This window comes from Lissotriton helveticus, chromosome 8 (genome assembly GCF_964261635.1).
Source record: "Lissotriton helveticus chromosome 8, aLisHel1.1, whole genome shotgun sequence".
In the NCBI taxonomy this organism is placed as follows: Eukaryota; Metazoa; Chordata; class Amphibia; order Caudata; family Salamandridae; genus Lissotriton; species Lissotriton helveticus.
The window spans coordinates 654,664,005-654,736,093 of NC_136069.1; positions in this window are offsets into that span (position 1 = coordinate 654,664,005).

A 72,089-nucleotide genomic window follows, 5' to 3' on the forward strand; every position below is an offset into this window, starting at 1 on the left:
GGAGCGGTGACAACACAAGACAGCGATGACTCAGTCCTTTTCTGCAAATAATATGAAATTGCTTTAATGAGGAAACTTTTTCCAGTTCCCGCTTCTCCACTCACGTACAGTCGGAAAGGCTTCAACGACGTACATGAGCACTCTTTCTTCTCATGACTTAATCCATGATCAATTTGGTGTGTAACTTCATCATATATTTTCCTCTGCTCAACGTTGAGTTGTCTTTCCAAGTCTTCTAAGTTAACCGCATCCTCCTGAGCATGTGCCATGGCTCTTTCCACTTCAATCATGGCAGTGGCAGCTTCATTTTCGATAACTGGTCCTCCTAGTGGATCCTGACTCAATGAAACAGAACTCTGACTGTCTGGAGAACTGTCTCTAGCAATCTCGGCTGCAATCGTTGCTTCCTGCTCGATTTCCGCATTCAACATTTCTAGATATTTGGGAAAAACAGGACATTCTATGGTCTCCTTGGCGGCATTGAAAGAGTCTTGGTAACAGAGGAAATCTCCAAGCAGTTCCTCTTCTGCACGCCAAGGCTTGAAAAGTTGCAAAAGTGCTAAATAGAAAAACTCTTTTCTTTCAGGAGATTCGCCACTCAATTTTCGATGGTTTACCAAGTGGCATTTTCTTTGCTGGACCAGACATCCCTCACTTCCAATTACAGCATACACTCCTTTATCAATATCTTCTTTGATGTTCCTCTTGAATATGTAATTTTGTAGAACCTCATACAGACAAACATTCTCGAGGTGACTGCTTCTATTTGGATAATATGTATCCAACATGTTGGTCTTCAAAATATCTGTACTGTTTGGCTCCTTTTTCGCCAAATACTCAATTTCCCGCACAGGTTTCAGAACTCGATTACGCGTTGCAGCAAGACCAAGACTCGCCCAAATGATACTCCTAGATTTGGCATAGAGACTTGCTGAAGACAATCGGTCAGAATATTCGTAAGCTCTGATTTCTCGATGCAACAACATCTTCAGACTGAAACTGTACAACTTGTTACTGAGGCTCTTTTCATGGGAAATGTCCTCCCACATATCCTTCAATTCTGTATTTTCTTTTTTTGTGATGTAAGATGTCACATACCGAGCCACAGCCATACAGTTATCAGCCACAAACTGTATATCCATGTTAGCATTCCACATGGACAAAATCACTGGGTTGTAGTCGGTGATGTACTTGGACTCTTCGTTCCTTTTCAAATTGTATGTATTTTTGGGTGATTTCCTCGTCACATTATGTCGCAGCGAAGACATCAAACTGTTCACTCTTCCTTTAGAAATCACCGGTCGTGGAAAGGCGAAACGACATTTTGTGTAGAACTTGTCCTTGTTTCTGAATTTACGACGACAGTACTTTCCACAACGATGGCTTTGGAAGCGTAAAACTTGTTCTCTTAGGCTTTTGGCTTCCTTTGTGTTTGGAACAGCACATGTAGAATACTGTTCTATGAAACTCATCACTAAGTCATCCGGATCTGTTCCAAATTTGGGTGCATCTTTGATCCATAGCAGCATATGTATATGAGGAGCACCTCTTGCTTGGTACTCCTTTCTCCAGAAGAAATCCAACACCTCTCCAAGAGGTGGACGCTTCTTGTTCATGATGAAAGACATCATAGCTTCAAATCTATGATTGAAGTATCTGCATACATTCACTGGATCCAAAGAGCACAGTTCTCCAGGTGTCTTGAATTCGATATTTTCAATGTTTCCATTTGCCTCTCGTAGAAATTCAAGTAAGTCTTCCCAGCCATACTCAGCACAGCTGAGAGTGAGGAACCATGTGGGAGTTCCTAAGTTCCTCAGCATACATTTTAAATCACCATGACGACGGTACCAGTACTCATTAGTACCACGCTGACACGCCTTGAGATTAATCAGGTGAGAATCCAAAATACTGTCTTGCACATCGACTTTATCCATAAAGTCCCTTGCCGAGATATTTTGCATCTGTACACCACTTTTCAAAATGTGGTTCACTGCATATGACAGTCCAGACAGATCACTTTCAAACAGTAGATGAAACAAATAGGGAATGCATTGACGAAACCTAGGATCTTCTGCATACAATCGTAAAGTCCGGTATTCAGAAGCAGGAATTTGATGAGGTCGCTCATCATATCTTCCTCCTTGACCTGTTGGAAATAGCTGTGGGAAACACCGAGCTTCCAAACTTTCCTCCCAAACACTAATGGGACTCCCTTTGGCTTGTTTCATTTGAAACAACTCAATAGCATTCCCCATGACTTCCTTGGAATGCAAAGGATGAACACTATAATGTTCATATATTTCTTCATTTTTAGAGGCTTCTACTTTCTCAATTTGTCCAGCACACAAATCGCTGTCCTCTTCTTCACTTACTTCCTCTTCTGCAACATATACTTTCTTGTAGTACTTATTGTTTTTCTTCAAATACAATGTTGCCTTTTTGACTTTCCTAACATCCACTAAATCTTGCCAGATTTTCTTACTCTTTGTCGGAACCCCATTAACTAGGATAACCAGAGGTTCCTCTTCCACTTTCTCTGCTCCAATTGTATTAATGTTTTTCTTGAAATCTAGAGGCAAATAAACAACTCTTCCCTTTAATCCTCTCTGTAAATCTGATGGAGGCAATTTCCCTGTCTTTGGCTCCATTCGTACAATAGCCTGAAAGGGATGGACACTTTGAATCAAAATAGATTCATAAGTATTTAAATCCTTCAATTCAGAAGGAATCTCAACCAATTCCAGATTATTATGAACCGCTCTAGCAGGCATCTGGTTTTGATTTAATTTGTTACAACAATAAGTACACACACGTTGATCCGATCCCAAATCAAAACAATTTTCTACCATCAAGTATGTTGCGAAATCCTTCCATTCACTATTATTTTCCCTTTCACTTTTTGCATATAAATCCACTAACTTAGTCTGATTCTTATAATAAGTGCGTTGACAACACACACAAGTGAAATTAGGCCGCTCACTTGATTTCACCTGAAACGTGGCAATTTCCTTCTGAAAACTATCTGTACTGGAAACCTGTACACTCTCTTCCACATTACCTTCTTCTTCTGGGTCAATTTCAACATTCTTCTCTTTACTTGCAAAGTAACAAAACTCAATTTCTTCACAAATATTCTTCACATCTACTTCAGAACCATGCAAAAGAGCAGTGCATAATTGTTTAAGCATAATTGCTGGACTCTTAGCATAATACAACATTCTAACTAATTTCCTCACTTTATTATGATGCACTGCTAGCATCCTGAAATGATGAAAAACACTCTGGCATACTCTCCTGGAAAGACAAGCCAGTGAATGACCATGCAAACCTGTCACTTCTCTCACTCTGCAAGGATCTAATTCTTGCAACAACTTCATTTTCTGTTTTAAAGTTTTCTTATTAAATGTCCGTACAAAATCACAAAGCAAATTGATGGAATCCTGTCGCACACTGCAAATACTACTACACTTCCAGGTGTACACTGGTCCCTTAGGACGTCTTCCTAAAACCTCATTACCTAACACCTCTTCTGCCTCTGTTGACACAAGTTTTTCTTTTCCAACCGGACAACCATCTTTCACCTCATATGCTCGACCACTGGTGTCAACTGCATGCACCAAATCATTATCCTGGAAATAACTCTCCTCATTAAAAAATGCCTCACAACTTGAACTATGCATCCATTCTACTGAAAAACTTCACAAAAATTACTACGATTAACTGTTCTCTTCCATCTACTATTTGTTTTGAAATCATAAATTACCTTGTTTAGTTTCCTAATTCTATTGATTATCAAAATAAATAACTTTCGCTTAATTTCGAATGCATGATCAATAATTTTCTCAATGTTTCTCTTTCACTTATAAAAAGCCACTTTCTGTTGATGTTTCTTAACATGTTTTAACAAATTGCCAATTATCCTGTTGCGAAACATTCGTCTACGAATGTCCCTAAACTGATTTGTCCTTCTACTACCATGTACAGAGTTATCTCCTGCTCTAGCAGTAACATTTTTGATTGGCCTTTCCTTTCCGTTTAAATTGGCTCTATTTTTCTGGACTAAAACATGTTCTGTACTGATATTTTTTTTCCTGCAAATGTTTCTTAGGAATGATTTCGTTGTCTTACCCGGAGGTTTCTTGGTGACTTGACGAGTTTTTATTGTAGAGGACTGCTGCAAGCATGTAGTAAGCTGCTGTCTTTGACGTTTTGTAGCCTTTCGGCTTCTTTGCTTCGATGGCATACTGTAGTTTTGAAATGATCTGCAGTTGAATCTGTGGTAAAATATAATAAAAAATGTTATTTACCACTATTACCAAACAGTAAATCAATAACAGTCGTCAAAAAATGAACACACTACTTGTCAATTCTACATACAATAATTTTTAGTGCATTGGCAAATTTAGAACTCACAAATAGTAGCAAAGAAATAGAATGCTTCTACATTTGACCTTTGCTCTTTTATATGTGAATCTGAACTAATTTTATTAGCATATTTCACTATTTTATTAAAGACACTTCACACAAGCTGTTTTTGAAGTTGTGTTTAATTTTAAATGAAACGGTTAACATGGTTACTTTTCATTTCCAGTAACTTTTAAAAATAACTGTTTATAGTTCCATAGGCTCGAGCAGGTCAGCTTCCCACCCTATGTCATACAATTCTGACAAATCGGCATCCTCATCATGTTCTTCATCATCCTCAGGATTTAAATCATCCAAGGGATCTACTTCCACTGATGTTTCAATGACAATTTCAATGATAATATCGAGATCAACAGTTTGCTCATTATCACTCATGCTTGATGTTGTCGTTATCTTTAAAAAAAGAGAACAACAATGAGATGTTGCAGAGTAAGAGACAAATCTCAGAGACTATAATAGTAAAATTGTTTAACAAGAGTAACATTTTGCAGATATAATTTAGCCATGTCCAGCGATGCTGAGGAGGTGAGGCCTATGTCCAAGTTTTCAGTGAACAGGACTCATCTCTTCTTAACCTTGGATAAGCCTCACCAACTCTGTGTCCCCTGCTCATACTTAAATGTAAAGGGGCAGATTTATGTTAACTGGTGCATCCGCAGGAATGCAACAGTTAACGTGTGCTGCTGCTCTGCCACCCATGATGTGCCGTATTTACAATGTGGAGCACCATTGAACAAAAATAGCACAGATGCGTCACGCATCTGTGCCGCAAAAGCGGCACATTGCAGGAATCACGTCATAAGCGCGACATGTCTACTACAATGCACAGGGGCAAGCCACACATTGCATGGTGCGTCACTCCTTATGGCTGTTTCAAACAGGCGTAAGGATTTGATTCAGCAATGCCATAAAGCTGACTCAGTGAAATGTTCTAAATTTCACCGTGTTAGTTTTACAGGGCTTTCATGCAAATGAATGCCCACCCTGCAACAAAACGCCCACATGAAACCTGACGCAGGTTTCATGTGGCACAGGACTTTACACCGTGACACATCTGCCTAGATGCATCAAGTTGTAAATATGTCTCAACATAGCGCATCTTTTGCGCCGCCGCTGCGTCACAAAAATGACGCAACAGCTGCGCAAAAGAGGCACACAGCCATCATAAATCTGCCCCTAACATTTTAAATGATTGGTTCAGGATGCCGATAAGGTGTGGCGTATCCAGGGGTTTGTTTGACGTGAGGCCTACTCAGGGTTACAGATGAAATTTATGTTTGTTGAAGAGTACAGATGAGATAATACATGTGCATGCCTACCAATGAAGTGAGTCATGTCTACAGCATTCTTTAACAAAGGCCAGACCTCCTCTGTCTCCCCGGACAGGCCTAAACCTGATCTCCACAATGTGATTCATAATGTTAGGAAACAAAGGATAATGTAATTGAAAAACGTGCAATTTTTTTTGCTCATTTCACAATCACATCACTTGTGTTTCCTTTGCTTAGGTATCTCATTGTGCAGATGTAGTCTAGCATATCAAAGAGTACGCAGAAGGTGAGCACTGTATGCAACAATTTTGACACTTACAGAAGATTCAGCTTCTCCATGCCCCCTACACAGTCCTAAATGTATACAGTTTAAAGTGACGGTATCTTGTTGCAGATGAAGTGAGGCCTATCTTGCAACATGGTGCATCTTTTGCACCACTGCTGCGTCACAAAAGTGACGCAACAGCGGCGCAAAAGAGGTGCACGGCCATCATAAATCTGCCCCTAACATTTTAAATGATTGATTCAGGATGACGATAAGGTGTGGCCTATCCAGAGGTTTGTTTGAGGTGAGGCCTACTCAGGGTTGCAGATGAAATTTAGGCTTGTTGAAGAGTACAGAGGAGATAATACATGTGCAGGCCTACCAATGAAGTGAGTCATGTCCACTGCACTCTTGAACAAAGGCCAGACCTCCTCTGTCTCCCTGGACAGACCTAAACCTCATCTGCACAATGTGATTCGTAATGTTAGAAAACACAGGTGATGTAATTGAAAAACGTGCAAATATTTATGCTCAATTCACAATCACATCACCTGTGTTTCTGCAGCTTAGGTATCTCATTGTGCAGATGTAGTCTAGCATATCCAAGAGCACGCAGAAGATGAGGACTGTATGCAACAGACCAATGTGCATTACTCACAATAAAGCATTTTTTTTTTTAACGATTTTCTGCTCATAATTTGAAAACACAACACAGGTCCTATGTAGAAGCACACCCTGCCAGTACTTAAATTTGCCAAGCACACATGGGTGCGTATTTACAAGGACCTTGCACCACGGGGAAATGACTTAAATTAAAATGGGGAAAATAACATCAAAGTGACTCAAAGGCCTTGTAAATATGCCCCAAGCAGCCTATGAAACTCTAGCAGTACATATCAAGAAACCTAATTGACTTCAAGAAGTGTACACGGCCATCATGAATCTGCCCCAAACATTTTAAATGATTGGTTCAGGATGCCGATAACGTGAGGCCTATCCAGGTGTTTGTTTGACGTGAGGCCTACTCAGGGTTACAGATGAAATTTAGGCTTGTTGAAGAGTACAGAGGAGATAATACATGTGCATGCCTACCAATGAAGTGACTCATGTCCACTGCACTCTTTAACAAAGGCCAGACCTCCTCTGTCTCCCTGGACAGGCCTAAACCTGATCTGCACAATGTGATTCGTAATGTTAGGAAACACAGGTGATGTAATTGAAAAACGTGCAATTTTATTTGCTCATTTCACAATCACATCACTTGTGTTTCCTTTGCTTAGGTATTTCATTGTGCAGATGTAGTCTAGCTTATGAAAGAGTACGCAGAAGGTGAGCACTGTATGCAAGAATTTTTACACTTACAGAAGATTCAGCTTCTCCATGCCCCCTACACAGTCCTAAATGTATACAGTTTAAAGTGACGGTATCTTGTTGCAGATGAAGTGAGGTCTATCTTGCAACATGGTGCATCTTTTGCACCACTGCTGCGTCACAAAAGTGACGCAACAGCGGCGCAAAAGAGGCGCACGGCCATCTTAAATTTGCCCCTAACATTTTAAATGATTGATTCAAGATGACGATAAGGTGTGGCCTATCCAGAGGTTTGTTTGAGGTGAGGCCTACTCAGGGTAGCAGATGAAATTTAGGCTTGTTGAAGAGTACAGAGGAGATAATACATGTGCAGGCCTACAAATGAAGTGAGTCATATCCACTGCACTCTTGAACAAAGGCCAGACCTCCTCTGTCTCCCTGCACAGACCTAAACCTCATCTGCACAATGTGATTCGTAATGTTAGAAAACACAGGTGATGTAATTGAAAAACGTGCAAATATTTATGCTCAATTCACAATCACATCACCTGTGTTTCCTCAGCTTAGGTATCTCATTGTGCAGATGTAGTCTAGCATATCCAAGAGTACGCAGAAGATGAGGACTGTATGCAACAGAGCAATGTACATTACTCACAATAAAGCATTTCTTTTTTTTTTAAAACGATTTTCTGGTCATAATTTGAAAACACAACACAGCTCCTATGTAGAAGCACACCCAGTCAGTACTTAAATTTGCCAAGCACACATGGGGGCGTATTTACAAGGACCTTGCACCACGGGGAAATGACTTAAATTAAAATGGGGAAAATAACGTCAAAGTGACTCAAAGGCCTTGTAAATATGCCCCAAGCAGCCTATGAAACTCTAGCAGTACATTTCAAGAAACCTAATTGACTTCAAGAAACGTTTTTAAACACATGAAGTAAACTATTTATTCACCCACATTCATGGGGAAGTGACTTAAAATGCCCTAACACACATGAAAGCGTATTTTTAAGGCCCTTGCACCATTTTTGCGTCACTTTTAACATGGCTATGTAGCTCAAAGAAACAAAGTCTAAATTTGCCAAGCACACATGGCGGCGTATTTACAAAGACTTTGCAGCACGGGGAAATGTCTTAAATTAAAATGGGGAAAATAACATCAAAGGGACTCAAAGGCCTTGTAAATATGCCTCAAGCAGCCTATGAAACTCTAGCAGTGCATATCAAGAAACCTAATTGATTTCAAAAAACGTTTTTAAACACATCAAGTAAATCACTTATTTACCCACATTCATGGGGAAGTGACTTAAAATGCCCTAACACACATGAAAGCGTATTTTTAAAGCCCTTCCACCACTTTTGCGTCACTTTTAACATGGCTATGAAACTCAAAGAAACTAAATCTATTTGTAAAACACTTGACACAAAGCAACATTTTAAATGCACAACTTTCTTCATAAATTTATCCCTAAAGCATAATATTCTCTATCTAAATTAAATGAATCTTTTCTCACCTTAGCAAATACTTTTTGAGTTTCAAAACAGTCTCAGACACACACCAATTTTTCTTTAGCAGAGCAAAGGGTATGCACTCCAGAGGCTGCAACCATCAATGGCACAGAAATGCTGTAATTCATAACACATATCTCTCATGTCACCCAATCAAAACTCTTCCCTCACTTTTTTCAAATCAACACCCTTCCCCCCTCTGCCCTTTCTGCCTTTTTTCCATAGCAACCACCTCCTGAAAGACCTGTCATGTTTACAAGTTCACACAACAATGTTTCAATGGAACTCTTAACTCTCAGTACACCTGCGTATCCAGTGCAATCTTTCATAAAATGATTTTTTCTTGACCATTCAAATTACATCTTTCAAAGAACTCATCCATGCACCCTAACTTTTTGTTTTCAGCAATCAAAATCCACCAATCACTGCTACTGAATCATTAGCACAGAAACTCCACACTTGTTTTCATTACATACTCCTACTATTTCAACTGCCATTTCATTCCCACACTTCATCTGACTGCAGCAGAACCTCCTCTCACCATGTTTTCTGTCTGGATTGTTGGACATAGTTACATCCACTGGGCTCAAAGGTATGCTGATAACAGAAATTTACACAACCTCAATTTACAAAATGTGGAAATCAACTGGATTGGTCACAGAGGATTAAGATGTCACCAATTGATACCATTGGTGAAAACCTTTTTGCATTTGCCAAACCCTGACCTGTTAATTGTGCACTGTGGAGGAAATGACTTGGGTACTTTGACTGGGGTAGGTCTGGAAATGCTTTTAAAGGACACCTTTGAGCAATTGATGGCACTTTTTCCTCAAACTGCCTTGGTATATTCAAATATATGCCAAAGACAGAAATGGAAGTGGTCCAAACAATTTTGTCCACAAATTGAGAAATCGAGGAAGCATGTAAATAAGTCTGTTTCAGCTTACATGAGAGACCATGGAATGGGCTCCATCTACAACAATAACTTGCGTTACTACATGCAAAATATCTACAGAGGAGATGGAGTTCACTTCTCAGATGAGGGGAACAGAGTTTTCATCCTGAATTTAAGACTATGTATTGGTACCTACTTATAAGTACCTAAATCTACCACATACCCAAAAGCTCTTCTCAGAGCTACCCTAACTATGATCACTCTAAACAAATTTTAAATGTAACTTTTTTTTACAAATTTTCACGATTTACGCTTTCCAGAGCGCTACCCGGTACGCGCACCGGATGCTAACCGCACAAATTAAATTTTTTTCCGCACATATGGGCCTCCTCAGCCACCCTCAGAAAACCTAGGGGGTCAGGATACGTCTACCGTGCCCCCTTCTACCCATTCTGAACATTATTTGCCCTCCATCTTGTATCTCAATTCTACCGAAACACAAAATGGAGGACTCCCGTAACGCTGCCGGTTCGCGTACCGGGGCGCGCACCGGGAAGCGCTCGCTTAAAAAAGGTGGGAAAGTAATTCACAGAAAAACCACTGGAGACACTTTCAGCAAATATAGATTAGCTCATACTACATACCAATCCCTACAATTTTCACAAATTTGATTGGAATTCCATTTAGCCATTTAGCCTGTAGACCTCTCTAAATACCCTGAGGTAAATTACTTCACAAAACACATCTGAAGTGTTGGAATTGACAACCAATTAAAATGTTACTTTCATTTCAGCCATTTTGACTACTACTTCCTGAAGTACATTGCAAGAGCATTTTCACTGACAACTTAAACTTGTTTTTAAAAGGTAAGATGTTATTTTGAAAACTGAAGTATATTGTGCACTTTAAGTTAATATGGAAAACTTTTTCTGATAGTTATATACTATCCCTCTGTAATAGTTATAGATTTAGATAGACTTCTCTGTTATAGTTATGGATGGAATTAGGCTTGTCTTGTATAATTATGAATTTACTAAGGTTTCATCACATACACATTTTTTTATTTCTACTACCAGTCTGATACCATACACTGCCCAAAGATAAATTCACTGTTAAATTAATCCCAACAGTGCCCTATCTCTACTGATTTATATATATTTTTTTTTATGCAAATTTCTGGCAAAATGGAAGGAGAACAAAAAGTGTCATTTGAAATTGTCCTTGAAGAGACCAATCAAGAAAACATTGAACCAAATGACATTGAATTCATGGATGAATCACAGGACCATGAACTACTACAATGTGTACAATCTGTAGATTTCCTCCTTCAAAATGAGGACATTTCAGACAATCAAATGTTGCAAGTTATGTTCACTGAAAATGACGACATTTCGGACAATCAAATGTTAGACGTTCTATTAAATTTTGAAAAACAATCACAAAAATAAAAAAATAAATAAAAAAACAACAAAACGAACAATCAATAAACATACAATATTTGAAAAGTCTATCATTCTTTTTTCCTCATAGTACGCTCCCCGGACCGCTTCCCGGTGCGCGTACCGGGCGCTCCCCATGCAAAAAAAACGAAAAATATATTTATTTTTGTTTGCCCCGCGGGGCCCTTTTAAAGCCTCCACATCAAACCTAGGGGGTCAGGGAGGATCTACTATGCCCCCTTATGGTCATTTCCCCCTTTGTTTTGGCCTCCTCTTGTCTCTCGATCCTACCGAGAGACAAGATGGTGGCCGCTCCGGACTGTTTAGAATGTTGACAGACACCGGAGAGCCAATCAGCTTCGCTTCGCGAAGTTCCGTTACGCGTCAAGTACGCGAACCAGGGCGCTAACCGGGGCGCGCTTACAGATATATATATTTTTTTGAACATTAATTTCTCAAAATACACTGGAGCACATATATTGAGACCTAGCAAAGGCACATCGGGCAAACAATATCTACAATTTTGCCAAGTTTCATGTAAATCCATTCAGCCGTTCGAGCTAAAAGTGAGTCCAACTGCCCCATGGAAAATTGCATGGTAAAAACGCGTTTTGGGACCCCCCTTTTTTCTCGGCCCCCCCTTGACGAAACCCCCCCAAAATTTCAGGGGCTGCTCGGAAACAAAATGTTCAATTTTCCTGAAAATTTCAGCCAATTCCGTCCTCAAACACCAAAGTTATTCGACATAGAATTTTCAAAAATCCCTTAGAGAAAAAATCCTAACTATATATACCTACTGGCGACCGCCAGTAAGTAATATATATATATATATATATATATATACATATATATATATATATATATATATATATATATGTGCCAGGAACTTCGTCTGCATACCATTTTTGCTGGATATAAAGAACGAACCGGACACAATCAGGTGAATTTGCTGTTTTTTATTTAGTGCAACCTTTCGTCCGCCATATATATATATTTTTTTTTATTTCCATATGTATACCTAATTAGGAATTGTACTTCTATCTTACTTACTTTACACTAAAATAAATTCAAATACAGTGAAAAAACAAAGTATAAAGGACCATTACAGTTAGGTAAATAGTTCAGTGGCAATGTAACATTTTAAAGAACTAAAAACTGAAATTAACCAGTTTACCTATGCTCTGCAAATTTGACAAATTGAACAAGGGGGTACTATTCTTTTAGAAACAGAGGAATGTGTGAAGAAATGCAACCCCTGTCCAACTACCCTACCTCCAAATACGTATGGGAGTCCACTATCACTATTTTGCTTTCCTTTGATGAACCACATTTCTCTTTTTATACGTTTATTATGAGTGATGATCATAACCTTTGTCTTTGGAACATTGACCTTTATATTGTTTGTATTGCAATAAAGGTCTAGTAAATTGAAAAGTCTCTGTAGACATATCTGCTTCTGATCACGGAGCACTGTATCATCTGCGTACTGGAGCATCTGGATTCTGAGGCCGATGCCGTTTGGGGACCAGTCATTATCTTTTCAAGATTCACTTTTATATCAGCAAATATAGATTAAATAATAATGGGGCCCACGTGCAGCCTTGCTTTAGGTCTTAGTTCATTCTGAATTTTGAAGTTGGGGACCATGTTACCTCCACTTCTATCTTTACCCAGGTGTTAGAAATGAATGCTATAATTGCTTTTAGACCGTGAGGAGGGATGCCCCATTTGTTTAGTTTGTCCAAAGTTTCTCTCTTGAGACTTTATCAAAGGCTGTTGTGAAAGTCCTCATATAGGGCAGTGTTTTTGACCGCCATTGTCTCTATGATCAGGTGGTTGATGCAAAACAAAAATCCTGTTTTACTGGGGGAATCCGTTTCATCTCTGCTGCCCAGGTCTTAAACTCCTAATTAAGGATGCTTGCAAAGCATTTCCCCACTGTATCAAGAAGTGCAATCACTCATTACTTCATGGAGCAGGAACGGTCCCCTTTCTTAAGTAGAGGTACGAGGAGCACACCTCCCCATATATCCGTAGTAGCTGCCACTAACATATAAGATTGAAATATTAGGGACATGCCTGCTGCGCATTTACTGAGAGTATATTCGAATAATGCAGCTGAAACGCCACTCAGCCCTGGTGCGCCGCTTGTGTGCATTGCATGAATTGCCTTTTCCACTTGGGACTGAGTTATTCCTATTTGGCCCATGCTTCTTTCTGGTTGTGGTGTTGCAACTGGGGAACCAGATACATATAAACATCTGATGTAGATTTCCCAGTGATCCGAAAGTTACTCTGTGCTTCCTACTGGAGCTTTAAAAATGGTATGCAATTTGTCGACACCCAGAACTTCCTTTGGTCTTTTGACTTCATTATCTCTTAGAATTGAGCACACTTACTTGCTTCTTCCTCTTTTTTCCTGGCATATAGGGCTTTTCTGTAATTCTGTCTTATTTGAATGATCCTGTTCTGCATCCACTAATTTCCCTCCTTGTCCCTGCTTTTGGCTCTGACGGATGTGTGCAATTTTGATTTTAGTCTAGATATTTGGCCATTCAGATCGCTTCTACATGTCATGAGCTTAGAATGCGGTAAGTCTATGCTTCTTGCCTGAGTCGTCCTGGCTCCCTCTTTCGCTAAGAAGAAAGAGGCCAGAGTCCCCAATAGATGTATATCACATTTTTTACCTGCAGTCATGTTGGCAATCACTTCTAAGAACTGTTTCACTCGTGCCCCAAGCCCTGCATGAGTGCCCATGTTCCGTTGTATTCTTTTGATGAAATATACCATAGTTTGATTTATTGACTTGGGTAGCCAAAATGATGATAAAGTCCCGTTCCCGTTTGCAACAACTATTGGAACAATCCTTGAAGCATGTCGCCCTACTTGTGATTTGATGAAGCTATAAATTCCGGCCAGGGGGAGGCTGAACTGAGGACCCAAGTTTCTTGCAGTGCAATGATGTCAGCTCCTCTCAGTGGCAATAGTACCTCCTTCTTTATTTTAAAATCGATCAGGTCTCTTATATTCCACAAGCATTCTCCCAGGGTCCCTGCTTGGTTTCAGTCTGAGTGCTAGGACCGGGCCCCTAGTGCTTCTGGCAACCATATGCAGGTCATATTTTCTGATTGCAGAGCGATGCAAGAGCTGCTTTTCCTGGGTGACTAGTGTTTATTAACAGCTCATCTTCTGATATTACAAGGGATCTAACAGGAGTTTTAGTTTCCTTTAACAATAATTCCTGTATTTCCTTGTTCTGTTTAATCTTTCAAGGTACTCTTCCTGGTCTGTTGCTGGTGTTATACTCCTTGGGTGTAAACATTGTCTAATACTTTGCATTGGCTGAATTTATATTTACATTTTTCATCCCCACTGTTCAAGGTGGGCTTCATTCTCCTTCAGGACTTTAACCGGGCATGACTCATAAAAATAATTTCTGTACATTAATTTACCTCCCCCTTTCTGGGGGGCATGAAGGTTACAGAATCAATATCCTTTGAACTTATCATCTCCAGGCTAGGGAGAGTAGCACAGACCTTTGAAATATTCTCTCTATTTAAAGCATCCCATTTGCCTCTTGAAGTATAATCAGGATAGAGCACAATCTTATTATTAGTTCCCATGCTTTTTTGACTGTTGCTCATGCTGGTTTCTGGGCTCATACTACTTCTTGCCTCAAGCACGTGTGGCTTGATCAAAGTTCTTTATTCCTGTGGAATGTTCGTTTTCATCCCAGCCTCAAGGATGATTCCATACATGTTCTTTGAATTCTTCTGTACTCATCACTTTTTTGCTTGTATTTTCGGATTCAGAGATTCAATTTGCAGGAATTATTTTGCGGGGGGGGTCTACAATATGATGACAAATCCCAGGTACTGAGGCCGATTGGAACAGATGCTCACATAGCTGCTGACTTACAGTATCAATTCTGAGGAGCGATGGTACTGTTTGAGTCCCCACTTCATGCTTGCTTATGGTATTTATGCCAGTGCTTTCTTTTTTGAGGGTAAGTTGGGATCTTTCTGCTGGTGGATGAACTTAAGAAACTTGCTGTCTTCAGCTTTTGGCTCCCAGGTTACTTCGGACTATCTAATCCCTTCTGTCTCCTGCTGCTGCCATTTAGAAAGATTGATCCTTCTGCTTTTGTTCTAGTTATTCAATCTTGTCTTGTTTTTCCTGGAAAGGTGTGCCCTCAGGGCCTCAATTACACTGACATCCCCATTACAAGGTTCATTTTGAAAACTGCCCAGGTTAGTGGCCCTGAGCTCTTTTTCTGGACATCATTGGGTGTCCATGTCTATCTGCCTTATTAGCTGGTCTTTTGCACAAAGGCTTTCTTCTCCTCTCTGCTCCGGCTGTATACAATCTGAATTGACGGCGGCTGTTACATCTGTGGCTCCCAAATTTTGATGGCATCGTGAAGCATACTTATTTTTCCACTGACACGGGGACACCCCCCTGTTGATCTTATAATTATCGGCTCATTCCAATTGGTCATTATTTTAGGGAACTCTGCAAGTGTTTTCTATTGGGGGGCAGCAGTAGCATGGTTATCGCCCTTCTTCAATACACAGTAATTCTTGTACTCTCACAGTTAAGTTATTAAGGTGGTCCAATTTCCCACTAATTCTCATAAATAGCGCAGCTATTGTCTGTAGAATGGTGACATGTATACCTCCAGCTTGTCAGCGGGTAATACAGCTGTTTGTGCCATGGCATCCAATGTTTTATTAATTTTTACCAGGACCAAAGCCTGGGCTTGAGCCTCATTCTAGAAGTAAATGGTGTTCTCTGCTTGTAATTCTACCACCTTACCTATTGGTTGTTGAGGTTAATACTTTGCCTGATGTTGATTTGTATTTGAATTCTCTTTGTTGAGGGGCAGGAGATTGAGTTTTTACAAGATGAGCTTCCATTACCTGCAGCACTTCTTGCACTTGTATGCTCCCCTACGTGCGCATGAATATAAATCTGTTTTTTACTGATGTATGTGTTCAATGCTGTGCTTATCCCTGAGGAAGCAATGCACTATGGGTCATTATTCTCTGTGGAGAAAGTGCCTGCAGTGCTTTGGGAGTTTTGAGGGCTTGGGGCTCAAGGTGGCAGTTACACTGTAATTATGCCTACTTCTCCTAACATCTCTAGCACCTCCGTGAAATGATGCAGCTGGCACAGTAGTTGATTAATAAATGCCCTAGCTTACTGTGGTCAGAGGCTCCTTTACTTAGGCATGCATGGTGGCCAAGGCTTAAACCAGATTCTGTTCGCACTTCTCATGTGAAACCATGCTCGCACACTTCGTAATGGTACATGATGGAGCATCATGTATATCATCCCATCCTTGTAACTGGCAAGTCTTAACCCCTTCGCGGCTAGGCCCTTCCCCCCTGTGCCACGCCTTTTTTGGCTATTTGGGGTAGTTTGTGCTTAGCTCCCCCATAACATTTGTCCACATAAGGTATCCATGCCAAATTTGTGAGCTTTTCTTACAACATGTTGAGGACTCTAAATGTATCCAGAGTTTGTGGATTCCCCTGGAGGGCCCCGAGAAATTAGGCAAAATACAGCAAAATTTAGATTTTGACCGAAAATGGGAAAAATGTGCTACAGAAGAAAGCATCTGTTTTTTTCCTGCACATTTTATCAACATAGGGTTTGTGGTGCTAAAATCTCCATCTTCCCAGTTTTCAGGAACAGCAACACTTTTGTAAGAAATCCACAACACAGTTTTGTCATTTGACCGGGACATAGCCTATTTGTCCTATTTTTTGTGCCTTCAACCGCCTTCCAGTTATTGGTAAAAATGGGTGTGAAACTAATATTGGATCCTGGAAAGCTATACATTTCTGAAAAGTAGACAAAATTCGGAATTCAGCAAGAGATCATTTGTGTAGACACTTCAAGTTTTTTTTATAGAAACTAACAGTTGAATATAAAATATATTGAAATTGAGTTGAAAAATACTGCAATTTGTCCCAACATTTTCACCTATAACTACTCCTAAGTATGACAGATTTTTGAGAACAATAAACTTTTGCATCCCCTGGACCCTTCTGGTTCTGTGGATATATAGGGCTTGCAGGTTCACCAAGAACCAGAGGAGCCAATAAGTGAGCTGTGTCTTGCAATGGTTTTTAATTTTGTACTGGGTACATAGCAATTCATTTGGTAAAGTATAAAGAGTGAAAAATAGGTATCAAGACCACCTATGTATTTCTGAAATGGGAAACAAATATAGAGTATAGAAGCAGTAGTTATTTGCACATCTCCGAAATTGTGGGTAACCATACTAGCATGTGGATTATAGGATATTTTTTAAACTGACTTTTTTTTTTACACATTGTCTTACATTTGAAAGGCAGCAATGCATAGAAAGTCAATAGGTAATAACAGTTGCTCTACAATTCTGTGTTTCCCTAAGTCTCCTGATAAAATGACCCTCATTTGTATGGGTAGGCCAGTGGCTGCGACAGTAAACTGCTCGAAACACAACATGAATTGATCAAATTTTTCTAGTGAAAACAAACACTTTTTTGCAATGTGCCTAACTGTGGATTTTGGACCCTGGCTCAGACAGAACCTAGCAAAACTTAGCAAACCTATACATTTGTGAAAACTAGACATCAAGGGGAATCCAGGATGGGGTGACTTCTGTGGCTCTCACCGGGTCCTGGTACCCAGAATCCTTTGCAAACATCACATATTGTCAAAAAACTACATTTTCCTCACATGTCTGTGATGAAAAGTTCTGGAATCTGCGCGAAGCCACAAACTTCTACCCTCCCAACATTCTCCAAAGTCTCTTGATAAAAATGGTAACTCACTTGTATGGGTAGGCCTAGCGCCCGTGACAGAAAATTGACAATTTTTCCTCACATTTCTGGGATGGAAAGTTCTGGAATCTACGGGGAGGCACAAACTTCCACCCACCCATGACTCTTCAAAGTTGCTTGATAAAAATTGTACCTCACTTTTGTGGGTAGGCCTAGCGCCCTTGACAGAAAATGGACAAAAACGCAATGTGGACACATCACATTTTCAAGTGAAAACTGACCCTTCTTTTTGCCTTGTGTCTAGCTGTGGATTTAGGATCCACGCTCAGCCAACACCTAGTGAATCCTAGCAAAACTATGCATGTTTTTTAAAACTAAACATCCAGGGAAATCCAGGATGGGGAAACTTGTGTGGCTCTCACCAGGTCCTGCTACGCAGAATCCTTTGCAACCTCAAAATTTGTCAAAATTAACTACATTTTCCTCACATTTCTGTGGTGGAAAGTTCTGGAATCTATGGGGAGCCACAAACTTCCATCCACCCAGCACTCTCCAAAGTATTTTGATAAAAATGGTACCCCACTTGTGTGGGTAGGCCTAGTGCCAGCAACAGTAAATGGACAAAAACGCAATGTGGACACATTACATTTTTCCAGTGAAAACTGACACTTTTTTTGCAATGTGCCTAGCTGTGGATTTAGGACCTTAGCTCAGTTGGCACCTAGTGAATCCTAGCAAACCTATGCATTTTTATAAACCAAACAACCAGGCGAATCCAGAATGGTGTGACTTGTGTGGCTCTCACCTGGTCCTGGTACCCAGAATCCTTTGCAAACCTCAAACTTTGTCAAAAAAGCAAGTTTTCCTCACATTTCTGTGATGGAAAGTTCTGGAGTCTGCAGGGAGTCACAAACTTCTACCCACCCAGCATTTCCCAAAGTATCCCGATAAAAATGGTACCTCACTAGTGTGAGTAGGCCTAATAGCCACGACAAGAAATGCCCAAAACATATTGTGGAGGCCTCAAAAATGATCATTCATAAAACGATCTGGTTTGCAGGGGGTCACCTGCGCTTTTGGCCCCATGCTCGGCAGCCATGTACGGAAACCTACCAAACCCTAACACAAATTTTCTACCAACCAGCGTTCCCCTTGGTCTCCTGAGTAGAATGATACCTCACTTGTATGTCTGTCCAATGCAAAATCGGCTAAACACATATATATTTTTTTAATGCAAACGCTCAGTATCTGCTGTGCTATAGCCTTAATCACTATGTTTTTGGCCCTTCCCAGTCACAGGTCCTTGGGTCACCCACACAAGTGAGGTATCATTTTACTTGGGAGACTAAGGAAAACGCTGGGTGGTAGGAAATCTGTGCCATAGTCCAGTGATGTGTAGCTTATGTGGATCCCCCAATGTTTTCTTACCCAGAATCCCCTGCAAACCTCAAATATATCTAAAAAGTCACCGTTTCCTCACATTTATGTGTCTGAAGATTGTCAGATCACACCGCTGGCAAAAGTTGTGCACCACCCAGCGTTCCCCCCAGTCTCTTGATAAAAATGATACCTCACTTGTGAGGGTGCCCAAAGCAGAGTCAGCCTAAAAATGTGTGACAAAAATGCCCTTCTAGACTCACTTTGGTTCCCCGTCAGTTTTTCATGTTATACATTTTTTGGTTCTCTGCTTTGGGCACTGTTAGATTTGGGGGTCTCTTGTTGGCACAGGTAGGTACTTGTGACAAATAGGGCCCCTCCCTCTAGTCAGGATAAGGGAATTACACTCCTAAAAAACCATGCTTACCCCCTTGGTAGCTTGGCATGAGCAGACAGGCTTATCTCAGAGGCAGTGTGTAAAGCATTTGTGACCACATACAGTAACCCAGTAACAACACTACAGATAGACACCACGCATGGTTTTATATAAAAAATAAGTATACTTTATATAGATTTACCACAAGACCATAAACGACAAAAAAATACGCAATACTGTTTCTGTAAGAAGGTAGATTTAGCCTAGTTAAGTTCAGTTCTTAACATGCGACACTTTGTGTCAATGTACCTTACAATGCGTTGCGCTTCCACAACAAGCAATGTTGCAGCGATGGAAATGCGGCAAAGTTCAGGAGCAAAGAAATAAAGATGTTAAGATCTTCAACATGCGGCACGCTTCTCCGGGGATGCGAGAGGTTCTCAGTTTGATGCATGGACTGCAGCGGCGACACCCTTTTTCAGAAGTGTGACGGCAACAGCTTCAGCTGCGACACTCTTCTCCCACATTTGCGTGAAGCTTCCGCAAGATGCAACAACTACAGTTGCGACATCCTTGTTCATAAATGCGACGGCAGCAGCTCCGACGGCAGCGCGCTTCTCAGGGGATGCGAGGTGCTTTCCTTGATGCGGTGCTATGCGACAGTTCCAGCGGCGACACCCTTGTTGAGAAGTGCGCCGGCGCACGCTTCTTCCTTGTTGCGAGACTCTTCTCATGATGCCGGGCAATACGACAGCTCCAGCGGCAACACCCTTGTTCAGAAGTGCAACAGCAGGCAGCAGCAACGGCGACACGCTTCCTCTTCGTTGTGAGACGCTTCTCTCGATGCGGTGCAGTGCGACAATTCCAGCGGCGACACCCTTGTTCAGAAGTGCGATGGCAGCAGCAGTGACGGCGGCGCGCTTCTTCCTAGTTGAGTCACGGTTCCAGCTCCTTGCAACACGCAGTCCCACAGAAGACCCAAAACAGCAGCAGGCACTTCCAAAGAACTCTGGGGAGCTGGGGCGTGAGTCTTCAACAGGAGGCAATCTATTTTCCAAGCCCTTGGAGATCCTTCACAAGTTGAAAGCAAACTACACAAAGTTCCTTTCCTCTCTCTTTGGCAGTAAGGCAACCACTGCACGCCAATCCCCTAAGCAGCACATCAGCTTAGGAATAGTCTCGCCTCAGTTTCTTCAGATTCCTCTCCTCAGTAAAGGTTTCTTCTTGTAGTCCAAAAGTGATCTAATTTTTGGGGATCAGGGTCCCAATAGTTATTCCCAAAAATCCTTTATCCTTTGAGGGGAGAGCGGCCTTAGCCCAGTCCAAACCAGTTCTGGAGCACTCTGTTTACATGACTCCTTCTTTCCTTTCACAGTGCAGGGCAGAAACATCAGACGTCCCACAGGAGGTGGAGCGAGCATTGTGAAGGGAAAGCACAGCCCTGGAGCACTTTGTTGACATGATTCCTTCTCTTCTTTCACAGTGCAGGGCAGAGATATCAGATGCACCACAGGTGGTGGAGCCAGCACTGTGGGGGGCGGTCACAGTCTTATTCAGGTCCCAGGTGCAACACCTCCCTCCCATCAAGATGCAGATCTCTCTATTCACCACTGGGCTGACTCATTCTGTATCCTGTAATACACCAGCCCTGTCACTCCAACTCTAGACAAGGAATACACAACCTAGCAGAGGCAGGCTTAGGATATTTAGACAAGAAAATACCTTCTTTCTAAAAGCGGTATTTGCAAACACAGAATGTTAAAACCAACTTCACTAAAAGATTAATTCGACCATTCTGAGTTCAGGCATACTAAACTCGAATTTCTACCATGTTCCCTGAGTCAGTTAGGATTAAGAAATGTAATATTCTAACTGCCCATTCTGGCCTATGGAAAACAGGTAGACTTGCAATAGTGAAAAACTAAAATGGCTGTAAATCACTATTAGGACATGCCACACACACCAGGGAATGTCCTACCTTATACTTACAATGCACCCTGCCATTGGGCCTACCATAGGGGTGTCTGATATGAAGAAAAGGGAAGGTTTAGGGACTGGCAAGTGGGGGCACTTGCCCAGTTAGCATGACAGTACAAGACTGCACACAGGATCTGCAATGGCAGACCTTAGACAAACTTGTACAGGCTGCTTCTGTGGGTGGCATAACCAGTGCTGAGTGTTTGACTGATTCAGATGCTCCGTCCATCACCACCCCCTTTTGTACCGCTTTTGGCCGCCATAAGTGTGGCAGGGTATGCTCAGACGTGAGTCCCTTGCTCACTTTGCCACTGGATTCAAGCAAACCGGGCTGAAGACGGCTGGAATCCCAGAAACCGGTCCTCGGAAGCTTGTTTCCGGTCCAGGGAAGACATGGCTTGGCAGTTCGGGCTGGACTATTCCCATGAGGCACAGGGTCAGACTGATTTGCATATAGCCATGTCTGAACTGGGATGGTAGAGTGGGCTAAAGAACGGTGATGGATTAAACCCAGATCTTTTGACTGTGTGTGAGTGTTTGACTGATTCAGATGCTCTGTCCATTACCACCCCCTTTTGTACCGCTTTTGGCCGCCATAAGTGTGGCAGGGTATGGTCAGACGTGAGTCCCTTGCTCACTTTGCCACTGGATTCAAGCAAGCTGGGCTGAAGACGACTGGAATGCCAGAAACCGGTCCTCGGAAGCTTGTTTCCGGTCCAGGGAAGACATGGCTTGGCAGTTCGGGCTGGACTGTTCCCATGAGGCACAGGGTCAGACTGATTTGCATATAGCCATGTCTGAACTGGGGTGGCAGAGTGGGTTAAAGAACGGTGATGGATTAAACCCAGATCTTTTGACTGGGTGTGAGTGTTTGACTGATTCAGATGCTCCGTCCATCACCACCCCCTTTTTTACCGCTTTTGGCCGCCATAAGTGTGGCAGGGTATGCTCAGACGTGAGTCCCTTGCTCACTTGGCCACTGGATTCAAGCAAGCCGGGCTGAAGACGGCTGGAATGCCAGAAACCGGTCCTCGGAAGCTTGTTTCCAGTCCAGGGAAGACATGGCTTGGCAGTTAGAGCTGGACTGTTCCCATGAGGCACAGGGTCAGACTGATTTGCATATAGCCATATCTGAAATGGGGTGGCAGAGTGGGCTAAAGAACGGTGATGGATTAAACCCAGATCTTTTGACTGGGTGTGAGTGTTTGATTGATTCAGATGCTCCGTCCATCACCACTCCCTTTTGTACCACTTTTGGCCGCCATAAGTGTGGCAGGGTATGCTCAGACGTGAGTCCCTTGCTCACTTTGCCACTGGATTCAAGCAAGCCAGGCTGAAGACGGCTGGAATGCCAGAAACCGGTCCTCGGAAGCTTGTTTCCGGTCCAGGGAAGACATGGCTTGGCAGTTCGGGCTGGACTGTTCCCATGAGGCACAGGGTCAGACTGATTTGCATATAGCCATGTCTGAACTGGGATGGCAGAGTGGGCTAAAGAACGGTGATGGATTAAACCCAGATCTTTTGACTGTGTGTGAGTGTTTGACTGATTCAGATGCTCTGTCCATTACCACCCCCTTTTGTACCGCTTTTGGCCGCCATAAGTGTGGCAGGGTATGCTCAGACGTGAGTCCCTTGCTCACTTTGCCACTGGATTCAAGCAAGCTGGGCTGAAGACGACTGGAATGCCAGAAACCGGTCCTCGGAAGCTTGTTTCCGGTCCAGGGAAGACATGGCTTGGCAGTTCGGGCTGGACTGTTCCCATGAGGCACAGGGTCAGACTGATTTGCATATAGCCATGTCTGAACTGGGGTGGCAGAGTGGGCTAAAAAAACGGTGATGGATTAAACCCAGATCTTTTGACTGGGTGTGAGTGTTTGACTGATTCAGATGCTCCGTCCATCACCACCCACTTTTTTACCGCTTTTGGCCGCCATAAGTGTGGCAGGGTATGCTCAGACGTGAGTCCCTTGCTCACTTGGCCACTGGATTCAAGCAAGGCGGGCTGAAGACGGCTGGAATGCCAGAAACCGGTCCTCGGAAGCTTGTTTCCAGTCCAGGGAAGACATGGCTTGGCAGTTAGAGCTGGACTGTTCCCATGAGGCACAGGGTCAGACTGATTTGCATATAGCCATATCTGAAATGGGGTGGCAGAGTGGGCTAAAGAACGGTGATGGATTAAACCCAGATCTTTTGACTGGGTGTGAGTGTTTGATTGATTCAGATGCTCCGTCAATCACCACTCCCTTTTGTACCACTTTTGGCCGCCATAAGTGTGGCAGGGTATGCTCAGACGTGAGTCCCTTGCTCACTTTGCCACTGGATTCAAGCAAGCCAGGCTGAAGACGGCTGGAATGCCAGAAACCGGTCCTCGGAAGCTTGTTTCCGGTCCAGGGAAGACATGGCTTGGCAGTTCGGGCTGGACTGTTCCCACGAGGCACAGGGTCAGACTGATTTGCATATAGCCATGTCTAAACTGGGGTGGCAGAGTGGGCTAAAGAACGGTGATGGATAAAACCCAGATCTTTTGACTGGGTGTGAGTGTTTGACTGATTCAGATGCTCCGTCCATCACCACCCCCTTTTGTACCGGTTTTGGCTGCCATAAGTGTGGCAGGGTATGCTCAGACGTGAGTCCCTTGCTCACTTTGCCACTGGATTCAAGCAAGCCGGGCTGAAGACGGCTGGAATGCCAGAAACCGGTCCTCGGAAGCTTGTTTCCGGTCCAGGGAAGACATGGCTTGCCAGTTCGGGCTGGACTGTTCCCATGAAGCACAGGGTCAGACTGATTTGCATATAGCCATGTCTAAACTGGGGTGGCAGAGTGGGCTAAAGAACGGTGATGGATTAAACCCAGATCTTTTGACTGGGTGTGAGTGTTTGACTGATTCAGATGCTCCGTCCATCACCACCCACTTTTTTACCGCTTTTGGCCGCCATAAGTGTGGCAGGGTATGCTCAGACGTGAGTCCCTTGCTCACTTGGCCACTGGATTCAAGCAAGCCGGGCTGAAGACGGCTGGAATGCCAGAAACCGGTCCTCGGAAGCTTGTTTCCAGTCCAGGGAAGACATGGCTTGGCAGTTAGAGCTGGACTGTTCCCATGAGGCACAGGGTCAGACTGATTTGCATATAGCCATATCTGAAATGGGGTGGCAGAGTGGGCTAAAGAACGGTGATGGATTAAACCCAGATCTTTTGACTGGGTGTGAGTGTTTGATTGATTCAGATGCTCCGTCAATCACCACTCCCTTTTGTACCACTTTTGGCCGCCATAAGTGTGGCAGGGTATGCTCAGACGTGAGTCCCTTGCTCACTTTGCCACTGGATTCAAGCAAGCCAGGCTGAAGACGGCTGGAATGCCAGAAACCGGTCCTCGGAAGCTTGTTTCCGGTCCAGGGAAGACATGGCTTGGCAGTTCGGGCTGGACTGTTCCCACGAGGCACAGGGTCAGACTGATTTGCATATAGCCATGTCTAAACTGGGGTGGCAGAGTGGGCTAAAGAACGGTGATGGATTAAACCCAGATCTTTTGACTGGGTGTGAGTGTTTGACTGATTCAGATGCTCCGTCCATCACCACCCCCTTTTGTACCGGTTTTGGCTGCCATAAGTGTGGCAGGGTATGCTCAGACGTGAGTCCCTTGCTCACTTTGCCACTGGATTCAAGCAAGCCGGGCTGAAGACGGCTGGAATGCCAGAAACCGGTCCTCGGAAGCTTGTTTCCGGTCCAGGGAAGACATGGCTTGCCAGTTCGGGCTGGACTGTTCCCACGAGGCACAGGGTCAGACTGATTTGCATATAGCCATGTCTAAACTGGGGTGGCAGAGTGGGCTAAAGAACGGTGATGGATTAAACCCAGATCTTTTGACTGGGTGTGAGTGTTTGACTGATTCAGATGCTCCGTCCATCACCACCCCCTTTTGTACCGCTTTTGGCCGCCATAAGTGTGGCAGGGTATGCTCAGACGTGAGTCCCTTGCTCACTTTGCCACTGGATTCAAGCAAGCCGGGCTGAAGACGGCTGGAATGCCAGAAACCGGTCCTCGGAAGCTTGTTTCCGGTCCAGGGAAGACATGGCTTTGCAGTTCGGGCTGGACTGTTCCCATGAGGCACTGGGTCAGACTGATTTGCATATAGCCATGTCTGAACTGGGGTGGCCGAGTGAGCTAAAGAACGGTGATGGATTATACCCAGATCTTTTGACTGGGTGTGAGTGTTTGACTGGTTCAGATGCTCCGTCCATCACCACCCCCTTTTGTACCGCTTTTGGCCGCCATAAGTGTGGCAGGGTATGCTCAGACGTGAGTCCCTTGCTCACTTTGCCACTGGATTCAAGCAAGCCGGGCTGAAGACGGCTGGAATGCCAGAAACCGGTCCTCGGAAGCTTGTTTCCGGTCCAGGGAAGACATGGCTTGGCAGTTCGGGCTGGACTGTTCCCATGAGGTACAGGGTCAGACTGATTTGCATATAGCCATGTCTGAACTGGGGTGGCAGAGTGGGCTAAAGAACGGTGATGGATTAAACCCAGATCTTTTGACTGGGTGTGAGTGTTTGACTGATTCAGATGCTCCGTAAATCACCACCCCCTTTTGTACCGCTTTTGGCCACCATAAGTGTGACAGGGTATGCTCAGACGTGATTCCCTTGCTCACTTTGCCACTGGATTCAAGCAAGCCGGGCTGAAGACGGCTGGAATGCCAGAAACCGGTCCTCGGAAGCTTTTTTCCGGTCCAGGGAAGACATGGCTTGGCAGTTCGGGCTGGACTATTCCCATGAGGCACAGGGTCAGACTGATTTGCATATAGCCATGTCTGAACTGGGGTGGCAGAGTGGGCTAAGGAACGGTGATGGATTAAATCGAGATCTTTTGACTGGGTGTGAGTGTTTGAATGATTCAGATGTTCCGTCCATCACCACCCCCTTTTGTACCGCTTTTGGATGCCATAAGTGTGGCAGGGTATGCTCAGACATGAGTTCCTTGCTCACTTTGCCACTGGATTCAAGCAAGCCGGGCGAAGACGGCTGGAATGCCAGAAACCGGTCCTCGGAAGCTTGTTTCCGGTCCAGGGAAGACATGGCTTGGCAGTTCGGGCTGGACTGTTCCCATGAGGCACAGGGTCAGACTGATTTGCATATAGCCATGTCTGAAATGGGGTGGCAGAGTGGGCTAAAGAACGGTGATGGATTAAACCCAGATCTTTTGACTGGGTGTGAGTGTTTGACTGATTCAGATGCTCCATCCATCACCACCCCCTTTTGTACCGCTTTTGGCCGCCATAAGTGTGGCAGGGTATGCTCAGACGTGAGTCCCTTGCTCACTTTGCCACTGGATTCAAGCAAGCCGGGCTGAAGATGGCTGGAATGTCAGAAACCGGTCCTCATAAGCTTGTTTCCGGTCCAGGGAAGACATAGCTTGGCAGTTCGGGCTGGACTGTTCCCATGAGGCACAGGGTCAGACTGATTTGCATATAGCCATGTCTGAACTGGGGTGGCAGAGTGGGCTAAAGAACGGTGATGGATTAAACCCAGATCTTTTGACTGGGTGTGAGTGTTTGACTGATTCCGATGCCCAGTCCATCACCACCCCCTTTTGTACCGCTTTTGGCCGCCATAAGTGTGGCAGGGTATGCTCAGACGTGAGTCCCTTGCTCACTTTGCCACTGGATTCAAGCAAGCCGGGCTGAAGACGGCTGGAATGCCAGAAACCGGTCCTCGGAAGCTTGTTTCCGGTCCAGGGAAGACATGGCTTGGCAGTTCGGGCTAGACTGTTCCCATGAGGCACAGGGTCAGACTGATTTGCATATAGCCATGTCTGAACTGGGGTGGCAGAGTGGGCTAAAGAACGGTGATGGATTAAACCCAGATCTTTTGACTGGGTGTGAGTGTTTGACTGATTCAGATGCTCCGTCCATCACCACCCCCTTTTGTACAGCTTTTGGCCGCCATAAGTGTGGCAGGGTATGCTCAGATGTGAGTCCCTTGCTCACTTTGCCACTGGATTCAAGCAAGCCGGGCTGAAGACGGTTGGAATGCCAGAAACCGGTCCTCGGAAGCTTGTTTCCGGTGCAGGGAAGACATGGCTTGGCAGTTCGGGCTTGACTGTTTCCATGAGGCACAGGGTCAGACTAATTTGCATATAGCCATGTCTGAACTGGGGTGGCAGAGTGGGCTAAAGAACGGTGATGGATTAAACCCAGATCTTTTGACTGGGAGTGAGTGTTTGACTGATTCAGATGCTCCGTCCATCACCACCCCCTTTTGTACCGCTTTTGGCCACCATAAGTGTGGCAGGGTATGCTCAGACGTGAGTCCCTTGCTCACTTTGCCACTGGATTCAAGCAAGCCGGGCTGAAGACGGCTGGAATGCCAGAAACCGGTCCTCAGAAGCTTGTTTCCGGTCCAGGGAAGACATGGCTTGGCAGTTCGGGCTGGACTGTTCCCATGAGGCACATGGTCGGACTGATTTGCATATAGCCATGTCTGAACTGGGGTGGCAGAGTGGGCTAATGAACGGTGATGGATTAAACCCAGATCTTTTGACTGGGTGTGAGTGTTTGACTGATTCAGATGCTCCGTCCATCACCACCCCCTTTTGTACCGCAAGCCCACCAGCAGCATTTAGTTTACATGCCCTGGGCACACGCAGTGCACTGTCCTAGGGTCTGACAGCAGTAAATCAAATAGACCAATCATCGAGTCACTAATCCATACATCAATTTACAATAGGGAGAGCATATGCACTTTAGCACTGATCAGCAGTGGTAAAGTGCCCAGAGTCATAAAACCAACAAAAACAGGTCAGACAAAATACAGGAGGAAGGCAAAAAGTTCAGGGATTACCCTGCAAAAAGGGCCAAGTCCAACAGGCACCCATGCAGGTGAAGTATCATTGTTTTCAGGAGACCGAGGGGAATGCATGGTGGTGGGAAATTTATGCCAGCGCAGTGATGCAATGAATTTTCCACTCTGTAATGTGAGGAAAGTGTGAATTGTTAGGTAAATTTGAGGTCTGCAGGGGATTCTAGGTAACAAAATGCTGGAGGATCCATGCAAGCCACACTGCCAGCCAAGCACTATTCAAGCTTGCCACCAGCCAAGCGCCATCCACGCAGACTGTCAGCCAAGCACCATCCAAGCACAGTGCCAACCAAGCGACAGTCCGAGCACACTGCCAGACATGTGACATCCACGCAGACTGCTAGCCAAGCAACAGTCCACGCCCACTGCCTGCCAAGCGCTAGTTCACCACATAGCCAACTAAGCACAAGTTCACACACACCGCCAGCAAAATGCAGGTTTACACACAGCCAGCCAAACGCCAGTAAACCGACACCATCAATCAAATTCCATTTCTCACACACACAAACTTTTGCTAGCATCTAGAAGTTTTCTGTCCCCCTTGTGAGCAGGTGTGCCTAAAAATATCGCTGATCTGCTCCAGGGGGTCAGAAGCAGCCAAAATGTGTTCACAAAAAAAAGGGGAGTAACCCTTGCCTAAGGAACCACTTCCTGACATGCCCAGAAACATATCTCTGGAGCTAAGTGGGCTTTCTGCCCCCCAGGCGGGCAGGCAGATTGGGTCTATTGCATCCATTTGTCGACCGGGGCGCAGAAAGACTGGCTAATTTTTGGAGGGGTGGGGGCATTATAATGCCCATTTAGGGCAGCCCCTACACCTATAGTTTCACACAAAAAAACCCTGGGGTCTGTTCAGCTTTCTGCTTCCTGGGGAGCAAATCAGGGGTGATAACCCCATCTGCCTTCCAGGTGGGGGGTGAACAACTATACCTTTTGTGCTAAGGGTGGGAGTATTGACATGTCCATTGTGGGCAAACCCCACCCCTCTTCTATTTAAACAAACAACCATCCCTGGAGATTAGTAGGCGTTCTGCCCCCCGTGAGGAGATCAGGGGCTATTGCCCCTATCTGCACCCCTGGCAGGGCAGGAATGACTGTGGCAGCTATTTTTGGGAGGGTGGGGGCATTATTCTGGCCATTTAGGGCAGCCCCCACTCCTAAGTATTAAAACAATAATCAGTGGTATTTAGTGGGCTTTCTACCCCCCTGGGGGGCATATCGTGGATAATAACCCCCATCTGCCTCCCGGAGGTGCAGAAAGACTTCCCCTTTTGTGTTGGGGTGGGGCATTGGTATGCCCACTGTGGGCAGCCACCACTTCTCTTTTATAAAATACATAATCAAATTCCTAATGCCAAGTGGGTTTCCTGCCCCGCCAGCAGGGGCAGCTCTGTGACTATTGCCCTCATCTGCACCCCAGGAGGGGCAAAAAGACTATTGCTCATTCTTAGGAGGGGTAGGGGCATTATTTTGCCCCATTAGGGCAACCCCCACCCCCAAAACATTGAAATAAAAGAATCCCTGGTGGCTAGTGTGCTTTCTGTCCCCGGGGGGAGGGCAGAAAGACTTACTTTACCCAGTTTACAATGGGGAGAGCAAAAGCCCATGCCCAAGGGGCTGCTCCCCACTACCTGGTGCCTAGTGGGTGGACCCTGCTTGGGAATCACCCTCCTTGGTGATCCCCAAGCAGGGATCCATTAGGGAGGGGTACCATTGTGGAGGGGAAATCCTCCCCTTTCCAATGGTACCTCTCCTGTGTGTGTTTGGTGCTCAGGGGGCTTAGAAAGACCTACAAGCACCATAGCACTGAAACTGAAATGAGCAGATCGGCTTATTTCAGTTTCAGTTTCATATGTAATAACGTTAGTACGCAATGCTCGCAATCGTCATTACATATGAAGAGAAAAATGCCTCAGGAGCTTGGGAAAGCTCTTCCCTTCCTCCTGAGGCCCCAAAAAAGGAAATCCCTGTGCTGAAAACATCAGAGCGATTCTGCTTTGGTGTCCCATGGACGTAATGGTTACGTCCATGGCACACCAGCGCTGGAGTCATGGATGTAACCATTACGTCCATGGCACCAAATTGGTTAACTAGAACCCTATCTCTATGTATTTTACCCGATAGAAACTTACGCTTGACCATTTTTACATCCCCAGTAGAGAAGAATTTATCGAAGGTAATGTGTAATATATAATAACATCAGGGCGTTTTAATATCGATGTTAATAACATGAGCTTGACTTTTATATATAGGACATGTTCTCACAGTTCTCTCATCTTATATAAGATGGAAACTTAATGTAATTGTATGTTGATCAACTGAGAATCTGTATGAATACAAGTTACATGATTATAAGTTCATAATAGACAATTAAGTAAACAACACAACAAACAACAGTTAAGTGTGTGGTATATTTAATTTAAGTATGATTTGAAATTGGAATTCATTTTGCAACAAACACTGTGGACTTAGTCCATTAGGAACAGTGCACACTTGAGCAGGTTTTATCTGTTCCGGGTTCTAGTTAATATACATGTGTAGCCAACACATGTGTTAAGTGTAGCACCCTTGTAAAAAAAGTTCAAAGAGAGTATAATATTTTGAGTGCGCCTCTCTACCCCGTGTGGGTATAATTATACTTATTAACTTTGGCACCAGAGGTAGCACCTTCTAAAATTATTTCAAAATGGCCACGTTTGATTCTATAACTAATATCACGGACAACAGAGCAGAAACGCATGTATACACTGATGCTGAAGCAACTGATATTTATGCTTTGATTGATGAAGTCAAATTAATTGATACACATGGAGGATCTACAATGCAACAATTAAAACAATTAGAATACCTTACAAGACGACAAGTAAACCAAAGACTACATGCCTCTACGTTGATACAATACCACAGAGCACAGCGTATACCGAGAGGTTTAAGATTAGCAATTCGTCCAATGCTGTTCAGATTTCACTTAAATGCAAAATTTATGAACAAATGGTTCGCGATTTTAAATAAATGTTCTCTAGATTTAATTTTATTGATAGTTGAAGAATTATCTAAAACTATACGGGAACTTGAAGAGGAGATCTTTAATCTAAAGAAGGATTTAGAACACCAATTGGAGAGCGCAACATGGAGTACCACCTTACAAGAAATGAAAATCAGACTAGATAAATACAGTAAGGAGCTACAAGAAGGAAAAATCAGAAAGTATCGTAGAGATACAGTGGACTATAAGCTTAACGAAGTGTATACATGGGCGGAGATCTATGCCAGGAAAAGATTCACTCAAAACAAGAAAACTACATCGTCATCAGAGGAGAGTGTAGCCACGGAGCAGGATACATCAATGACAAGGCCACCAGCTACTAAAACTATGGGACTGCCAACTAAATCGGCATCGAACCAACCCGCAATAAATATCATGGACATGACAGCAACAACATCGTCATCTACATCGTCTTTTTTGTCACAGGCAACGGATTTACAACAAACACCGACGAGTCTCCCACAAGTTCACATAAGTCCACCAAGAGCTACAGGTCTAGAAACTATAAGACAAGGAGAGGACAAGGGAGGAAAACAATTAAGAAGCGGGAAGAATCTAGTTTAATCATCAATATTTTTTTTTTTTTTTTTTTTTTTTTTTTATTGTAAGACATGAGTTCTGCAATAAAATGGCAAAAGATTTACACTGCGTCACGCCAACAACCCGGAGGCAGGCCGCTATCAGGTGTACATGCTCGAAAAAAAAAAACAGCGAAATAGGCCAGGATTCAGGACCTGACCGGGTTTAGCATGTCCATAAATACACACAATATAGTAAAAGCATGAAATTGAGCAGTGTAACATCAGCACGTAAGTGGTCTTACTTTTCTCACAGTGATGTAGACATGCAGGTGAATTAGAAAGCAACAAAGCCGCATCAGTACGATCAGCGGGTAGCAACCCGTTGCTGCGGCAGGTGAAAAGAATACATCTAACATCACTGTTTACTACCAATGTAATCCACTAACAAACAGAAAACGAAAACAACAAACTTCGGTGCAGTATATAAAGACAATTACTCAACATACCATCCATTCATTGGACCGCGCAGCTCGATGCCGGAACATCATGAGCACAAGGCAAATCATATTTGGATTGGGGGTGCGGAGACCTCCACACTGTCACGAGCAGGCGGAGGGGGTGGAAGAAGGGGAATGGGGGGGGGGGGAGGGGGAGGATGCTGAGTGGGGCTGGCCACCAAGTTTAGAGGCCAAAGTAGGGACAGCGGGGGCAGGGCCAGTATCCCATGCGGGATCAATGGGGCAGTAGGTGCAGATCGCGTGTAAGAGCGGGGCAGGGCCACATCAGCGCAGGTTCTCTGAACAGCGATCACTCCATCACACAAAGAACACAGTCAGCCCATATCATCTGAAACACCCGCATCAGGTGGCTCTCCCGAGGTGTCTGAGCCCTCCCGCTGTCTAGCCCACTGTATGAACGGGTCCCAGATATCTGTGGGTCTGGAAGCGGTGGGCATTGTCTCCCAGTAGTGTGTTAGCTGAGCATGACCGTACGTCACATCCCTGACCCACCCCGTGAACGAGGGAAGAGCCTTCCTGCCCCAGTGCAGTGCGACCTGCCTCTTGGCATAGAGAAGTAGTAGTGCGTGCAGTTTCCTGTCGCAGGGTTCAGTTTCCTTAACATAGCCCAATAAGCCCAGGAGCGGTGTCGGTGTATCATGTCTATGTATGATTTGGTTAATGGCTATAAAGACCTCCGACCAGTATGTGTCCAGTTTGGGGCAGCTCCAAGCTACGTGGAGAAAGGACGCGTCCTCCCCTCCACATTTCCAGCAGGAGGCATCCGCACGGATGCCCATGCGGTGTAACAGTGTCGGCGTGCGATAATATCTGTGTAGAAATTTGAAATGGATGAGCCGCAGTCGATAGTTCGGAGACAGTGCCGTGAGTTGCCTACAGCAGTATTCCCATACTTCATCCGCGAAAGGGTCCGCCAGGTCCGCAGCCCAAGCCTGTTTAGCCGTGGCCACTGTTAGCGGGGACTGCTCCTGCATGCAGTTATACAGTCTCGATACCAGCTTTTTGGGGGAGGGCCGTGACAGCAAATTTTGAAGAGCGTTCAGAGTGCATGGCTCCTCCGGGAAGTGGGGCCCCATCTTTTTGCAGGATTCCCGAAGGGAATGGTATAACAACGCGTCTGCAAAAGAGTCAGGCTGGGCACCATCACTCGCGTTCATCTCGACAAACGTACCACCAGGGTATATATCAGCAAAGGTGTGTAGTCTTTCCCCTCTGATCCGAAGCACATCACCCCTGGCGGTCAAGCAAGGCAGCATCGGGTTTCCCCGCAGGGGGACGGCCGGTGCGTAGAGAAATGGGAGTCCCGCAGATTTCTGAAGTTCACGCCAGGCCCAGCGAACCATCTCTACGGTGTCGATCTCCTTCGACGGGCATGAAACCTTCCCGTATAGCGCCACACTCAGCGGTAATGGGGCCGCTACAGCCAGTTCCACTGCAACGTGCGGTTGGTAAGGAGTAGGGAAGGCCCAGAAGTGCAGAAACTGCGCTTGTGCACAGAGGGAGTACAGCTTCATATCTGGAGCACCAAGGCCCCCCTGGCGGAGCGGAAGTGTGAGCAGGTCCCAGGACACTCTCGCCTGACCACCAGCCCACACCAACCTTAACAACAGCGAGCGGACCCGAGCGTGAAAGTGCGCCGTCATCGGCAGCGGGACGTTCACGAACAGGTACAAGAATTTGGGGAGGACCACCATTTTCACTAGAGCTATTCTTGCGACCAGAGACAGCGGCAGCTTATTCCAAACCTCGACTTTCCCCTCCAGCCAGTCCACCGCTCTACCGAAGTTGAGCGACCACAGCTCCTGCATATCTCGACTGACCCAAACACCCAAATATTTAACAGCGTCCGTCTCCCACTTCAGCGGGTAGTCCGGCGCCGGGCGACAGGTCTCCTCCGTCAATGGGAAGGCAACAGATTTAGACCAGTTTATCGATACTCCCGCTAGGCCCTCAAACCTCACAAATTCTCGGAGCAGCGGGTTCATGTTTTCCTTGGGATTGGTGACATATAAAGTGACATCGTCCGCATACAACGAGATCAGTAAACTCCGCGAGCTGAATCCGATGCCCCGTTCAGTGTGATGTTGCCGTATTCGAGCCGCAAGCGGCTCCATCGCAATGGCGAAGAGGAGAGGGGACAGAGGACATCCCTGTCTAGTCCCTCTGGAAATACCAAATGGCTCGGATACAAGTCCATTGACACTCACCCTAGCTCTAGGTGTCGTGTAAAGCAGTTTGATCAGGGTCATGAAATTCTGACTGAATCCCATCCTCTCCAAAATCCTGAACAGGTAAGGCCACTCTAAGGAGTCGAAAGCCTTGGTGGCGTCAAGAAACACCACCGCCGCCTGCACAGACGGGTGTAAGTAGTGGAGGACAGAGAAAATGGTTCTGAGGTTATGTGACGTCGCGCGGCCTGGGATAAACCCCGATTGGTCAGGGAGTGCAATCATCGGTAACATTGGTTGCAACCTATCAGCGATGATCTTTGCATAAATTTTGGCATCCACATTGATCAGAGAGAGGGGTCTATAGGAATCCAGGCGTAGCTCATCCTTGTCAGGTTTTAAGAGCGTAATTATTAAGGCTTCATGCATGGAGTCTGGTAGGGAGTTCAACTCCAGGGCTTCGACAAACACAGAGTGTAGTCTCGGCGCTAGTTCATCTACATAAGTTTTATAGAAGGATGTTGTCAAGCCGTCAGGGCCAGGGGCTTTGTTGGCCGGCATGCTTTTGATCACCTGAGTGATGTCTTGGACAGTTACAGGAAGGTCCATATACTGTCTGTGGTTGTTATTAAACCAGACGAGGGCAATGGAGTCGAGAAAGTCCTGTAAGGAGGCCGGGGCAGCGAGTTGTTTGGAGGTGTAGAGGGATGCGTAGAAGTTAGCGAAAGCGCCCAACACCGCCTCCTGGCCAATCGCAAGGGTCCCCTCCTTATCATAAATGGTATGAATGTAGTTAGATTGCGTTCGAGGAGCTATCAACCTAGCAAGGGTTCTACTCGGCCTATCTCCCTCTCCATATCTGCGCGCCTCAGCCTGTTTTCCCAGGAATCGGACCTCCCGCTCTGCCTCCTCAGTAAAGGCCAACAGTTTGGTTTTTAGAAGCCCAGCAGTGTCTAAGGACGGGTCAGTGCTAAAGGCAGTATCTAGGTCTCTCAGCTCTCCCTCCAGTGTAGCCAGCGTGCCCCTGATAGCGCGCAACACGCCCGCCTGTCGTGCAATGCACTGGCCTCTGATCACAGCCTTAAATGCGTCCCATTCAATGGCCTTAGTGGTGGCCGACCCAGCATTATCAGCAAAATAGTGGGTGATATCCTCCCTGATCTCCTCAACAAATACTGGGTCCGTGAGCGCTTGCGGTGGAAGGCGCCATGTGAACGCCCTATGAATAGTGTCTGGGGGGTGCAGCTCCAACATACATGGGGCATGATCCGACAGTGACCTAGCTAGGATATCAACACTCGACACCCACGTTGCAACCTCAGGAGACACTAGCCAGAAGTCCAGCCTAGACCAAGCAGCTTTGTGGCAGGTATAGCAGGTCCCCACTTTGACATCTGGATGTCTAGCTCTCCACACATCCGAAAGTCTACCCTCACTCATCACATCCAACACTGCTTGACGAGCTTTAGCATGCAGTGGCCTGCTCACACCCCTGCGATCCATGTCATCATTCAGCACAACATTGAAATCACCACCCAACACAACAGATTGGCAGTCTAGTAACGCAATCTCCGCCCAAACACCTCGGAAAAAGTCGGGATCGTCTACATTCGGGCCATAAATCGCAGCCAGCACAATAGGCCGCCCTTGCAACGAACCATGCAGTATAACATATCTACCCTCCACATCCTGCACGCGAGCATGTTCCCGCCAGTCCAACCCTCTGCGTATAAGTACAGCCACCCCCCTCGCATAGTTAGAATAAATGGCAGAGTATACATGTGCCCACCGAGAGTTCTTCAGTCTTGGTGATGGGGTCGTATTAAGATGAGTTTCCTGCAAGAAACAAATATCTACCTTATGCCTTGACAATATACCATGCATCAGGCGGGCTTTCTTGTAGTCACCAAGGCCTCTAATGTTCCAAGTCCAGAGCTTAATACCCCCCATCTAGTATGCGATGCATAGTCCGATATATCTCCCAACAGCTCCACCTCCCATAGACACAAGGCCGCCCACGCATCACTACCAGCAATCCAATGCTCAAACAGACAGTACTAGGTAAAAATACAGTGCACCTTATTAGAACTAAAACTCGCAACTTCATAAACACCCCCCTCCACCCACCACCCTCAGCAACCCCCCAATCAGGTCGTGACATACCCCAAAATTCGGCACGCAGTGCATGCAAAAACCCCAACATCAGAAACAATGGGAGGCACCCCATGAGGCGTGGTGCGCCCAGCGTACACCCCCGTGTGAACGGGGTGGCCACACTCAAATCGGAATTCTCCTGGGTCCTGGCAGTGCCCCCACTCCAGGGTCCGCAAAACCCACATGCAACTACAATCTCAAAGAGCACATGCAGTCAGCAGCCTCAGCATGGCATCCGTGGCGGCTTCACAGAGGGCACGAGTGGGGGTTGAGGTGCAGTCACACAAAGACACAGCGGCAGCCCCCTCAGTCATTATCACTAAGGTGGTCCGAAGCCTCCTCAAGTCGTGGCGATTTCCTTCTGGCCCCCGCACAGATATGCTTGGCAAACTTGAGCGCAGATTTGGCGTCTGTAAAGAAATGTGAAGCGTTGTCATGTTGTACCTTCAATTTCGCCGGATAGAGCAGAGAGTAGGGCACTCCAGCCTGTAGCAGTATCTTTTTCGCCGGCTGGAACTCCTTGCGTGCCGCTTGCACCAGGGGGGTAAAGTCCGGGTAGAAGGAGATATTGTTCCCTTGATGTGTGATTCTGCCCTTTTCTCTCGCCAAGCGCAGGATGACATCTCTATCCTGGTAATTGAGCAATTTAGCCAGGATCGGGCGAGGTGGGGCACCCGGCTGGGGTCTCTTTCCAAGCGACCTGTGCGCCCTCTCCACCGTGAAGACTGAGGACAAGTGCGGGTCGAATAGTTCATGTAGGAGGTCCGTCACATACGTTTCCATTTTGCTAATGTTGGTCGTCTCCGGAATACCCGTAATGCGGACGTTGGATCTCCTGGAGCGTGCTTCCAAGTCATCAGCCTTGGCGCGAAGGTTACCTAATTCCTGTTCCAGGGACGTAATGTGTTGCTTGGCCTGCTGTTGGAACTCGCTGCATTCGGTTTGCCTGTTTTCTAGGCAGTCCAGTCTGGTTTCGTGGGCGTCTACTTTAGTTTTCACAAATTCTAGCTGTGATGACATGGTATCCAGCTTTGCATCTATACTCTTTAAGCTGGACCGCACCTCTACTATAAGCGCCCCAAAGTCTATATCCGGAGGTGCGCCATGCGATGACGACTCGCCGCCATCCATCTCAGCTGCATGGGTTTTCGGAGGTCGCTTGCTGTCGAAGTTGATTTTTGGTTGCCTGGCCTCGTTTTTCCCCATCTCCAAAGTTTGGAAAATGTCTTTAGCGCCACTTAGGAGTAACGTCGCTGTGCGCCCCACCGCCGACCCGTCGTGCAGTAGCTCGTAGCACGACGAAGCGAGGCAAGCTAGGCCGAGGGAAGGTTCTGCATCGGCCAGGTGGTAAGTATGAAGGACGAGACTGACCAGCGACACGTAGGATCCGCAGCGCGCAAATCAGAGCAGCTCCAAGGCACAAAATGGCGGGCGTCGGGATCCCACTAGCAAAGCTTCATGCCTGCAGCGGTAGCAGAGTTCTGAATCCAACCGGTCAAGGTAAGGAAGGTGCAAGCAGCTTTCAATGCTCCGTCACCGACAGCCGTCGACCCGGTGCAGCACAGAGGCGTAGCGGGGAGACACCAGAGCAGTTCCCGCCTCGCCGCAGGGTCGCCCCGCTCCGACCCCCAATCCACCAAGAAGCAGAGCGTCCGCAGTCTCCACCCCGCAGCCGAGACCCGGGGGGCTTCCCACAGTTTACCGCCACCCCAGGCCGACGGCCGGGCGATATGCGGCGCTCCGACAGGGTTCCCAAACAGGGCGAGAGCGCCGACTCCCCACCGCAAGGCACAGCGCTGCAACAGCGATAATCTTCTTAAGGACTACCGGGGCTCACCGGTAGCAGAGTCGGCGGTGTCCGCGCCGCAGGTGATGGCGCACAGCGGCCCTCGCCGGCTCTCCGGGGCCCCCGAAGCCGCGGTCTGTAGTGCCGCGCAATGCCCGGAGTCAGGCACTTCCGGCGAGGATCAGAGCGGGCACACAGGTCGGCAGTATATCCAGGCGGCCGCCGCTCCTCAGGATTTTTAGCTAGGTTCTCCAAACTGCAGTCGAAGGATCTCCAGGGTATCCGACAGCGACCCTCGGAGTAGTTCGGGTCCGCAGGCACCAGGAGAAGGATAAGTTTCAGGATTAATTAGTGTAGCCGGCGGAGCTCACTCACAGAGCGGCCATTTCGCTGCTCGGCTAGCCACGCCCCCTTAATCATCAATATTTCATCATATCCGCTAACCACACAAGAATTAAAGATCTTGAATAAAGGAAGAACATTTGTGCCAACTGCTACAACGACAAAACTAGATACAGACACCGCAATATTTAAATTCATGAGAAAACTAAGAGTTAAACATTATTTCACGAATATAGTTCAAGATTCTGGAAAAGAGCGATCAGAACTAAATGAGAGACTGAAACCAACAAGCAAGTTTTTACCACCAAGTTCGCATAAAACATTGGACATGTTTGAGAATCTGGTAAAACACGACTGTGCAAGACTCAACTATAAAGAAAGACCTGCATCCAATGTGACGAAGCGTGAAATGCAATTGATATACAATGTTTCTAACAATAAAAAGTTAACCTTGAAGCCTGCCGACAAAGGTGGAGCATGGGTAGCTATGGACACGGAGTACTACGAGAAAAAAGTCAACGAACATGTATTTGACAGTAATACATATATAGTACTTGATGGAGATCCAACTCAGAAATTGCAAAGTATGCTGCAAGATATATTAACACAAGCAGAAGAGCAAGGTATAATTGATACTAACCTGAGATTGCTGTTAACATCACATAATCCTAGGAGACCAAGGATTTATATGACCCCTAAAATACATAAGGATCCTGTTGACCCGCCGTTTAGACCAATAGTATCGGCCTGTAGCTCCATTTTTGAACCATTGGGGAAGTATCTAGACTATTTTTTACAACAATTTGTTCAAAGTTGGTGCACATATGTTAAAGATACAACAGATTTCCTTAAGAAGCTCCGCACAGTTGAATATCTGGTCAAAGAAGAGTGGTTATTATGCACTATTGATGTGACAGCCCTTTATACTTCAATAGGTCACACACAAGGAATGGATGCTGTAGAATGGGCATTATTGAAGATGGACACAACACAAGAACACAATATTTTTTTGTTACAGCTTTTGTTTTTCTGTCTACACAATAGTTACTTCCAGTGGAAGGAAGATTACTTTGGACAGCTGACAGGGACCTCCATGGGTTTTTCGGGGGCACCTGCCTACGCGAATATTTACATGGCGAAATTTGAGAGTGATTATATTCTCACACAAAAGGAATGGACACAAGGTTTAGCACAATATTGCCGATACATCGACGATATTTTCCTGATTTGGACTCGTCCTAAGGAGACGTTAATTCAACTGATTGATCAACTCAACAACAGAGATCCTCGAATAAAATTTACTTTCTCCAGTAGCCAAGATGAAATTCATTATCTGGATGTTCTGATTAAGGAAAAGCAAAACAAATTAAGCACTGAAATTTTTACTAAACCAACTGACCGCAACAGTACACTGATGCATTCAAGCTTTCATCCGCGAAGTCTGGTGGAAAATCTCCCATATTCACAATTCACCAGGATTAAAAGAATATGTTCTGATCCATGTGTTGCAGAACAAAAAATTGAAGAATTCAAGGAGAAATTTGTCAACAGGGGTTACCCTGAAACCATACTGCAGAGAAATATGGCTAGAATACAAATGAAGGAAAGGGATGAACTATTTGAAAAGAGACCTGTGAAATTTTCAAACACCCCTACTCTTGTTTCTAAATTTTCTAATAAGTCCATTCAAATCAAGAAAATCATAAAGAAAAGATGGGAACTGTTGGTGAATGAATCTGAGTTCAATGGCATCTTTCAAGAACTACCCACTTTTGCTTACACTAGGGCCAGAAATCTGCAGAAACTGATACAGAGTGGGTCCACTAAAGTCAAAAACGTTCAATACAAAGGCACTCAAAAATGCCACAATTGCATACATTGCAATAATATAATTACTGGTAAAATCCTTACACATCCTAGTACAGGAGCCAAGATTAAACTGCGACACACATCGGATTGCAATACCACCAATATAATCTACAGTTTGAAATGCCCATGTGGCAAAGCCTATGTCGGCAAAACAGAGAGAAAATTCAAAGTAAGATTAACAGAGCACAAGAGTACTATAAGGCTTAAGAATTTAACATCAGGTGTGGCTACCCATTGGGCAGAAGAGAATCATACCATAGCCCAATTACGAGCACAAATAGTGGAGGTGGTAACAAAAGTAGATGGAGTGGACAATACTCAAAAACTTCTGCAGCGAGAAGTGTTTTGGATTGAGTTTCTAGAAACCATGCAGCCAAAAGGTCTTAATGACAAAATTGATATGAGTTGTTTTCTGTGATTTTTTACAGTATAGCAATAAGGAGGAGGAACTACATGGGAAAAGAAATAAATGTAAAACACTACAACAGCATAAGTATGTAGTAATGGTATCGCTAGTTACATATAGAGGGTTCATTAAGGCTATTTGTCTTTTTATCCATATATAACTCCACACTAGAGTAAGAGACTCCACACGAGAGTAAGAGACAGTATGATATGTGGTATAATAGCACATTTATTACGGTATTAGTTTGATGGATATTGTTCTTAGCAAAGCCTACAAGATTTACTGTTTATGTAAAATAACGTGTTGATAAATATGTGTAAGTTCGACTGGATATTGAACATATTGTGCATTTCGATATATGTATAGGATTATAAGATGAGAGAACTGTGAGAACATGTCCTATATATAAAAGTCAAGCTCATGTTATTAACATCGATATTAAAACACCCTGATGTTATTATATATTACACATTACCTTCGATAAATTCTTCTCTACTGGGGATGTAAAAATGGTCAAGCGTAAGTTTCTATCGGGTAAAATACATAGAGATAGGGTTTCATGTCGTCCGTTACGATACACTACACATTCCAGCATCCCTTAGTCAAATAACAACTAACCAGGTATAACATGATATATAAACGTACTTATGTTAGTATATATTAGACATTATCTTAGATAAATCCCACTGTACTCGGGATTAAATAATGTTCAATCGTGAGTTTCTATCGGGTAAAATACATAGCGACAGGATTTTATGTCGTCCGTTATGAGAATACTACATATCCCAGAATCCCTGAGCCTAATAACAACTAACCTGGTAAATAGGGGCTGACATTTTTGGCGCCAAAAACAATTAGGACGGCAGTCAGTCGGTGACTTACGCGTCGGACGGATGAGTTCCGCCGCTAATGAAACTGTCTAAGTAAGTGTGAAGATCAGTTTATAAGACAATTTGTCTAATTTAATACTTGCCACGTTAGGGAGTTATAGAAATATTTTTTCGCTTTTTGTTTAGCACGGTTAAGAACAGGAACTAACTGATTGCTCCATACCTTGATACGAGAGCCTGCCGAAGGGGAGCGGAATACACGGTTGAGATTCGTCTCAAGCGACATTTTGCGTAAGTGTTACTAGTTTGCATCAAGACACATAAAATAACAACTAACCCGTATATATGGCGTGTAAAACGTAGATTTATTTATTTAATTGATTAAATTTAGAAAATCGACCTGATTTAACGTCTTCTGGTATGATTTCCGAAGCGGATTGATACACATCACTTCGTTCAAGTTATATGATAGCACTCAAGTAAGTGCATATTTTATGAGATACGCTACCGTTCTTTAACCATTTGAATTAAATAAGAAAGTGATACTTTCATGTTTACTTTATAGCACACCAACATTAAGAACCTATAGACTGGGCTCCTGCAGTAAAGTTGCGAGGTTGTAATACGAGACGTATCCCCTCCATTTGAGTAAGTGACCGCTTCATAGCCAGTTAACGTTTCAATGAATTACGTGGAAACATAAACTTTAAGACAGTTTTAGTCATCAAGTTTTAGGGTGAAGAGTCACGATAGTGTATCCATCCTGTGAAACAACGAAAGTAGGAAGGGTTCTTACTTGTATGTCAGAGGTTCGTGTGAACCCATGAGGTTTTTACGTAGGCATTCATTGTTAGACCGGCGCACAGCACGATACGATTCAATGGAATACTGTGAATCATTTGTTCCCTTTTGCATATATGGTCGGAAAGCTAGTACCAATTGTTTAATGTGTGTGAGACCGACACGGAAGCATCAATGTATTTTTGGGTAGCAAGTTTGCTACAGGATAATTCACCATGAAGTAAAATGTATGTGACAATTTAAACCAGTGTGGTATGAACTGACACAGTGTCAATAGAGAATCTGAGGTAAAGGGTTCATAAATGCATTGTTAGATCCTAAGAAGTCATAGAATTTAAGAATTGTATATATTAATGGTTGTGATATGCGTTAGTAATTGGAATTTTTTAATTTACAGAACACAGCCCCTGAGGAAGGAACCACGGTTCTGAAATGCATTGGGCCAGCAACAAACTGTGGTTTATGAGATAAATAATGAAGTTAGATTACTTCATGAAGAAATGTATATGAGTGTATATAAGATGGAAACTTGATGTAATTGTATGTTGATCAACTGAGAATCTGTATGAATACAAGTTACATGATTATAAGTTCATAATAGACAATTAAGTAAACAACACAACAAACAACAGTTAAGTGTGTGGTATATTTAATTTAAGTATGATTTGAAATTGGAATTCATTTTGCAACAAACACTGTGGACTTAGTCCATTAGGAACAGTGCACACTTGAGCAGGTTTTATCTGTTCCGGGTTCTAGTTAATATACATGTGTAGCCAACACATGTGTTAAGTGTAGCACCCTTGTAAAAAAAGTTCAAAGAGAGTATAATATTTTGAGTGTGCCTCTCTACCCCGTGTGGGTATAATTATACCAAATTGGTTAAGACAGACAGACAGGTGGGCAAATGAATGGGTTCCCAGCTGCAAGTGCAAGCTTCACCGAACAAACGACGGGTGCCTGCGTGCATTCCATGGAACCTGCTGCCTAATGCGGTCAGCCTCTACTGGCTACATTGCCAACCCAGTACTTCCTACTGTAGAGATTTTCCTGACCTCTCCTGCTCTCCCTTCAGCTCCGCTTCGACTCCGCTTTTGGCTTGTCCTACCTTTCCCCAGCTTTGCTGTGCTGCTATGCCTTGATTTGCCTACATATGCCTGAGTTGCCAGGACTGGGTCCGGGTATAAATTCAAAGGTCGGCCAAAGGTGTATGTTGCAGATGCGACCATTCTGACTGTGAAGGCAGAGGTGGGGGCCTGAAGTAGGGGCCAAGATTATTGCCAGAAGGGACCAAAATGGAGGCCGGATACATAGCATTTATGGATCTTAGAAGTACATTCGATCAGGTAAATTACTACAAACTTTGGTGCATTCTGTCTGAGTAAGGCCTGCCCGTACACTAGTTGAATTTCTCCAGGCTCTGCAGGATGGGTCAGAGCCTCAGTTAGATATGGTATACAGGGTGAATGCACTAAATCTTTTAATTTGTCCTGAAGTGTTCATCAGGGATGTGTTTTATCCCCATTTTTTTTCTTTTATATATTAATGGTCTGCACTCCTTTTTAGCTACACAGAGGAAAGACTTACCAAAAGAAACAGCGAAATATGTGCCTGCCTTCCTTTAAGTCAATGATGCGGTCATATTTTCACACACACTGAATGGCCTTTGAGGTCTTAAATTAATTGTGAATTAGACCTGCCGGTAAATATAGCAAAAATGCATTATATGGTATGTGGAACGCTACAACACAAAACCGGACCTATGTCGATGAAGGGACACAATCTTCTGTGAGTTAGCGAGTTCTCTTACCTAGGTACGACCTTTGATTCTCATGGCAGTTAGTTACCCTGACTCTCCAAATGAAGTTCTGGTTTTAATCACTCCAAGGGGGCCCTATTTAGGTTGGCTGCCAGAGTTAGTAGTAAACCGATTCTGCCTGTATCAGAGGTGTATAAACTTAAATGTTTATCAATCATGATTTTTGGGGCATTTATATGGGGGGGGGGCATTAGGATTGCTCAAGTTAACAACAGGAGGAATATCATTTCTGTAGGAGATAGCTTGGTGTAGGACCAGGCATTTCAGATTTTTTTACATGAGGAATTGGGCTTAAGTTTTGTGGAAGAGTGCATAAATCTTGCGCCACTCCTCTAGATTTCGGTATGAGGGAAAAAACATACTGAATTTAATCATGAGCTCATTACTGATTGATTAGCTAGTACAGCTATAACACTGGGTAGACAAGAGCTTTAGTTGTCTTCATATCTGTTGGATAAAGGTGAGAGTTGTAGGGTTAAAGATGCCTTTTTCAGGTGTGCATCTGCTGGTAGAGAGGTGAAGGAATTGGCAATACTATCTCTGAGAGTAATAATTATGTTCAAGACATGTGAGGCTACAGAACCCTATCCCTCCCAGGTAAAAATTGTCTGGGAAATATCACATTTGACCAGGTTCCGTATGGCCTCTATCAGATGCAACCTCTTTTTCCCTTGGGGCAGTATGAAAAAAACTATCTTAGTGTGCCCATGTGATGAAATCTCTTTTCTGCCGCTGATGCAGTTTACCTTCTTTTGCAAATATTTTGAACCTTTTAGATGCAGATATGTATTGCCTGTTTTAAAAGCTATGAGTTTTCAATAATGTAGACAAGCCTTTCCCTTTTTTGTATGTTACCTGATCCAGCTGTATGTGTTTCTGTGTGGGCTTTCTTGGAAAATGCACTGCAATGGCACAATTCAATGAATCTTTAACAAACCTCCATATAATTTTAGGAAATTCACATCTTTTTTTTTATTATTATTTTTTTTTATTCGCAAAAGAAGAAAAAATGAATACAGTACAACAAGTAGTAGAAACAAACAAAGAGCAGCAAACCCCCTCCCCCTCTCCCCCCCTCCCCCCAGGAAGACTGAGAACATAGAAGGCCGATTCTAGGACAGTAAGACAGTAAAATAAACCTACATTATCCCAATTATCCCGTAGAACAGTACAACAAAATCCCAAAAATCTTTATGAGCAGTGTTGAACAAAAGCTGTGTTATCTTAAGTAGGATGCAGTAGCTTAGAATGTGGGATATCCCACGGCTAGCCTTGATTAGTTCGCCAGTGAGAAAGTGGACCCCAGATTATTAGTCCCCTTTGCTTAGCTCTGAGTCCCTTTTTAGCAGATATTGCCTTCTCTAAGGAGTAAATTGAGTACAAACAAGATAACCAGTGTGCAAATACAGGAGGGTCTGGCTCCAGCCAGGAGGTAGCTATACAAAGCCTAAGAACAGCCATAGCCATAAAGATTAAAGCTCCTCCCTTTCTTCAGTCAACCGAATCTGCTATACCCAACATAATCGTGGGAGGGGCCTGCTCAAGATCAAGAGATGGCACCTGTCCCAGAAAGTGTTGAATTCTATTTAATAAAGGTTCTAGTTTGATACAGGTGGCAAACATGTGAATTGAATCAGCTTTAAACTCGGAACAACGGGGACAATAGGTTCCTTTGCCTGAGCCCCATTTTGCGATCTTATTAGGGGTATGGTATAAGAAAAAACAGGTCTTTTAAATTGTGCCTGAAGGTTAGAGGATAGCAAATCGCATTGTGCTGACTCGAAAGCAAGTAAAAAGCATTTTCAGTGATGTCCACTTTCTGTTGCCACTTAGAAGATGTTTGAAGCAAATCGTTGGGCATCAAGGTGTTGAATATGTTATACATAACTCCAATACGTGGTATTGAGTCCCCACAAAGCTTCTCCATCAGGTTACATTTAGTGAAACGCATCGGGCCCCCGATCTTTCGTGTGAAGAAAGACTTCACAGCATGGTATTTCAGAGAATCCCTCTTGTCTAAGTTGAATAATAGCTGGAGATCTTCAAACGCCAAGATGTTACCTGCTGAGCATAGGTCTCCTAGTTTAGACACACCTTTGTTTACCCAATTTTGAAAATAGAATGAGCTAAAAATATCCGGGAGGTTAGTGTTGTTTCTAGTAGGGGTATAACAATTTAACCTACCTATGCCAAGAAATTTACGTATGGCTGAGAAGACTTTAAATACCTCTAGAAGGGATTTAAATTTCACCCTTTTGTAGTACCCTAGTTCTAAATGCCGCCAAAGGCAGCCCCAGGCATCAGGTCCTAGCAGAAGTTCGAAAGGCGAGGGCAAGCCTACGGTGGGTGAGGGGGGTTATCTTGTAGTAATATAGGGCAGGATTGCAGTACTGTGGCCCAATAAAAAAGTTGTAGATTAGGAAGGGCCCAACCCCCTTTGTCCCGAGGAAGTGACAAAAATGTAAAACCCTTTCTAGGCAGAGAATATGCCCACACAAATTGGGAAAACAGTTGTTCGACCTTTGAGAGGGTCATTTTATTAAACTCTAGGGGTATAGCCCTAAAGAGAAATAATATTTTAGGGAAAAAGATCATTTTTAGTAGATTACAACGTCCAACAATGGAAAGATGTAAGTTATTAAGACCGTTAAGGGCTTTCCTTGAGTCGGCGATAAAGGGGTTGGTGTTGTGATGTATTATGAGGTCAGTATTGGCTAAGATGTTGATGCCCAGATATTTGGCCAAAGTCAATACCCTTTCGTCGACCCAGCTGATCTTGCTATAAATTATTATTTGAGTTTTCCCCTTGTTCAATTTATACCCTGATAAAGAGCCAAATAGATGAGCCTCAGATTCAATTACGGGGATAGCCTTTCTTGGATCCGCTGTAACCAAGGCCAGGTCGTCGGTATAAGCCATAATTTTGGTTTCTAAGCCGAATCTATTCACCGATGGTATGGCCTGGTTAATTTCCAGTTTTTTGATAAAAGGATCGATGTAAATAGCGAAATGCAAAGGGGAGCAGGGACAACCTTGACAGGTCCCCCGCTTGATATTAATCATTTCGGTCATTACCCCGTTGATGGAAACCCTAGCCGTAGGGGTAATATACAGAGTCTTTATCGCTTGAATGGCTTTGGGCCCAAAATTCATTTTCTGCATGATGCCCCACAGGTAGTTCCATGAGACCAGATCAAATGCTTTTTCGGCATCTAGAAAGATTGCTGCCATAGGGTCTCCTGAAACCTGTGAGACATCAAGCAGAGTAATGAGCCTGCGAGTGTGTTCTGTGGCACCCTTGCCGGGAATTAACCCATGTTGTCAGCGGGAAACTAGCCCTTCGATTCTAGCCGAGAGCCGCGAGGCAAGAACTTTAGAGTATGCTTTAGAGTCACCATTGATTAGGGTGATCGGCCTGTATGAGCCCATCTCTGTTGATGGTTTATCCTTTTTAGGAAACACTATAATCTTGGCGTTAGACCAGGACTCGGGGGGAGAGATGCCCTGAAAGATTTGGATCACAACTTCCTGTAAGATAGTTTGGATTTGAGGAAGGAAGACCTAATAAAATTCCACTGGGATACAGTTGGGTCCAGCCGCTTTCCCATCTGGCAGACTGTTCAGAACTTTTGTTATCTCATCCCAGGACGGCGCGAGTTCGAATAGTTCATGATCTTCTGATCAAATACCCTAGAGAGTCTAGGTAAGTATCTAAATGGCTGCTAAGATCCGGTTGCTCATCCTCAGAATACAGGTCTTGGAAGAATTTAAAAAGCGCTGCGCGGATTTCTGCAGGGTCACTGGAGATAATTCCTGCAGGTGTTTTGATTTTCTGAATTTCACTAGCAGAAAACTGTAACCTAGATCTTATAGCTAGTTGGTGGCCTATTCTTTTGCTAAATTCATATGCTTTTTCGCGAGCAGCCACCCATTTAGAAGTGGCTTTCTCAGCCAGCAATGAGCAAATCTCAGCCCTCGCCGCCGCGACCGCCAATTGTGCAAGGTCGATCCCCCCGTTACCCTTGATAGCTGCTATAAGGTTTTCCTCCGTTTTACCAAGTTTTGATTGTAAATCTATAAGCTTAGCTTTCTCTAGCTTATTTTTATTAAGTGAATATTTTAAAGTTTCTCCACGGACACAGGCTTTTAAGGCGTCCCACACTATCATAGTAGGGGCGGTGCCAAGATTGGTGTCAAGAAAAGATTTTAGCCAGCGCTTCATGTGGGACTGATAGCCTTCGTCCTGTAGGAGTGCCCTTTCAAAGCTCCAGGAAGCAATTTCCTTGCATGTATTCAGCCCCGGGATATTAAAACTTAGGAGATTATGATCAGAAAGAATACGGGGGAGTAGTTCAATTTCTCTACAGTGAATTAAGGATGAAGAAACCAAACAAAAATCTAATCGAGCAAAAGATTTATGGGGAGCAGAGAAAAAAGTGTAACATGGTAAATTAGGGTACATATGGGACCAAATATCAACCAGCCTATGGGTGTGCAGGAGATTCTTAAAAGCCAATAGCACTTTAAGTTTACAAGAGGACTGAGGAAATTGCGGGTTGTTACCCCAGCTAGACGGAACATTAATAATAAGATCCCCACACAGGATGATGGGCAAAGGCCAATGAGCCAACTCAGCGGAGATTTGATTGAGTACCATAGGGTCATCAAGAACACTCCCATAAACGGAGCATAGAGTAAACAGGAAAGTCGGAGTAATACCACATTCAGTGAGCATCCATCTCCCTTGAGAATCTACTTTAAGTCTAATGATTTGGGGAAGATGGTAATGTCGAGCAAGGATAGCTACACCCCTGGTGCGGGTCCCTTGTGTAGTTCCCCCAATAACCTTGTACCCTAAGCTATTTAAGAGGTATAGTTGTGACCCTTCTATGTGTGTCTCTTGGAGACATACTAGATTAGCCCCAGATAATCGTAAATTTTGGGCTAATTTTTGCCTTTTTCGGGTATGATCCCACAAATGATCATAGAAAGATTTTTAAGGTTAGTGGTACTCATTAGAGTGCAAAACATTAAGCCATAGATCGGGAATTCCTATGAATTGGGGAAAGTACAAAACATATTGACAACCCCAGTGAGTGAATCTAGGGTCATCACAGATCACATCATTAGAGGATAGGTCAGCTAATGAATAAATATAATTTCCTTTAGAGTCGGCCTTCCTTTTGTAAAAAACCCAGCCCCCCAACCCACCCCTGACACCCCCCCAAACCACCCCCCCTCCCGCCCCACGCTTGAGCAATCAGGAACTACCTGAATGATGAGCCCTGATATAAGAACCCGCCACCACCACCCCCGCCACGAGAACCATCAGAGAAAAACTGAAAAAGAGGTCATGCAGCTTACAAAAATGTCATACAAGAAATGAGAAAAGGAGAAAAGAAAAAAGAGGAAAAAGAAGAAAGAGGAAAGCACAGCATAAATGGAGGAAAAGAGAAGAGAAGAGAGAACATAGGCAAATAGATGCTTGTATAAGGCTAACTGTACTGTGAAGGCTCCGCTGTACCAGTCACAATGTCAATGCCAATGTCAATTATACTTATTTTGGCATTTTATGGGAGCAGGATGAGCTCTGTGTGATCTTCCACTATGCCACCGTCCACGCTACCGGACCGCTCGGCCATCTGCTATGCGGCCTGGCGTAATTGCAAGCAGAGATCTGTCCCGGCCAGTGTTGCTGCCTCTCGCTGCCTGCTGCTGCCGACGCTTCAGCTGCTTTCTCCTCCTTCGGCCCAGGATACCGTGAGTATTGCCGAGACTCCACCGGAAGACCCTAGGGGTTGCGCCCGCCTCAAGCAGGGGGGAAAGTGCAGTTTGAATCTTCGGGAGTGCTCCCTCAGAACTTCGCGGCTTCAGGCTTTGCTGCTGGCCCGATTTTGCCGCACTGATTGGACTTCTGTGTGCCTGGCTGGCCCTGCTTTCTTCTGACTTTTTTCTGCTCTGGTGCACGGATCTCGGTGTCTGCTTTGACTACATTGACGGAGCAGGGTGGCTCTGGCTCGGACTTGGATCTGCATTCTGGGGAGTGGGGCATGGCCTCTCGCGGGGTCAGGGGGGCTAAAGGCAAGGCTGTAGCTATACCAAATGCCGCTCTTAATGCTGCTCTTAATGCTACTGCCTCCGCTGGTTCTACCCCAGCCGCCATAGAGCCCACTCCCAAATGCAAAAAAGAGACTATGGGCTCTAAAAAGTTCCTAAGTAAATCAAACCTCATGGGGTCACCAAAGAATGGCTCACAACCCTCAGTTGCTAAAATCTTTCTCTCTGCTGTGTCAGGCTCTGGAGATGAGGGAAGTCTGTGCCAGTCCTCCATACAGAAATTGACCCAACAAACCTGGCTCTAACTGCCCAGACTGGTGCCTCGGACCCACAGACTGCTCCATCCTAACTCACAGCTAAAGCTGGCGAAATGGAAATTACGCTGCCTGATTCAAGCCAGAGGGATGTTCTAGTGGAAAATATCACCCCTGAATCGAACAGTGAGGCCATCAATTTTCCCTCTCAGCCTGACATCGAGTTGTCCCTTATTGGGAGTACAATCTAGGATCAAAATATTTGGGGCACTGTGCCCACCAATCTAGATGTCTCTAAAGAACTAAACTCATAATTGCACATAAATCCAGGCTCCCCTGATCCTTTGGGAGAGCATTTCTTCTCTGTTTCAGATGGCTCAAACTCCCCTGCAGAAGCAAATTCTGTATCCAGCAGCGACAGTGATATATCTGAATCTAATTACAGTACTGCTTCAAAAGGGAGTAGGACCACAGTCCGTAAACAGAAATGCCAGGCATCAAAGGGTAGAGGAAATAGAACTGAGAAAAAAGATAATCTTAAGTGGGATTACTCCAGGACACATCTCTCATTCTCCCAGACGGTTGATTCCAGAAAAACGAACTGTGCTTCACAAGCTATGTTCGAGCAGCATGAAGAACCAACCTTAGCCGCTATCCTGGCATCCATTAAACAATTTCAAGAGGAACCTCAAGCTGATAACTATCAGGCAAAGAGTGCAGCTAAAAAGTTGCAAGGGAGCATGTGAAAGCTTAATAAGACCTGCACGGATGTCTGTGAGAGAATGACGATGGCAGGAGCCCGAACCGAAAGTCTTTAAACAGATACTGTGCTGCTTAAAAATCAATGCACCACCCAAAATGATCGACTACAGGATGTGTTATAGAAGCTGGAAGATCAGGAAAATAGGCAACATAGGAACAATCTCCGCCTCCTTGGAATTCCTGAAGGGGTTGAGGGGGAAGACCCCCGGCGCTACATCATCAAGTTCCTAAAGGGTGCATTTCCTGATCAGACGGAGTGGTGCTGGGAGCATGAAATCCAACGGGCTCACCACTTCCCCCTTACCTTGAGAAAGGTATCTGGCATCTCTGCTGACTCAGGAAAACCAGGAGCGTTCCTAGTCTTCTTCGGGAATTTTCTTTTTAGACAGCTAATCTTTGATCAAGCTAGGCAGTACTCGCAGAAATCTTTTGATGGGGTATCCTTCTTCGCCAAACCAGATTTCTGTCACTCCACCGTGGAGAGAAGGTGGCAACTCCGTCAGCTAATTACTCCCTTCCAGCAGCTGGGGGCTCAGGTCTTCCCTATTAACCCTGTCAAACTGAAGGTTATCTTCAACGGGGGTTCGCGATTTTTTATGTCTGAGATCAAAGCGCAAGAATACTTGTAGGAACTTAAAACTAGGAAATTCACATCTGATGTATTGTATTTTAAAAATGTTAAGTGTTCTTTTATATTCATTCTTCAATAATTGAATAGAATACAGATGATAATGATGGTGATGATGATGATGATGATGATAATCAAGTTCCTGGGCTTTGTCCAAATACCCAACCTTCCAAATGAACAGAAACACCTTCCTAAACACAAGGCTTTGTCTCCTGATGGGAGCAGTTTTCACACTTTATTTAGGGACTGACATCTAAAAGTCTTGCAGCTCTGGTCTAATGTAAATTAGCCCCCACATGATTTATGCAGGTAAAAAGGTAACTTTATTAAAATACCTTTTTCTTTAATATATTTTAAAAATCCAGATTCACCAGTGACATGTTAAGGTGTGCTCTAGTTTTACATAGCATAATGAAAGGCAATCTTGCATCCCAATGTTTTACCATTGAACAGTCAGCCTTGCTATAGTGAAAATAGCTTTTGGGACTGTTTTACTATAAGCTCATGTGCAACATTACATTCATACATGTCCTAGTTTAAAATATCTTTCACCCTGACTTTTGGGCAATAATGCCTACTTATTTTTGAAAAGCAAGAAATAAGCCTGTCGAAAAGGTTTATTTTGATGTGTTAAATTGCTGTTTTAAAACTACTACATTCAGGCTTCAAAGGAACCCCTGAAGCCATGATAACACTGCCAATCTAGTGGATGGCGCATTTGGTGCTGCAGTCTACAACTGACATTTAACCTCTAGGCCCTGGATATACTTTTGTATCATATACTAGAAACGTATATGTAAGAGAAATACAACAATTAGGAGTATAACCATTTTCAAAAAATTTTATGTATCAGAGCACATGTACTGGGGCATGGTTAGCAGAGTCTCAGCCTACAGAGTTAATAAACCTGCAGCATCTGTCACAAAAACTTGGGCTGACGAGGCAAAAAATTGGCATTTTCATACAAGTGGCAGGCTGATTTTAAACCATTTCAGGCTCAGGCAGCCTAAAGTACCTTTTTAGAAAGTTAGTTTTGGCTTAAGTTATGAAACATCTTATTTAAACATTAAGCCAAGTTTTACAACCCAAGCAGAAAATCATTTTGAAGCCTTTTTCTAGCCTTTTCCTAAGCAGAGACGGGGAATTAAGTTTGTAATCCCATTTTATTTCAGGATTCCATTGATGGACTTTGGTCAGCTGAGTTATTTTCCAGGATAGGTAAGGGTTTGTCCCACTCATTCGTAGACTAAGAAAGTATCCAATCTCACCCACACCCAACTTTATCATTACCTCATCTGTGCAGTACAAATGCCTCAGATAAGGGTAATAGGGGTTTTTACCCAGATGAGGGTACACGGTGGACCTTGTACTCACTCCTTGAAAAAGGAGCACTGGAAGTGAAATGATTCTTCAAGAGTGTATTTTTAAACAGTAACCTTGAAACTGACATGTCAATAGAGGTTTGGATTGCGGAAGTGTGGAAATATTACTTAGTTATGGGGGGGTTCTAGAGTCTTCTGACTTGATGCTTTATGCAAGGGCTAGAATAAAATGGGTATGGCATGAGTGCTTTCTGCTGGATCAGTGAGTACACTGGCATAGATGGAAATTTTGCCTAACATGTGTAGAAATATTTAAACCAGAGTGTGTTTGGTATTTTTTTCTAGAGGAATTGTGAAATCTATTAGTGCTATTCAGTCTATTGATACTTCCCTCACACACTTAGTCGTGGCACGCTTCATCATAAGCATGCATCAACACTTTGTCGCAAACCAACGTACAGAGTGGAGCAAAACAAATATTTTTGTGGTTTATTCAATTGCTGTGGGGCCAGCCATATTTCTGCTGCACCCTCTCGATTTAGGATCCTCACAAAACAAAAATCTATAAAACTACCTGGGGGAAAATCCACCCTGTCTTTATTCCAGATCTCTCGTGGCAGGATTAAAAATATATATCTAATCAGGGTTTTCTTAGATGATTAGTATCCATCACCCCTGTCTCTTGTGTGTTTGTTTATCTACATGTTTTGGCCTCCTATGTGCCACGTGGGGTCATTGTCCTTCATCAGGACTGGGATCAGAGAAAACTGTACAGAATTTGCACCCCCCTACTACAGTGACCCTATATCTTCAGGTCTGTATGGAGGTATGTTATCAAACCATTGCCTACTTACTAATCATGCAAAACTTCTCAGGAAAAATCTAAGTTTCATCCTTTTTACCCCAGTGGGAACGTCTCCCTCTTGTCAAACTTTTGTCAAAGGAGTTCAGTTGGCTTGTTGCCACTCACTACCCTCCGCTGCCTTGAAATAGACATGTTTTCCCCTCTTGAATAAATTTTTGTCTTCTGTACTGCTAGTGCTTCTATCTAGCAAAACATTTTCTTATCGGCACTTACATGAATTGGTGCTGTAGAAAACTAATGCTACTAGATAATGATGTGGACTTTAAGTAAGGGTTTCTCTACAAAATGACCTGTAAACCCTTTGAGCTTTAGATAATAATTTTAGAAATGTGTGCTGTATAGTATTCCATTTAGAAACATTCTAAATATGTTCTTCGCTAAAAACACCTCAAAAGCTACATGGAAGAGGCTTAGCTCATTCACTACATTCAGTCAGTTCTAAATGGTGTTCTTGTGGACCAATGTCTAGGTGCATCCTTCCCTTCTGGCTTGGCTTTACCCACTACACGCATTTGACTTAACAGTCATGTGCATTTCTTATGAACCTGCATAGCACTCCTTTCTTAGATTTTAATTTGTTTTAGTTGGAGCTCCTTTCAAATAATAAAGTGATTCAGTATTTCTTTTCTTTCTCAGCTTGCTCAACCACACATGCAGGCCAAACTCTTTTTTGGAACCCTCTCTGTATCAAGCGGATGTCTCTTGTGTCCCTTTTATCGGGCGGGATTAGGTGATTAGGTTGTGCTCAATGATTAGTAAATGTGCTAATCACCTGTTTCATTCTTCACACTTGATTATTAGGCACACTGATAATCTATTGTCTGCTTGATACTATCAATCAATCCAGATTTGTAGGGCATGGCTAATCAATAGCAAGGGTATCAAGGCGCTATGTTCTTGCTGGGCTCAGTCAAAAAGCAAGGTCTTGAGTCTTTTTCTGAGTTCCGGGAGAGAGGCTGAGGTTCGAAGATCGAGGGGAAGGTCATTCCAGGACATGGTGGCAATATTGCAGAAGAAGCGTCCTCTGCTGTAACTTTGGTAAATATCAGGTGTACATGCCAGGGCACGAGAGGCAGAGCGCAGGTGTCTGGTGGGTTGGTGGAGGTTCAGGTGGTGGTTGATGTAAGCTGGTCCTTGGTCATCGAGACCCTTGTAGGCATGTATCAGTATCTTGAATTGTTACCTTTTCTGGATGGGAAGCCAGTGGAGGTTCCTGAGGTGGGTGGCGATATGCGTCAATTTGGGAAAGTTGAGGATGAGTCATGCAGCGGAATTCTGTATTGTCAGGAGTTTCTTCAGGAGTTAAGTTGTGATTCCTACATGGAGCGCAGTGTCTTAGTCCAGCTAGTTGGTGACTAGGGCTTGGGTGACAGTTTTTCTTGTGTTGACGGGGAGCCATCTCAAGAGCTTTAGCAGCCGGGTAAGGATGTTGAAGCAGGCAGAGGAGACAATGGCGATCTAGTATTTGATGGTGAGTTTGCTGTCCAGGATGACGCAAATGTTGAGTTGGAGTGGGTCTGAGTCCAGAATGCCACGAGGTGTCATTGCACAGGGAGATGTTGTTTCCAAAGATCAGCACTTCCGTCTTCTCAGTGTTTAGCTTTAGGCAGTTGGTCTTCATCCAGTCTGCTACACTGGTCATGCAATTGTGGAAGTTTCTCCTTGTGGTGGTGGGGTCTTCAGAGACCGAGAGGATGAGTTGGGTGTCATCTTTGTAGGATATGATGTTGAGACTGTGGGTTCTGATGATGTTGGCCACAGGTCCTGTGTAGGAGTTGAATGTGGTGGGACTGAAGGTTTAACCTTGAGGGATGCCGCAGATGATGCTTGTAGGTTCTGAGGTGAAGGGTGGTAGGTGGATTCTCTGGGTTTGCCCTCTGAGTTAGGATGCAATCCAGCTGAGGGCATCTCTTGATGAGGGTGTGGTGGGATATGGTATTGAACCCTGCTGAGAGGTAATGAAGGATAAGGGCTGCCGTTTCTCCACGGTTGAGAAGTGTTCTGATGTCATTGGTGGCAACAATCAGGGTGGTCTTGGTGCTGTGGTTGGTGCATCAGTCAGCTTGGGAGGTTTTCAGCTGGTTGTTCCTGTCCAGGTGTGCAGTAAGCCTGGCTGGAGTTTGCGGAGTTCGGCTATGCAGAACTCCGGGAAGTGACAAAAAACCTCCACTGCGCTATGTGGAGTTACACAGGTGGCATGGTATGCTTGGTTATGCCTGTTCACATTGATTTTCAGGTCCCGGTGTTTGTCCTGAGTTCAAAAAACAATGTGAGTGGCACCATGCACAGAGCAAGAGGGCGCTAGTTAATTTCAGCGGCTCGATTAGATTTTCATCTCGAGCGGCGACTTTCTTAACATGGACAGAAGGTTTCTCAACGCGAGCGGTCGTGACAACTGCGACCACCTGCATTGAGAAATCTGACCACCCACGTTGAGCAATCTCACTGGGTAGTGGACTTTTCTCACTCACACTTGCTAACTTGGGCTTGGGTTGCACGAGAGAGGTAAAAAACTCCGCTCTGCATAGCTCAGCAGAGCTTTTGGAGTGAGGTAAACTCTGCAAACTCTGCGAACAGAGCAGAGTTCACTGCCCGGTCTTAGTGTTCAGTGAGTTGGTGGTTGATGGCATTTTCAAGGACTTTGGTGGGAATGGGGAGCAGAGATATGGGGCAGTAGTTTGTGAGTTCTCCTGTGGTCAGCGGAAGGTTTCTTGAGGAGAGAGGACTGACCATTTGTCAGGGAAGTCAGCTGTGTTGATGGATGCATTGAGAAAGGAGGTAAATTTGCAGCTGATTCCCTTGCTCCAGAGGTTGAAGAAGTGTTGGGATAGGGTCGACGGGTGCTCCTGAGGGATAGAGTCCATGATGGTTGCGGTGTGCTGTGTGGTGAGATGTTCCCATGTGGTGAGCAGATGGTTGTGGGTGGCATCCATTGGTGTGAGGTGGTTGTCGAGGTTGGTTGGTTGGGGTTCAAAGTTTCCGTAGATGGTGGATATCTTGCTGTGGAAGTAGTCTGCCAGGGTGTCACAGAGTACCGGGGAAGGGACGATTATGTTCTCGGTGACTGATGGGCAGGATACCTCTCTGACGATGCTGAAGAGGACATTGCTGTGGTTGGTGCTGGCCTCAATGTGGTCTGCCAGGGTGCAACTTTTCGTGTCTCTAAGGTATTTGTGGCTTTTTTTGAGGGCTGACATGAAGGTGGCTCGGTCTTTGGGATTTTTGCTGATGCACCATCTTCTTTCGAGCTCTTTGCAATTATGCTTCACCATCTTGAGTTCTGGTGTGTACCAACTGGCTTGTATGGTGGGTCGGCTGGTCTTGGCAGGCTCTGTCAGCACAGTTGGTGATCCAAGTGGAAACACTCTTGATGGCCTGTTCAAGGTTTGTTGCGGAGTCGGGATGGGTGGTGTCGAGGGCGTCCATTCATTGGGTCTCTGTCACTTTGTTCCAGCTGCGGTGGGTGAACCTGGTAAGCTTGGGAGTGGTACATGGTGAGCCAGCGATGATGAAGTGGATGGATGATGGCCTGCTCAGTCCTGGTGGGATCAGTGACATGACTGTAATTGATTCTGTCATTGGCAGTGAAGATTGGTTCCAGCGTGTGTCCTCTGCTGTGTTTTGGGTTGGTGACCAGTTGGGTGAGGCTGATGTTTCCCATGCTTTCCGGAGTTGGTGGTGTTTGCGCCTTTGGGGTCATTGAGGGGAAAGTTTAAGGCACCGAGGCAGATGTAGTGCTTGGAGTTGATTGTGTGTGGGTCAATGATGTCAGGGATGGCGTTGCACAAACTGGGGCATTACCTAAGGGGTCTGCAGGGGAGGGTGTCTCTGATGGTCAATTTGGAGTTGGAAGTTGAGGTATTCCATGATTGGTGTATTGTCGCCTTTGGTGGTGGTGCAGTGGATGGTTTCTCTTTGGATGATGGTGATGTTACCTCCGTGTTTGTTGGTGTGGTTCTGGTGTATCATTTTGTAGCCTTTGGGCATCAAGGTGGGAATGTTGGGGGTGGATGAGTGAATGAGCCAGGTCTCTGTAATAAAGATACTGTTGGGGTGAGGGTGGGGATGGTGTTCAAGATTTTGGTGTTGTGTTTGCAAGGTGATCAGGTGTTGAGCAGGAGACAGTAGAGCACTTCCGGAGCAATTGTGGTTAGTGGGGTGGATGTGGTGAGGGATTCCGTGCTGGTCGTAGGTCTTGATTTGCATGCAAAGAGGCAGTGGTGGCACTAAGAAGGCCCGACCATTGATCAAGGAGATGCAAGGCAGCAGTTGTCTCAGCATTCGAGGTCCAGGGCCAGGAGCTCTGTGGTGCAGTATCTGTGGATAGTAGTAGGGTCAGGGTCCCAGGCGCTGGGTGCAGTCAAGGCGTGAATGGGTGCAGACAGGTTTGGGGCACCTTGGGTGCACCTACTGCATGCTGCTGTGCTGTGTCCTCCATTAAGTAGGTCCTTGTGCTGGGTGGAGGGAAGTGGATGCAGCTAGAAAGGAGTGACGTGGGCTGGCTACAGAACAGCATAGTAGCACCAGTGCAAAACCAGTGACAATGAGGCTTACTAACAGCAAGGAAACATAATCATTTAGAAATTACCTTACAGAAGGAAAATCAACTTACAGACAGCACAGCAGCAAATACAAGCTAAGTATATAGAGAGAGTGAGGCTGACTAACGGAAGGCAGAAAATGCACTCACTGGTAGTGCAGACACACTAGATAACAGACACAACGGGATGACTAACGAATGCAAAATGCACTTACAAGCGCCGCACAAGACCAATACCCTATACTGCAGTGAGAGAAGCTTTGCAGGCTAAATGGGCACACAGGATAGATAAAACAATTGGTGGCAGGCAGAGTCTGGGAGATCTGCAGAGGCTGTGAGGGGGAGCGGATCAGGGATCTACTACTGATGTTTTAAATGCTGTAATTGAAAAACATATCAGACTATCACATGACAGACAAAGGTAACATTTACAATGTATTGGTTTTTATATGGCTTCTTTGAAAACTTAACAGAATACTGAAATTATGTGCAGCACAGTTGTAATACAAGATTTAGCAGGGACAAGTCAAAGTCCCTCCAAAGTAGCGTGCCTGTTTCACATTTATGCATGGAGGAGGAAGATCTTTTTTAAGTTATCCTGGTTCTTCTCTTGGTGAATGTAGCACACAGTGAAAGAAGTGTGATGTTAATAAATTACCAGACAGTAAGGTCCCCTTCACACACACTAAATAATGACAACCATTTCATGAAGCTGCACTAAAAGTTTTCAAAATCTGTGTTCTTGAAATGGCAATACAGTTCTGAAGCATAGGACCAGATGTAGTAAGTTATCTAGTGGTGAAAAAAAACAGTGATTCGCTACACGAGAGGGTTTGCAACCACTAAATGGCTCTTTACTCTGTCCTAATTCAATTTAGCTATTTGGTAAATGGTTACTGAATCACAAAATTGGGTTAGAAAAGCATAATGCATCACAATTTGGATGCAGTGCATTTAAAGCACCCATTCCAATCTGTGAAGTGCCCTATAATTATTTTCTTTTTACAGAATTTTGTATAGTTTTTGTTGTTTTTTATTAGGATAAGAGGTAAATTGTACTTTTATGGTTGTAACAAACCAAATAAAGTTTGTTTTTTGACTGACTGACTGTATAGCGCAAACTTGACCCGAAGAGATTGAGTACCGGAGCACTTTACACAAGCACCAGTTGCATTACATGAGGACACATTAATTTTTGTTAGGCATTGGGAGATTAGGAGATTTGCCGAGAATCACAAGATGTTGCACGTCCCTGCCAAGACTTGAACCCAGTTTCCCAGATTTGAGGATGACCGCCCTATCTAAAAGGATCTGGATATACTTTTACAAAGGAGAAGGGGCCCCTTTGGACCCCTTCCCCTTTGAGAGTGTTATACAAGTTTGTTGTGAGGTTGTCAGTGGACTCTCAAATAAACTTTTGTTTCAAATGCAGCCATATTTCCTTTAAGAAAATCAGGTTGCATTCAAAAATATATTTAACTTCATGTAAATGCAATCATAGACATGGTGTTCTGCTGACCCAATCAGGTTACCATCCCTGGAATGGCATCCAATTGGTGTAAGTCACTATTTGGGGCCTAACTCTTTAATTATCATAAAGCTGGTTGAATTGCGAACCAATCCAATTGGTTAGTTTGCAAAGTGAACTAACAGTGTATACGGCACGTTGCAAAATCAAATCTCATTAGATTTGCAAACGGTGCACAATTTGTGACCACTTTTTGTGAATCGAATGTTAGCACACCAGGACATTGATTTGTGCATGGACTGGGGCCGTTCTACTGTCTAACGAATTTCATTGTGTTGATGTGAAATTGGATCCTATTTTGGCACACAATTTGTCACTCTTATACACCATCTGAACGTTTACATATAAGTGTCTTTGTATTAACGCTAAGAAAATAAATCAAGTCAAGGGTAGAATGCCTGAATTCATATCAGCCACTGGATTCCAATCCATCCTCGTTTTGCCTAATATGCTACTCTCGACAGAAAGTTTGCTGTGACGCAGTGGGCAAAAAACAATAGACTGGAATGTGGCCCAAGTGACTAATGCAAGCTGTTGCTATCTCTTTTGGTTTAATTTTGCAATAATGCTAAAAAACACAAAGCTAAATTACTCCATAGCACTCACTGCTCTATACCTCTACACTAGACGTCATCCCGGTTGAGCATGAAATACCACAGCTTTGCAAGTAAATGGCGATACGAATGAGGCCTTTCTTCAAACCTAATCTTCTATTGGATTTTAAATCTGATACCTGTCCACCATGCTGCGGCCGGCCCCCACGCGACATGTAAGCTATTGTGTGCTTAGCGAAATGCCTCTATTGTGTTTGACAATAACTGTCTCATATACCGGTTTTAGAATCAAAGCTGAGCTGAGGCGCCACAATGCGCCTGGTGACAATGGCCTGCACGTGGTACAGCCAGTGTTTGTATGCAATTGGATGTATTCATAAAAGAAGATTGCTCTGCGCATTCTGAATTGCCAGGCTTCCTCCTATCCTAGAGACATCTATAATTTTTCGAATGCCGTAATTCCTATATCAATAATGCGAACAATGCTTTGCAACTGTCCCGGACAGCAGCGCCTCTTGATGCTTCCCGCCATTTCATCGAGATCACAAAATACAGGGATGCACTCTGCATCCACTTACGTATTTCACTTGCCATCTCGTAGTGTTCACATAGCAATTACACACACCCACGTCTTGGCAGAAAACAAAAGTCCCTATCCGGATTGACACATTTGAGAATTTTAAAACGTTATTGTTGACCATAGCATTTGAGCCGGGGTCTGCATTCTGATTGGTTTAATAATAAGTGCTGTCAGACGGTCTTCAGAATGTAACTGATTTGGCGCTGGCGGAAACGGAAGCGAAGGAGAATCTTAACCATTAGCACAGAGTAATTGTCTGCCTTTCGCCGAAATGAAATCCCATTGTGTCTATACTTACTCCACAGCCAATGTCCTTTAATTATTATTATTATTATTATTATTATTTATTTTTGTAGAGCGCGTAGTCACCCGGAGGTATCCCAGCGCTAGAAAATCCTATCTCCTGAGTACAGTGGGACAAGGGAAGGGGAAAAGGGAAAAAGGACAGGAAGGGTGGAACGAAAGAACAAGATAAGGGCCAAGAGTGATTCACTGTGGAAAGAGGTGTGTTTTGAGCTGTTTCCTAAAGCGGAGGTATTGAGGTTCGAGGCGGAGGACTCGGGGAAGTGTGTTCCAAAGTCGTGCAGTCTGGACTGAGAAACGCCTTCCTCCTGCTCGCAGGCTTTGGCAGGCATGAGCAGAGACGGTTTAAGGCATGGGCAATTTGGGCATTAGCCCAGGGCTGCCACCTCCAAGTTCTCCCCTGGGAAAGTAAACTGTCTTTATATTTGACTTTTGTTTGGGCTACATGCCCTATTGGTGGCTGATCAGGCTAGGGATTACCAGGCACTGCGTGCACGTTCTGGATAAAAGTGCTATTTGCTAACCTCTGAGGCAGTTTTCAATTGAGAATAAAAAAAAACAGTAGTGAGGCCAACTATCCATTTAATTTTGGAGGACATTTTGCAGGTGCAGAGACATCAAAGTTGAATAGCTTTGCATTATTCTGCATCATGGGGCCGTTCCATGGGTGTTACATGGGTGTTCCCACACAACCACCCATTGTTTTTGATGCAAAACCCTATCTACTAACAATAGTAGACAGGGTTTTGGACCAACATATACTGCACCTTGAATGTAGCTATTAAAAAAGAGAAGCACATTTCTTATTCCTATCTTTTTCCACTTTGCATTTGTTCTGCACTATACAGCACACATCTGAAGTGGGAAAGGTTTTAAAGTTTGCCTAGGCATAGTATTTTGTATTAGAAGACCATCATCCCAGTACAAAAAGAATGCTAGACTCGTACAGACACCCTTGCACTATGGCACAAACGTGAGTGAGTGGTGCTCAGCAGCATAACCGTGCGCCAGAGCTAGGAAGAGAGCAGGATAGTGCCATATCTTTGTAGATATTGTGCTTTGCTTCTCTTTCCCTCTCATGCAATGCATCATAACAACATTGGGGCTGCATTGCATCAAAGGTTTGACAACCTGGGTCATAGTATGATTCATGTACACATTTTCAGGGTTTTATTGTATATAACTCTCCTCTAAATCAAGCCAGCTTAGAGGAAAATTGTACACTTGAAATTGAGCTTGTCAATCAAGACTGTGACTCAATGTATATTTGAAGTCCAGTTCCTTTTCCACTTCATGCAGTAAGTCTTGACTGACAGCTACTGCCACTTTGACAGTCAAGTTAAAGAAAATGATTAATTTTGTTATCCAAATTGAATGAAATAGCCTTAGGTGAGTTAATTAAAAAAAAAACATTCACAGAACCCTTAATAAGTTTGACATTTACTGGGGTGGGTAAATAACATAAATCGATGGGGTTTAGTGGCTATGTTTTAGTCATGGAACTAGGCAGCTTGGCATCTATTCTTTGCTTTAATACTTCACCTAAAAATTCTAGAAATACACACTGAGGGCCTGATTTACAAGAACTGATGCATTGCTGCATCAAGCAGTGATGCGTCAGAAAAATCTGCGCTTGGTAGATCATTTTTAAATGCCATGGATGAGTCATATATACGGGATCATGAACCATGTCATAGGTTAGATTGTGCTTCAAAAGAATTGATTCTTCCATGGGACAGCTGCCATTGTGATAACTGATGCATGTGCAGACAAAGTGACGTAAGGCTAGTTTGTGGCACGTAAAATTATGTTCACCACTTTTTTGGGGCTCTAGTGAGGACACTATTCCACAGAACTGTTAGACGACCATATTGTGGAAATCATAGAACTTGTTTAGGGGTCTGTCTCCTTTCATCAAGATTGATATCAAGACATCTTCCCTTCATTGTGGTGAACCAGCTAAACTCGGAGATGATCCATTCGCCCTTATTCTCTTAATCCTCCAGCTTTTAGAAAGCCCTTATGCTGTCCATGAATCCAATATTCTTTGGTTGCCTCTGTCCTTGACCCCTTTTGGATTACAACTGGATTGTTTAGCATTGTTTATCACTGAACCCTCTTACTACCCCTGGTAAAAAGGTTTTACCCACTGTATGGTTTACTTTGTTCAAGTCCCTCTGCACCCTGAAGAAGGTTGACCCCGGAGTGAGCGCTGTTCCTACAACCACTTGGACCAGGACATTTGTTTCATTTGAGCACGACTGTAAAGAGGAATTTATGGTCATGTATTATTTGATAATTCGGGAGTTTTCAGTATAATTTGTTATTATTTTATTGATTCTGCTCTGGTCCATTGGAACACAGTTGTTGTTTTTTTAGTGATGTTTGACATGTTAAAACGATTGAAATGTGAGGTTGATCCGGTTAGTAAGGTTTGAATGAAGGGTTTGTTCACGTGAGTTGATCTACAGGTTATTATGCCTTTTTGCGGTTTCAGTGAGAAGTGTCTGTATAGTAACATTTATATTGTATTATTGATGTGTTTCTTTTTTGTATAAAATGGATATATATTAATATTCTATTACATTACTAAAATAAATGAATGAATAAACATGTTACATACTTTATGAGAAGGATCTATTTTGAGAACTGTGAGGTTTTTTGGGTTATTTTTGTGACATTATGCACTTTTGTATAGATTATTAAATACATTGTTTAGCTAGGGTTACCAGGCAGGGTTTTTTTCTCTCTTGTTAACTGGTATCTTGATGGACAGAATGCAGAACAATGTCATACATTCACCCCAGTTCAGTGATCTGGGTCTAAATCCATTGTTTCTTTAGCTCACCATGCCATTCCAGTTTAGACCCAGTCATATGAAAATCAGTCTTGACCCTGCACCCAATGGGAACAGTCCAGCCCAAACTGCCAGGCCAGGTCCTCCCTGGACTGGAAACAAGCATCCTAGGACCAGTGTCTGGCTTTCAACCCTCATCAGCCAAGATAGATTGACTCCAGTGGCATGGAGAGCACAGGACTCACGTCTGAGCATACCCGTCCCACCCGGGGTGACAAATGCAAAAAGAACAATTTATTGACAGAATGCAGATCAATTTCATACATTCACCCCAGCACAGGGATCTGCGGCACAGAGTTGAGACTGATTTGCATATGGCCAGGTCTAAACTGGGGTGGCATGGTGAGCAAAAGAATGATGGATTTAACCCAGATCTCTTGACAGGGGGTGAATGTTTTGATTTGTCCTGCATTCCGTCTATCAATTGTGGGTCTTTGGCTTTCTCGCCCTCAGTGCGCCAGGTATGCCCAGACGTGGGTCCTGGGCTCAGCTGTGCCACTGGAATCAAGCTATCCTGGCTGTAGAGGGGTGAAACCCCGAAACCATTCCTAGGATGCTTGTTTTCGGTCCAGAGAGGACCTTGCTTGGCAGTTCGGGCTGGACTGTTCCCATGAGGCACAGGGTCAAGACTGATTTGCATGTGGACAGGTCTAAATTGGGGTGGCATGGTGAGCAAAAGAATGATGGATTTAGCCCAGATCTCCTGACTGGGGGTGAATATTTTGATTTGTTCTGCATTCCGTCCATCAATTGTGTGTCTTTGGCATAATTTTAAGGGAAGACCGAAGAGGAAACTAGCCAACAAACTGAAGGCAACAATAGGGACTGGTAGAGGAGGACCTTCAAACCAGTAGGTTCTAGACCTCTCTAAGGAGCGGGTTGCAACTCTCATCCCAGGGGAGTTGGTGGCAGAAGTTCCAAGTCTGGACAGTGTTAGCTATGAGCAGCAGCAACACCAACAGGGTACGTGGCAACAAGGGACAATATGGGCAAAAAGACCATGTAGTGCAGCGCACCAAACTATGTTCCTGCATTCCACTGCTCTGTGTGCAAGGGAAAGGGTAGGAATCTTTCCCATGTACAGTTAAACATCACATAAATGTAAGTCACACTGCCTAGAAACATGTTACTCAGCTCAATCCAGCTCAATCAAGTTCGTCCAATCCATATGTGAACTGCAGCATCATGCCAGGATCATTTTTCTATACTTTGACTTGTAGTGGAATGTATAAAATGAGTTATTAAAACTACAAAGACCCACAATACGAAGCAAAAATCATGGAACAGAATAGCACATCACACATGGATACTTGAACCCTGCACAACCTGACTGTGACAATGCAGGCCACCTTGCACCATGAGTCTAGTGTGTGTTACTTCAGACCATGCACCTAAATCAGGACTGTTGAGCAATGGAATAGGCTTGTCAAAGGATCAACTCCTCACCTGAGTAGGGTCTCAGGTGTGGGGTTTGTGAAATTTCAACACATAGGGCCATGCAAAGAACCATGTGCATGGTAAGTAGCAGGAAACTAAATTCCACGCCGCTGCCCCGATGTGCACGGTGAGAGCACACAGGAGTTGCATGCCATGGTAGGAACCACTCGAAATCCTTTAACGTTCCAGTTCATCCTGGGGGTGAGAATGAATGTAAGTGATGCATATCAAAAGCCCATGTGTGTTTAAATAAATCATTGTGTGTGAGCCCAGTGGGCATCTGGTAGTGCAGTGCATTATAGGTGTGACTGAGCACATTGAACTGGCACTTTGTCTGAAAGAGGAGACATTGCAGAGCAAGGAGATGAGAAGGGATGTGTGCATTGCATGGTAGCCTGACCAATACACATCCTTTGCTGTGTCTGACAGTGTCAAACTTGTGTCACAACTGCAAAGGGATGATAGAGAGGAGACCACTGGTGTACTACATCCTACATGTGATGTTGACCTGGGTGAAGGTGTAGCATGGGGTAGAAGGGAGTCAAAAAAAGAAAAGTCTTACCATGCCACATATGTCAGTGTGAAGCTGGGATTTGTGAAGTGACAGGATGAACTCGATTACCACCTAGTGTGATTACTTTCAAGTAGGAATATGTTTACAATTTCCAGGCATTACATTATTTGACAAAAGAGAGTGGGTTATGTGAACTTAGGATGTGGTTTTCGATCCCCACCAGTTGGTCATATGTGCATTTACTCACAGATTAAGCCACTTTAACCTTGAATGCATCAGTGCATGCTACCTTGGCAGGAGTGACATGACATCTTTTTTCTGTTTGATTTTCTTTGTGTCCTGCTTTTATCAGCACCCATAGATGGAACTGTAGAGGTCACAGCATTGTTTGTTTAGGAGTAAGACACAACATGGGCACATCCATTCCTGCATGTAAAAGCTTCAACCCTACCTAGTAGATCAAGTGTGCATGCATTAGGCCTAGGTGGCCAATTCAACACTGGCGCAGCTCAAGACTCAATATTGATAGGTGTTATGTAGGATACCACACCGATTTTGCTAGGTGCTTGTACACATTGATACAGCATATGGAGACTATCTTGGTTGTTCTGTGTGCCCATGCACATTATATGGGCCTCTGTTCATAGTCATAGGACAATAATATCACTTAATTGGCCTCCACAAGTTTCAGGCAGGAACAAATGTCAAGAAGTACAAAGCACACACTCAGTCATTGCACACTGCTAACGTTTACACTCCCTTTGGATTGTGGTAGGATGTTGAACCGTCAGTACACTATAGCAGCAAACATACTCAACATATTTGCACGCTGTTCCAGATTTCTACCTCTGTTTTGGTGTATGTCTTCCTGAAGCATGTGCATTTCGCACATATTTTTAATATGCATACATATTTTGGTGTACATGATGTTGTCCTAGTGTGAGTGTAACACCTAGCTACATATCTTTGCGATGGGCCAAATTCTATTAGGTGAGATGTAATACACAAAGGTGGTATTCATACACATTTTTGAGGATCCATTCAAACAAAAAGGAATATATCCATCAAACTACTTCACATTCCGGAGGAAAAGGTCTGTAAAATGTAGTTTCTTAGCAGCAATGGTAGCAACATTTTCCCCTCTGTCCTCTCCTTCATCCTTATCCTGGCCCTCATGGCCTACATCCCATGTGCCATTTGTCCTCACGCAGCTGTTGTACAGTATACGGTATTGAAAACAATGGTCCGTCCAAAATCGGCGTTTCTTGGACGGTCTCCATTACTACGGGAGCTTATATGATTCACCTCGTGATACCCTTTGATCTTACTCTATAGACTGAGATCACACTGCCTACTCTATAGACTAAAGGACTAATCATAGATTCGCCTTGCGATACCTCTTGAACTTATTATAGACTAAAGGATATTTACCACTATCTATCTTATAGACTAAAGGACAATCACCACGAGGTGCAGCGACTGAGGCATGCCCTTCCACGAATACCAGTGATTTCATTCGCATAACTTTGACAAGGTGGTAACTTGAGCAGTGGGATACCTAGTGAAGACACTCCACTTGGTCCCCTCCTGTAGGGGTCATCAAGAACCCTTGGTTGCCCCCTCCCCTTTTTAGTCCTGATGAAGACTCGCATGGCCCAGGTCCAACTCACCCATAGGCTTTAAGACGAGTCGAAACATCGACGCCCTTACTTTGATAACCTGGACCCTAGTACACTTTAATTTGTGCAAACATTAATGGAAGCCATGTCCAGTTATTGAATGAAAGTGTTTATAACTGAGTTTTGAGGCCAGGTTTTTGTAGGACGATGTACTGTGTAACCGGCCCTTGTATAGTATTATTGTGAATGATTTTATGTCACTATCTAATTGAATTCCTCCTTTCCTAATCACTTCACATTGTCCCAATCACCTTTTCCTCTTTGCACGCTCTTCTGGGGAAACCTGTATGCTTCTACCAATTAATAATTGTGATTTTTTTTGCATCTGACCGAGATACAATGAATTAAAATTGTCTCTTTTTTGTAATTGTTGCTGTTGCTTTTCCTTTTTTGTGTACTTTGGACGTTTATTGATTAGAGTCGATCTTAGTGACTTGCTCTGAAATGTTATAAAATATTGATTATGTACTGATTGATTCAGTTTTCCTAAAGAAAAGGTCACGGACCATTGTTTTCAATATCGTATTATACCCAGGTCCACGACTCTTTGGGTTACCCCATTTTGTTAATGATTGTACAGTATACCACACACTAGGATCATAGCAATCTCCCCCTGAACATGTCCAAGCACCAAAAGTGAGATTTCAGGTCCCCAAAAGTCCGCTCAACAATACCCCCTGGTTTTGCCCAGTGCCAAGTTCTAGTTGCGCCATGCCTCAGTCTGGGGATGTGCAAATGGGGTTATGACCCATGGCTGTATACCTATCCTTGGTCAGCTGAAAAAACAAAAAATGAAAAATCAGTCAATGATCATGGTGGTTGATCAACCCACATTCAAACACATGTCTGTTATGTGTATACATTTCTACCAGTATTTGACATTATTTGTTACATATAGATTTGCACTTTTTATTCCTCATGTCTCTTCCTGTTCTCTGTGTCATATCGAAAGATGTTCATGCACCTCTACTTTTGACACAGCCAAAATCCGGCAATCACATTTGGGCAGTAGCTTAGTGTGATAGGTGTTATGAATGACCATTGCCACTGAAATTGGCAGTATTTTGTTCCTAAATGTGAGTTTTTGGTCATCCCTGGATAGGCTGTGCCGGATGTATGATGTTACAACACATACTTTTACAACGCCTACCTTTACAACGCGGTTTTTACAACGCATACCATTACAACGCAGAATGCTTTTAGGCGCTGGATAGTGAATAGTTTAATTTACTATTCCAACTCCAGTCCCCGTGGATAGTAGGGAAGGTTATTGGATAGTAAATTAACCTATTCCCTATCCTAGAGCGCCCTCCAGAGCAATGCGTTGTAATAGTTTGCGTTGTAAAAGTTGCGTTGTAATGGTAGTTCGTTGTAAAAGTTTCGTTGTAAAGGTTGTTTACCGGCTGTGCCAGTACCAACCTATGTCAAACTCACATATACATTTGTCCCTGTGGAACCACTGATGCTGTTGCAGCACTACCTGTCAATTATAGAGCCTTTGAATTGTTCACTTCCTTTAGAAAGTGAAATTTGGTGAGTACATGTGGTGCATTCTAAGCATGTTCCAATGTATAGTTGTATGATTTATTGTCCGCCTTCAGCTGCTGCTTTTCATCAGTCAATATGTTGTAACTGAAATCTGTCTTTAGCAGACCTGTCTACAATACATTGGTCTTCACACATGTGTTGTATTGTAAATTGATGTGGATTGCCTGCGTATTTGCAATGATTCTATCATCATTGCTGTGTCAAAGGAATGTTGAGATTGGGATCCTGAGTACACTGTTTTGCCTTGCCCAGGTTGCATTGCAATAGATGTTAATGATTGTTGAATGCCATATTTGTTAACATTCTTTTAGTGTTTCAGACTTGAACATTACTTGATCATATGGCTTTACTTTAGTCAAATTACCATCAGAACAAGTGTACCCACATATTGTTTTCCGTCGTGGTGGCTGTATACCTGAGTGTATTTCTGTACGTGGACTGTCAGTATGGCTGACATATTTGTTGTTTTGTTCTGTTGATGTTACTTTGTGAACCAGTATAGACATGTACCTGTGTCTGGGGCCTACAAAGACATTGGATTGCAAACAGCCTTTCAAAATTATATCCCTGACACTTTAATATGTGACACACTTATTAATTTACAAAATGCTTTTTTGCACTAGCCTGAAAATGATGAGTCTTGATTGATACGGAGGGTAGGTACGCAAATGAGGGGACAATCACCTGCCTCTGTCGGCCACCAGGTTTGGTTCCACAGTGATTGGCCCTTGCCGAACTCCAGTACCTCTGTCTTGTCGGTGTTTATGTTGAGGAAGTTTCGACTCCTCCAACTCATATTCTCTGTCAAACAGGCATGAACGCCGTTGGCAACAGTCTCTGGTTGTTTAGACACAGATATTAGGAGCTGAGAATCATCAGTGTACAAGACCTGGGTGAAGCCGTGCTTTCTGATGAGTTTGGCCATAGGCGTGACATACATGTTAAAAAGCGTTGGAGACAGGGCTGAACCCTGCGGTACTCCGCACGGGAGATGGAAGGTGTTGGATTGTAGACTATCCCAGTGTATGTTCTGCTCCAGTGCTGCTAGGAAGAAGGAGAGAAGGGCCAGAGCTGTGGCCTCGTTTCCCATGTCCTTAAGCCGCTGCACTAACACCGTGTGGTTCACGGTGTCAAATGCTGCTTATAGGTCTAAGAGGATACGAACAGCTCTGCCCCCCCGTCCATCACTTTACGTATCTCCTCCGTTGCCATTATCAGGGCTGTCTATGGGTCAAGTCAAGAAAATTATTGGAGTCAAGGTATTGAATTAACTCCTTGTTGACAGCTTTTTCGAGTATTTTGGCTGCTACCGGCTACCCTGAAATTGGACAATAGTTTTTTGTCTCTGTGGGGTTGAGGGACGGCTTTTTAAGAATTGGCTTGATGCATGCTTTTTTCTAGGCACAAGGGTAAATTCCAGACTCTAAATCTTGGTTTAGAAGGGGGGTTAGATGTGCACTGATGTTCCCGAAGACTAAGTGCATAGTGGCAGAAGGACAGGGGTCGTTTGGTGAGCCAGATTTTGTGGATAGGAGGAGGTTGTTCACTTTCTCCTGAGAGAGCAGCCATAAACTAGTTAGCTGTCAGTGAGCTACCTTCCCCTCCACTGATGGCCTCTTACAGCCATCAGTGACACAAGACGTGTTAAGGAGATCATTGTAGATCATTTGCACCTTGCTTGGAAAGAAAATAGCCAGTTTGTTACAGAATGCTTGGTCCGGTCTAAACTGATTAGCCTGCAGCGGTTTGGCTAACAGTCATGATAGATTTAAAAATTTGTTGTCTTAATGTCAAAGTAGACTGCCCTGTGGTCTGTCCAGGGTAATGACGAGGTTTCGGTCAAAGTAATGTCTGGATTGTTGGTGACTATGCCATCCAACGTGCAGCCTGCTGAATGAGTGGGTTCAGACACTATTTGGGT